This window comes from Lissotriton helveticus, chromosome 7 (genome assembly GCF_964261635.1).
Source record: "Lissotriton helveticus chromosome 7, aLisHel1.1, whole genome shotgun sequence".
Taxonomy (NCBI): Eukaryota; Metazoa; Chordata; class Amphibia; order Caudata; family Salamandridae; genus Lissotriton; species Lissotriton helveticus.
The window spans coordinates 1,761,416,607-1,761,488,695 of NC_136068.1; the positions used below are offsets into that span (position 1 = coordinate 1,761,416,607).

Here is a 72,089-nt window from a genome sequence, read left to right on the forward strand (position 1 = left end):
GCGATGGCGGCTAGGGGGCTCATGTAGATATTGAAGAGGGTTGGGCTGAGCGAGGATTCCTGGGGTACGCCGCAGATGATCTCGGTGGCTTCGGGGCGGAAGGGAGGGAGGCGGACTCTCTGGGTTCTGTTGGAGAGGAACGAGGTGATCCAGTCCAGGGCCTTTCCTTGGATCCCAGTGGTGAAGAGGCGGGTTATTAGGGTGTGATGGCATACGGTATCGAAGGCTGCAGAGAGGTCCAGGACGATGAGGGCGGTTGTTTCTCTGTTGTCCATCACGGTCCTAATGTCGTTGGTGACTGCGATGAGGGCGGTTTCGGTGCTGTGGTTCGCACGAAATCCGGACTGGGATGGGTCGAGTGAGTTGTTTGCCTCGAGGAAAGCAGTCGGCTGTTTATTGATGTTTTTTTCGATGACTTTGGCCGGGAAGGGAAGAAGCGAGATGGGGCGGAAGTTCTTCAGGTCTTTGGGGTCCGCTGTGGGTTTCTTCAGAAGGGCGGTGATTTCTGCGTGCTTCCAGCTCTCGGGAAGGTGGCTGATGTGAACGAGCTGTTTATGTTGTTCCAGAGATGGGGTGCGATGATGGTGTTGGCTTTGTTGAAGATGTGATGGAGGCAAGGGTCCAAGGGGGAGCCGGAGTGGATGGAGTTCATGATGTTGGTGGTGTCTTCAGAGCTGATGGGGGTCCAGACGCTGATGGTGGTGGTGGGGGTCGCTGGTTCGGTGACTGGAGGCGGAGTCTGGGGTCCGAAGCTGTCACGTATATCTGCGATCTTTTGGTGGAGGAACGTGGCGAGGGAGTTGCAGAGTTCTTGTGATGATGTGATGTCATTGTTGCTGGCACTGGTGTTGGAGAGCTCTTTGACGATGTTGAAGAATTCCTTGCTGTTGTGGGTGTTGTTGTCTAGTCGCTCTTTGAATGCTGTCCTTTTGGTGGTGCGGATCAGCTGGTGGTGTTCACGGGCGGCGATCTTGAGGGCTGTCATGTTTTCTGTAGTTTGTTCGTGGCGCCAGGTTTTTTCGAGGGTTCGGCAGGATTTCTTTGATTCTTTGAGGGCGTCTGTGAACCATGAGGTTTTCCTGTTGCTGGTCACGCCTGGGGGGTTCTTTAGTGGTGCGAGGTTGTCGGCACAGTTGGAGATCCACTATGTGAGGTTGTGGGCTGCGTTGTTGGTGTCAGCGGAGTTGGCTGGTGGGTTCTGGCTCAGTGATGAGAGGAGCTGGTCTGTGGTGATTTTGCTCCAGCATCTGCATGGGATTTGCTGCGTGCGATGGTGGTTGTATTCTTTTTGAAGGTGAAGTGGATGCATCTGTGGTCGGTCCAGTGTAGTCTGGAAGAGTGGCTGAAGGAGACGTGGTTGCGGGCGGAGAAGATGGGGTCGAGTGTGTGGCCAGCGATGTGGGTGGAGGTGCTCACCAGTTGCTTGAGTGAGAGGTTGTCGAGGTTGTCGAGCAGGGTGGTGGTGTTGTTGTTGCTGTTTTTCTCCAGGTGGAAGTTCAGGTCCCCGGGGAGGATGTATTCTAGTGAGGCTAGGGCGTGCGGGCTGATGAAGGTGGTGATGGTTTCGCTGAATTGTGTGCGTGGGCCCGGGGGTCTGTAGATGGGCTTTCCTCTAAGGGTGGTCTTGGGGTCAGTGGGAATCTGGAAGTGTAGGTGTTCGGCGGCGGAGAGTGTGTCTTCGGTGATGTTTGTGATGTTGATGGTGTTCCTGTAGACGATGGCGATTCCTCCTCCGATTTGGTTGACGCGGTCTTTCCGGATGATCTTGTAGCCGTCCGGGATGGCTATGGCGATGTCTGGGGCCGAGGAAGTGTTCATCCAGGTTTCAGTGAGGAAGGCGACGTCTGGTGCTGTTGTGTCCAGGAGGTCCCACAGTTCGACGGCGTGCTTGTGGACGGAGCTTGTGTTGAGAAGGATGCACTTGAGGTGGTTGTTGTTGTTGCGAGGTCCGGTGGGTGGTCTGCAGGTTCGTAGGCATGTGTATTTACAGGCTTGACAGGTGAAGGGTCCATGGGTCCGCTTCGGGGTGGCTCGGTAGCATGCGGTTGTTTGTCCAGTGTTGAGTGCATTGAGGGCGGCGGAGTCGTATATCAGTCGGGTGCTTTGGGAGCGGCGGGGGCCAGGAGTTCTGGCGCTGGGCGTGGTGAAGGCGCGGACGGGCGCAGACGGGCTTGCCTTTGGCGTGCCTTAGGCGCGCCAGCAGCGCGTTTCCGCGCGGCTTCCTCCATAGGAGGCTAAGTGGGAGGGAGGAGCAGCTGGGAGGCGGGAGCGGGGCGGCCAATGGGCGAGGGACGGGTTACAGAAGGCAAAAAGCAGGCGGTGCTACGGGGGATCAGCGGCGGGAAGCGTGTGGCGGGGGGGTCAAGGGGCGCAAGGAGAAGCCAAGGGAATCAGGGGGAGAACAACAGTGAACAGCACAATGAACCAGACAGAATACCAAACAAAATACCAAACAAAATAATGCCACAACAGTTACAGGAATACCAGTCCCAGGGGCACACCAGCGGCGCGCTCCAGGCAGCAGGAGGGAGTCACGGGCGCACAGGGGGAGCTGTGCGGCGTGTGGGGTGACCAGAGGTCAGGTAACAACCACTGCTGTGCGGCTTCCTCCATAAGAGGACAACTGGGAGGGAGGAGCAGCTGGGAGGCGGGAGCAGGGTGGCCAATGGGCGAGGGAAGGGTTACAGAAGGCAAAAAGCGGGTGGGGCAGCAGGGGAGCAGCGGCGGGAAGTTTGGGGCGGGGGGTGTCAAGGGGCGCAAGGAGAAGCCAAGGGAATCAGGGGGAGAACAACAGTGAACAGCACGATGAACCAGACAAAATACCAAACAAAATACCAAACAAATTAATGCCACAACAGTTACAGGAATACCAGTCCCAGGGGCACACCAGCGGCAGGCTCCAGACAGCAGGAGGGCGCACAGGGGGAGCCGTGCGGCGTGTGGGGTGACCAGAGGTCAGGTCACAACCACTGCCGCGCGGCTTCCTCCATAAGAGGACAAGTGGGAGGGAGGAGCAGCTGGGAGGCGGGAGCGGGGCGGCCAATGGGTGAGGGAAGGGTTACAGAAGGCAAAAAGCAGGCGAGTCACAGGGGAGCAGCGGCAGGAAGCGTGGGGCGGGGGGGTCAAGGGGCGCAAGGAGAAGCCAAGGGAATCAGGGGGAGAACAACAGAGAACAGCACGATGAACTAGACAGAATACCAAACAAAATACCAAACAAAATAATGCCACAACAGTTACAGGAATACCAGTCCCAGGGGCACATCAGCTGCGGGCTCCAGGCAGCCGGAGGGATTCACGGGTGCACAGGGGGAGCCGTGCAGCGTGTGGGGTGACAAGAGGTCAAATGGCAGAGGCCGCAACACTTTAGCCGTGGAGCAGTATACAACCTCCGTTTTTCCACCATTACATTGTAGGGAACTCTGACAAGTGGAAGTGCAACATGTAGTGCTAACAATCTCAGAAATTGAAAAAAGATTGTGGGTGTGTCACCTGTGTACAGAAAGGCTGTTTAGGGTGTCACGTAGTCGAAATGCCATTTCTGTGTGTCAATGATAGTACGGAATCCCATTCATCAGCGTTTCACATGTGTCCCAAATCATTACATATAGGCTATCATTTGTGATCTACAATTGACAACAGGCCTTCTTTTGTGGTCAAATATGTACCACCATGATGCAGGGATGCACCCTGTGACTCAAGTCCCACAACATGAGCAACATGGACGTAAGGGAGAATCACTGCCCCTACATTTATCTATCGTTTCATACTTGATTAATGCTAGACATGACACATCTGTGAGTATTAGAATGTATTATTCACGTTCAGTGGAGTGTTGAAGTTGTCTTAGTACTGGGTCATGCAGACAACACTTTACAATGTTGCCCCATGGAAGGCCAGCCAGAGTCCTTTAGGGATTGACAAGTTACTCAGTAGGGGAAGAGTCCAGTCCACAGGCTGATTTATGTCATTGTTAAGCAAACAATATGTGGCAGTCCTTGTTGAGGTCCAAGGTTAGTGTTGAAGAGTGTATCGGGGGACTGTGGAAGGTGTTATTCCAGGGCATGATGCAGAGGGCAGAACCAAGCAGAAACAAGCTATATAGCGGAGATGAGTGCTAACGCTCCCTTCTTACCAATAAGGCAGATTTATCCTCATCCTCGTCCTCTGATGTTTCATGTGCCTCACATGTGGGTGGTGGTGGTGTTTGGTCTGCAGCACTGTGTGACACTTACACATCAGGGGCCGGAGATGTAGATGTAGCAGTAGCAGCAGTATTCATCTGTGCAATGTCTTGTGGCACCACTCCCATGATGAGGATCTGCAGGGCATGGAAGATCTCATGTACAGCTTTTTCGTGTACAGCCGTGGTAGCCATTCTTTGTGCCTACATCCGCTCCATGTTCTCCATGACCCTCCTTATGATTCCCAAATCACGGATGACACTCTGACTAGACAGTTGTTGTTGTCTCTGAGTCATGATTCCAGCAACGCCAGCCATAAATTGTTGGAGGGCATGGGTGGACTGTGGGTGTCCGTTAGAGAGTGTAAGTGGTCCCTGATGTGACTTAGACACCCACTTATGGCATCTAGTTTGGCTGCCATGAGGTCGAACCCCACCCACACCTGTTCAGCCAGCTCCTTCTGACAATCTAACACATGGCGTTGGAACACAATGAGCTCTTCGGTGAGGTACTGGGAGCCAGATGTGGTGGTGGGTGCTTCCTGCTGTGTGGTCTGTGCATTGGGTGGGCTCACCTCGATGGTGCTGTGCTGCCCTGCTACTGGAGGTGGGGTCGGAGGTTGTCCATGAACCGTTGGAGTTCGTGGTAGTCGATGTCCTGGGGGTTGTCTCCATCATCACTGATGTGATGTAGGGTCTGCTCTGCAGGAGGTGTTGATTTTCCCTCTGCAAAGTATACGGGAGAGGCAGTTTCACAGTGTGTTCCATGTATGTTGACACATTGGTGAAGTTTACATGCAGACTGCATGACAATGTACATTGTGACTGATTGTGAGGAGGTGCCTATTTGATACGGGTCAGTGGACATTTGTACTACATCATGGATGTGAGGTTGTACTCGTACATTGTCATCTCACAGTTTCCTGCTATGCAAGATGTTATTGGCCGTCTTGTACACACATGCTGCACCAGTTGTGTCCGGTGTCCTGTTGTGAAAGTGTTGCAGTTTGTACCACATTGTTGTCAATGTTGAGGTGCTCTTATTCTTATGTGTGTGTGCTGCATTGTGGGTAAGTTACCCCTGCAGCTCTGATTTGCCTGCCCCTTATGCCTCTCAGGCTGTGTGCCTTTGAATTCTGTGCTTCTACAGTGCTAAGATGTTCCGGACCTGGGTGAATTGGGCTCTTGGTCGAGTTGTGACTCTTGGGAATGGTTTGTCCGCAGATGTGTTGTTGATGTCAGGGATTGTGTGTGCATGTGGATGTGTCAGAGTGTGACCTGCTCCTTTCCGGATGTGGTCCACACTCAACCACCTCAATGTCGTGGCATGCACAATGTCATTAGGATTGGACTACAGCCTTGCTAATTGCCATATAGTGTCACTTTCATTGTCAGTGTGGCACACAAATATGCATCTTTGCTTGGTTTTGCACATGTGCATGTGTTGGTGGTGAGATTGGTGATGAGTGGGTTGGGACCCCTTTGGGCAAAAGGAACAACAAGGGCCTACTTGGTGTTTGTATGTATGCTGCAGTGTGGCACACGGATCAGGGACATGATCCAGAGTCATTGTGGGTGTGCAGTGTGCGCTACTTAATTGTGCATGAGTGCCATTGTGCCCATCTGCCCCCGTTCCCTCAGTCCATGGTCGGTACTCACCATGTTGATGTTGTCAGGTCATGTTGAGCAGTGTGCTGATCCCCAACTCCTTGCACCGCATCCCGACTGATGACTGTGGCCACCATTTTCTGCATGTAATCCAGCTCCTGGTGTGCTGCTGGACCACTGCCTCCAATCTGCGTTGCTGCTTTCATGTTGGCATCGAGTTTCTTCTTGGTTTTTCCCTTCACATCATTCCAGCACCTCTTGACCTCTTCCATTGTCCTCCTCAACACTGCAACTGCATTCACATGGTCCAAGATGGTCTTCCAATGACAAGTTGGAGGTGACAAACAGTTGTTGGTAGTGTTCTATCACCTCCGTAACTATGATTTTGTTTTCCTGCAGACTGAACCGCGTCTTCCTCTTCCTCTTCTCTTTGGCATTCCCCGACCCAGAGGTTCCTTGCTGGTCGTCTGTGGGGCTTGTGGGGTTTGCGTTGTCCTCTGCATTTGGTCCGGGTGCGTCACTGGTGCTACGCAGTTACATTTTTTAATAATGTTTTTTTCTCTGCCTTTATAGTGCATTTTCGCACATGACGAGTGGGAATTGCAGGCCTGTCGCTGGTTATCGCTGATTTTTGTATCGCGATTTGGGCCATTACCGCTTTTTTCCGCATTCCTGTTTCTCATTTTTTAGGCATTGCGTTAATTTTAACACCGTCATTTAACGAATTATCGTGAGACTATCGCATGGTACCACCATTTTGAGAATACAACGTTTACGCAGTGTTATTTTCTTGCGTAAGACTGCGATGTAAAAAGCTCCGTTAAGCTAATTTTGCAATAATTATCACACGTTCTTGAGAATGTCCCCCTCTATTGTTTATAAATTCCGATGATCTATTCTCTGGGATTTATTTTCCACTTACAGATAAGAGGCAATAAACTATCATTATATAATGTAGTAAATCAATAACATTTTATGATCCTTCTATTTTTTCAAGACATAGAGGACCACATGCTGAAAGTTTATTAAACTCGTTTTCTGAACATTGAAATAGTAGAATTGACTCGAGATGTAAATCGAGCATATCAAAGCAGGACTAAAAATGCAAAAGAAACAGCAGTAAGATCAGGGATTAGAGATAGATGATTTGAAACACATGTTTAACTCAATGTTTTATGTTTTTTCTCTGTTGAAGCTGGCTATAAATGTGCTCACAAGCATCACCTAGTACCTCATTCGCTGTGGAATAGGACTGAGGAGTGAACACCTCTGTGCACAAGTTCCATGCCTCTGCTGCTTTTCAATATTCCTAGAAGACCTGTGCACTCTGCAGGTGCAGGATGTCTTGTTTGGGGATGGGTGTGCAGCAGGTGAGAGGTGAACCTGGTGTCAGGAGGTGCTGTTGTCCCCTGCAGCCTGGACCACCTACCCTGTTCAGCAGCTGCTTGTAGAGTGATAAGTGGAGTTCTGCTGCTCCTAGTGTATATTTAACATCGTTTGGAGCTTATCGGAGGAATCTAGTAGTGCTAGCTTGAAATGATTTCAACACTAATAGTGTGATGATGAAGAGTATTTTCAGTCAGAGTCTCTCGTCCAAAGGAGCATCTTCCCCTTGTGAGGAGATGATACCCCATAGGAAGCAAAGATGCGAACACAAGAACATGCCTTGTGGCAGCCCAGCTAAAACCCTGCATAGCAGCACTGCAGCCATAACCCAGTGATGAAGCGCAGTGATGCTGAAACACACCATTATTGCACTGCAGCACTGTTAATAACGTCCCAGTACATTTTACATGTACTTCAACAACATGAAAATACTGTGCTGAAAAGTGCTTTGCAGGCTGCAGGGATGTGCTTGATTCCACGACTTGTAATAACATCCTCCTGTCCATGCTGTTTTCTGAGAACAAGTAGCTAAAGTTCCTAAAAGAATCTCTAAATCTCGTTATTTACTTACTAGTTCGGTACTCGAGCAGTGATACGCCTAATTATCTGGGTACAGCTACAAGAGACTCTTCGAGAATATATGTGGTGCTCTAATAATTGTTAACCCCTTGGGCGCGGCCGCGATTCTGCGCCTGTGCAGCAGATTCGCGAGTGGGTGGGTTTATGACGGCCCCCAGCTGTCATCAGCACACGAGCCCCGTGATGCATGACGGATGGGGGCCGTCATCAGCATCGAAGGGGTTAAGATAAAAAACTACAACAAAGCATTTGTAATTGTGCTACAGGTTAACACTCTTGTTACATTACATGTATTTTCCCTGTCTCTCCCTTTAGTCCTTTCCCTTTAATTCCCTTGTATACTTTTAATTCTGGCACCTGCCATGCAATTGACAGTGATTCCATTTAGAACTGGAATTCACCAGGTATTTTACTTAAAGGTGAAATGAAATTTGGTAGACCCATCAAAATTGTCAAGATCAATCGCAACAGCGTTGTTACACAAGATGGTAAGGTTTGGAAAGTCAAAAGAGTGGCCAAATGTATAAGTGTTCCTTCTTGAATTTCCCTGAGGGGGAAATGTGTTACATTACATGTATTTTCCCTGTCTCTCCCTTTAGTCCTTTGCCTTTAATTCCCCTGTATACTTTTAATTCAGGCACCTGCCATGCAGTTGACAGTGATTCCACTTAGAACTGGAATTCACTTCATTCTGTTTTTGCCTGTACACTGAACAGTATTGTGCCGTGTGGATTAAACTTCTTCAGACTCCATCTGGATTTCTTGCATCTTTTTATGGGATTTTACAACTCTCCGGGAAAAACGCTGCCATGCTGAAGAAATGTGGTTATAATCGGCTTCCGTACTGCATAGGCCTGTTTGTGCAAACTCCATTATCCAAATGGCCAACCGAAGTCATGTAGTACCGCTCTAGTAAATGTACTCTACTCCTACAGAGACCTGCTAGTACTGCCTGTACGCTTATCTTAATGCCAGAGAGGTGAGATGTCACTGCAGTGCAGGCCTGCAGACACATTCTAGTATTGTCGTCCAAGTGCCCTGGCAATGGAGACATCTAAGAAGCCATGTCCATGTAATCCATTGCAGGTCTACTGAGAGGTGCAAGTCCTGTCTAAAAAGGTACATCTTGGTATTTTGCAGAAAGCATGAATTTCTCCCCGTATTAAAAATCTCTCTCTGCGGAACACACTTTTGCTTTGCAGTGTGCTTCGCACTGTGTAAATCGGTGCATGCATATTTTGAATACTTCAGAGGCAGCCTGCCTTGCTCTGCTAAAAAAGGTCTAGAACACACAGCGCCTTCAAAAAGCAACAAATATTGGCCTAGCCAATTGCTCTCGGTTTAATATGCAGGGAATCACATGACATCGATACAAACAGGATGGAGCTAACAGATTGAGAGGTCAAGTGTTGTAAAGTGACCCCTCATGCAGCTCAATGCTAACTCTCAAAGGGAGGTGGAGGGACATGCTCAAACAGCCTATAGCATAAAGTGAGAAGTACAAGTCGGGGAACAAAGATCCGGCATTTTTGTAATTATGTGATTGCCAAGGTATCGAGTCAGTGGCTGAAAGAGGTTTGTGGAGGAAAAGACTGAAAAGGATGGACACAAAGCACCACTCTACGTATATTGTAAACTACAGGTCTGGATGTTGACAGCTGCAACATACCTGGCTCAAAACAAATACCGAACAAGACAAACTTCACCTACAGAAAATTAACAGATTATACAAGTCGGCTATCAAAAAAAGTAAGAAAAGGTACTATTCAGACAGAATTCAAAACGCTAAATGTACAAATAAAGAATTCTATCAAATACTCAATAAATTTCGCAAACCAAATTGCCTAGAAGGAACTCATCCTGTTACTCAAGATTTCACAGACAAATTGACAAATCTTTACACGGATAAAGCAGACACGTTGAACTCGTACTAACAGAAACAAATCACCAGCACTAACCCTTGTACAAAACAACAATCCAAGAATGTTCTAATCAAGCCTCTCCGCTCCCTCCAACACATCTCACACGATGAATTTATGGACCTGGTCAAAGCAAGCAGGTCTGCCGGCAGCCCTTCTGACCCCTGTCTGCCACAAACTTTCAAAACAATTCTTTTAACAACCTCTGCTGCCACTCCAGTAAGAAGAATCATCAACGATTCCTTAACTAATGGAATATTTCCAGAAGAACGCAAAAAGTCATACATACGCCCTTTACTGAAGAAAACAAACTTGGACCCGCTAAACCCTGATAATTACAGACCCATCACAAATGGACCTTTCCTGGGCAAACTGATAGAAATAGCAGTGTTCACCCAGATGTCACAATTCATTGAAGAGAATGACATACTTTCAGACTCCCAAACAGGATTCCGTCTGGGAAGAGGCACTGAATCTGCCCTCCTTGGCCTCATGGATGATCTGAAGAATACAGTTGACTGCAACGGGGTTGCTGCGCTACTTCTCTTGGACCTCTCAGCTGCCTTTGACACGGTTGACCATGACACTCTGAAACAAAGACGTTATGAAGCTGGCATAGAGGGAACTGCTCTAGACTGGATCGCGTCCTACCTTTGAAACTAAACTACTGTCATCCATACCCCACCTTTCTCGTCCAAACCGTACTCCACAAAAGCAGGGGTCCCTCAAGGTTCTATCATCTCGCCCACGCTTTTCAATATCTACATGAAGTCATTACCAGTACTGATCAATAAATTTCACCTCACGTGCTATAACTATGCAGATGACACGCAAATACTCCTTCAACTAGAATGTCCCAAAAACATTAGAAAATCACCAATTGTCAGCTGTCTCAGAGCTGTGGATCAGTGGACTACTTGGAGCCTTCTCAAATTGAATGTTTCAAAAACTGAAATACTCATGTATGGCGATTGGAAACATTACAACCCACTTGCCGCATGGCCTGATGAACTGGGATCACTGCCTAAAGTATCGAACGAAGTAAGAAACCTCGGAATGACCATGGACTCCAAGCTGTCGATGAATGCCCAAGTGGATAAACCAGCAAGATCAATCTTTGCTACTATTAAAACGATGCAACCAATTTTCCCTCATTTGGGATTTCCACACAAGGTCAAAGCTACCATCTCCCTTGTTCTGTCCAAACTTGATTACGCCAATAGCCTCTACCACGGATCACCTTTAACGACCATGAAAAGACTACAACGGATTCAGAACTTGGCTGCCAGACTACTCTTGCATATCAAACCGCAAGACCACATCTCCCCTGCCTTGAAAGCCTTGTATTGGTTACCAGTTGCCAGAAGATCCACATTCAAGCTGCTTTGTATCACCCATAAAGCAATACATGGAATAGGACCACTCTTCAGCAGGAATAAAATCACCAAACACATTCAACAAAGGAACCTCCGCTCTAAAGGAGCATCTTGCCTTAAAATCCCACCATACAAGAAAAAAACCATGGGTGGCACATCCTTCGCTGTTCAAGCAGCCAAACTATGGAACTCTTTACCCCCCAACATAAGGCCCACCAACAACCACCTTATCTTCAGAAAACTACTCAATATTTGGCTCTTCCCCACATAAGCACCATAAGCAAACAGAGATTTACAGCATATCCCTCTGTATATAAGCATTTGTTCTCACTATAGATATGTACCTATCTTTGTGTATTACTTTGTATACACATCTAAAATAATATGGTGCTGTTCAGAGAAAAAATAATAATAAACAAATAAAAATCATCTTTGGTCTACATGTACATACTTCCATTGTGCATCTATGTGCCTTCCTTGTAATTGGATATGTGTGTTACTTTTCTCCTGAAAAAGCATATCCAATGCACTACCCTATTTCTCATCCTGTGCCTCTATCAATATCTTTAATCTACATATACTTACCTCCTTTATGTATCTATATACTTTCAATGGACTTATGAATCTATATATTTATCACTTTCTTCTAATTTAGCATTTCCAATGCACTACCCTATTTCTCAGCCTATACTTCGCTCAATATATCTTCTAGCCCATCCTTCTGATTCATCTCAAACTTATTTCTACTACTCTTTCCAATGCACTACCCTATCTCTCATCCTATACATCTACCAATACATCATCTACATCCACTCTCTCATTTATCCCAAAACACTACTATGATTGCCAAAATAACCCTTTCTAGACTCTCTCCTACTCTACCCCCTCCTTGCATCATCTGACACCTCTTTTTACTATACCTATCCCCTAAAACATACCTTTCTAAATTCTTCCCTCTGACTCCTCCCCTGCAAAATTCCTTTTTACTCATCCAAAAGCCTCCTCCTACTGCTAAGACCTAAAAACAAAAAACAAAAAAAATCCGTCACTCTTTTACCCCTTCACTATCCTTTTCAATCAAAATAAACAGACTAACATGTTCACTTTTCAAATTCCATATTCAACTATACTAATATACTACCCAAATAGCTGAATAACATATCCACTACTCAAATTACTTCATATTTATACTATACTAATTTTCAACACTAATCCTTTATGGGTTCCGGAGTGGCATGCAACTCACCAGAAAAGCGCTTAAACACCCATCAGGGGTAACAAGTGCTATATGAATGCAAATCTTTCTTCCCCTTTTATCACTCTGCTAACCTTCTCACTCCAAATATCCACCACTGAAATTACTTCATATTTCACCATATTAATTCACCACTAATCCTTTATAGGCTTCCTGAATAGTGTGGGTCAACAAGCGCAAACCTTTGTCCTCCTCTATCCTTCTGCTATCATTCCAAATCCAAATAACTGACTAACCTATTCACCACTTAAAATGTACGTGCATGTTTCACTATACTAATTCAACACTAATCCTCTATGGGTCCCGGAGTAGCGTGCTACTTGCCGAAAAAGCGATTCAACGCCTCGTCAGGGGTAGTAAGCGCTATATAAATGCATTTACAATACAATACAATAGCATGCTCATTTAACCATAACCTTAAAAGCGTTTTTGAAAAATGCTTCTGTGCTAAACCTTAACTCAGCACTAGGTGTCAGTGCTGTCCCATTACAAGCCAGAAAGCACAGTTATGGACAGACATAATTTTCTTATTTTTAACCACTATATTCACTTACTTTGAAGTTCTTCTCTCAACCAAACTCCCAAACCACATTCTTCTGCTCTGGGCTGTGACTATAAGCACAGCGACTAACCCTCCAGGCAAGGAGGCTCAGTCTAGAATGTTCGAGGTTTTTGGATCCTCGAACATGTTTCATGTAGTGCTGTCTGAGTTTCAGAGAATGTGCCTGGGCCCCATCAGTGACATAGCCAGTTATACTATTTACCGGTTAACATTCTGGTGCCATGCCATTCTGGACATTAAGTGATGTGTTTTGTAGTGAATCATATAAACAAACATGATTATGAATGTCCCAAGTTTGTATCACTGTATGACTTTTAGTCGGCAGCAGAGTAAGGTTCTCTAACATGCAAAGAATAGCAACACGTACCATGACACATAGAATAATAAGTTAACAATCTCTATCGTGAGGTTTCACACCTCAAACATTGAGTGCCAGAGAGAGGATAAGATCATATGTATACTCTTGTGTTCTGATGCTACACTATATGTATTCGCGAGGGAGCATGGTCTGCTGTGTGTATGTGTGCAGATGCCTGGGAGAGGCCTCTCCCAGAACTCTATTTATTTTATTTAAGCAATTTTATATAGCGGGGACTTTACCCCAGGTGTCAGAGCGCTTTACAAAAGGACCAGTTACGTTACATAAGAAGAGTGTTAGACCTGTCAGCCCTAGGGTGGTCTTTCCCTGGGATTTTTTGCCCTTGCCTCATTTTTCCCACCTTCTTTTTGTTGGCCCTTAGGTCTTCGGGCACCTTTTCATAGCTAATCTGTGTTAGGGTGCAGGTGCTCTCTACTTCCAACATGGCTGCCACTAGTCCCTGCTACTGCAGCGTGGTCTTTTTAGTGTAGCACCCTAGCTGCCTGGAGCAGGCTGGATCCCCATACAATGTTGCAATGCCAGCCACCCCTCCCCTGTCCATAGGTAGAGTGGGGAAGCTCCTGGAACCTTCCAGAAGGAAGGCGGACCTGATTTTTGCCACCTTAGAGAGTGGTCACCTGACCTGGGCATATATAAGCAAGGGAGGGAACTTTTTCTAGTCAGTTGGGGCATCACTGACCTGGGGAACCCACGCAGGAGTTTTAGGCGGGAGGGCCTAGTGAAGAACCTATGCTACTGGGAGTGACAGGATTTAGGTGCTGCCTCTTAAGTTGGGTGAGGTGTCCTAGACTAGCCCCCTGGTCTGGCCCAGTGGTAGGGAACCCCAGGGTCCATCTGCAGTGACTGAGGAGAAACTCTTCAAGCCTTCAACTCAACCACCCCCTCTTCCACTTCAAGAAACAAGCAACTAAGGGCGCAGAACCATCCAAGCGCCAAGAAAACTGCTTTCCTGTGACCAGAGACTGCTGGGGGAGTGACCAGGTACTGGACTGTAGTGCCCTGCGCACCCCCTGCCTTCAACTGGGCCTACCTGTCTCCCCCCTGACTGCACTGGGTGACAAGCACTATTATCTGCTCCCATCCTGGCTGCAGTACCTGCTGACTAACTTGAAGAGCGCTGTAATCTGTTCCCCTGCCCGATGCTGTGTCAGGGACAGCCTGCCCTGAGCTAACTGTGCACTCGTGACTCTAGCGATGTAGTCCCCTGTGAGGCACTGGAATCCGAAGACGTTTTTCCCCTCAGGAATCATCCCGCCAGCGAGGCGCTGAATTAGCCCCCAAGCGCTCACCTGCTGTCCCCGAGCGCTGTGATAGCCTGGCGCTGTCTGCCGCTGTAGCCGCTCTGTGTCCTGAAGCGCTAGTTACCAGGCCAACTCACCGCCACGGCCCGGAGCCGTCTGCGCCCTCCTGAGGCGTCGAGGAATCTCCTCAGAGGGAGCGTGTACCCCCCTTGGCGGCCCCCGTATGCCAGGAGAGGGCCGCCGGAATCCTCGATAGGCCGCACTGGGCCTGAAGCCCCCCTGGGCCCGCATCACGTGACGGGGGACGCGAGCCGCGTCATCGGCCGCGCCCCCGCCTGAGCTGCACAGCGATTGGCTGCCGTCCCCGTGCTTCAGCCTTCGCTCGGGGAAGCCCAGGATCGTCGCGGAGGGGGCCGTGGAGCCTGAGAGCCCCCTCCGATTAGCCCCTACACCACGGATCCGACTTGCCCCAGCGCCGGTGCCTGCATCTGCCCCTGAGCACCGCGCTGGGCCGAGTGAGGCCTACGGGAGGGCTGGAAACCCTCCCCCTACCCCAGAACCTGCGCAAGGGCCCCGGAGGGCCGAAAGTACAAGGTAACCCCCGGGGAGGAGGGCGGTAGGCCGGGTAAGGCCCAAGGTCGCCCCTCCCACGGGGTGAACTGAGACTGGGCCCCGTTGGCCCCCCTGTGAATGTGCCTCGAGGATCAGGAGGTCTGGGGATAGACACTTTCCCCTCTATTTCGTTTTGCATGCAGGTATCCTGCCTGAAATGTTCATAGTTGCACCCTATTTACAATCCTATTAATGGAATGGAGATTCACTTCACTGTACTGAATTTTCTTGCAGGGGTTGGCTTCTATAGTATTCTGATGATCTGATCTGGGTCGCAAAATGATCTGTATTCACAAGAAGAAAAGCTTGTGGAAGGTTACTACAGGCTGTGTTCCTTAAAGTTCTCTGTTGTACTGAAAGTACTTGCTGAAATGTTTTATCACTTTTTTTTCTTTCAATATTTATTCGGTTTAAAAAACCTTGTAAGATACAAACATACAATCATAATACATCATGTTGCAATATAATACATAATGAAACAGTAGCAGTGGGTAAAATATCAACACATTTCCTTTGCATAAAATACCTAAAATTCAGTTCATTTTTCAAGCCATCCATTTAATTGACTAGATCGTGAGAGGTTTAATGTGTTACTACAATGTAATGCTATGGTCGCTTCTTGTAGGATCCTCCAGGTTTATGAAAGTACCCTCTTTGCCTGCCGAAGAGTACGATGCGACAGGCTGTGTTATTGAATGTTTCACTGCTCAGATGAGCTGGTTATTATTTTAATGATAAGTCTTACTGCAACTGCCTAATGAAATGCTTACCCTTCTACAGGAAATGCATTCTGAATGTGATTCATGAAATGTCTTAATGAGATGCTTTAATGCAATGTCAATGATTCGCTAATGCTTTATCTGCTCTGACCTAAAGCCTATATAAAAGATCTTGATTTTCAAACACAACCACTGGTGTTGTCTCCATTATTGCTTCTTACTTTGTGTCTCATTGGATGTGTGTGTTAAGTGGCTGCTTAACACGTAAGCCCCTGGCTGCCTTCCTGCTTGAGCCAAGCTACCCCACGGAGAACTGGTGGTCCCAGTTCTTACATTGTTGGCGAGCGGTGGGATCCAGGACCTGTAGCTACCGAACACCCTCCAGTGGGACAGAGTGTGCTGCAATTAATTGGACACCTATCGTGCTACAAGCAAACCCAATTGCCCACCACTGTCTAGCCTGCAGCAAAGTGTGTTGAACCAGCATTGTTGCCCACGTCCTAGAATCTTTCTTCCAGGTTATCTAGGTCCCCACCTGACAGAATGGAGTTCCAGCTGGCTGACCTTGATAGGTACACGGTAGTGCAGTTAATGGAGTTTTGTCAGGGGATGGGGGTGCCTGTGGGGACGAGAGCTGTAAAAGAAGAGCTCCGTACCGCCTTAAGGGCATGGGTAAGGGCCCACCCAGAGGAAGAAGAGGATGGGGAACAGGTCGCACATGGGGAGGCGGACACTCACGAAGACCCAGGCCTGCTCAACATTGACATGTCAGAGAATATATTGCCAGGAAGACGTTCCGGGGCAGGGAGCAGTGTATCTAGGGAGAGTGTGTCACCGCAGGCGTACGAGGACAGGAGGGAGGAGAGGCTATTGAAGTGGGAGCTTGCCAAGTTAGAGCACGAGAGGGAGAGAGAAAGGGAAGATAAGAATCTGGCTTTAGAGAGAGAAAGGGAAGATAAGCAGTTTGCTTTGGAGAGAGAAAAATTAGCATTGGAGGAAATGGAGCTGCAAGCATTGCAGTTGAGTGCGCCAGGAAGTCCTAATGGTGGCAGCGTACTAGGAGCTCATCAGGAGCCCAGATTCTGGTTACCTAAGGAGGTGATAGCGAGCTACATCAAGGGGGATGACATTGCCAGGTGGTTGGAGGCGTATGAAGTGGCCTTGACTGCCCATGGGGTGCCTGAGAAACATTGGGGAGGTGGTTTGTACCGGTATATACCTCCTGACGTCAGGGACTCACTCCTGTATTTAGAGAAGGCAGACCAGTTTAGGTATTCCCCCATGAAGGAGGCGCTTATCCAACATTTTGGCCTCACCCCTGAAAGGTATCGCCAGAGGTTCCGTGGCAGCCATAAGCTGTCCACACAGAATTGGGTGGATTTTTTTAGTATGCCCGGAAGGCTCTGGATGGTTGGGTGCGTGGCAGCGAGGTGCGTGATTTTGAGAGCCTGTATAACCTTTTTTTTGAGAGAGCACATCTTGGATAAGTGTTTTCCGGAGTTGCACCAACATCTGGTGGACCGCAAGCTTACTGACCCCCGTGAGCTTGCGGAGGAGGCGGATTCTTGGGTTAGCACCCGGGTGTCACACAAGGGACCCGGGGGAGATGGCCCAAAAGGCAGACAGGGCGCCCCTCAGAAGAAAGAGGGTGGAGATAAAAGACCAAAGTTCTCACGAGGCCCACAAACTAGACAGTTTGGGAAAGGAGTAGGTACCCCACCTCAGAGAAGTTCCCCAAAACCCACTTACCCTGACAAGAGTCAGCAGCCAAAAGTGGTCCGGTGCTATGAGTGCGGAGAGGTCGGACACTACAAGGGAGATCCCCAGTGTCGCAAACGACCCCCAGCTCCCACTGGTGGCAAGAGTCTTGGGGTGGCTAGCGTAGCGCTTGGGTTGGAGCTGCCCCTAGATAGGGAAGGGGAGTGGACAGGCCTGACCCTGGTTTCACTTGGGGATAAACAGATGGTCCCAGTGACGCCCTTACCATCGAATACTGCTAAGTACCAGCAGAGGGTGAAGGTTAATGCGGAGGAGGTAGACACTCTGAGGGACACAGGAGCCAGCATGACCACTGTAGTGAGGCGGCTGGTGTCCCCTGAGCAGGTTGTTCCTGATGTGTACCATCCAGCCATGTTGACTGACGGCAGAATGAGCTACTATCCCGTGGCTCAAGTTCCCTTTGAATGGGGAGGAGTGTCAGGCCCGTTGAGAGTTGCGATCAGCCCTGCCTTGCCTGTGGACTGTCTGCTCGGTAATGACCTCGAACATACCGCCTGGAAGGAAGTGGAGTTTAAGGCCCACACTGAGATGCTGGGATTACCAGGGTGGGCTTGCGTAGTCACGTGGTCCATGGCTGCCCGGCAAGAAGCTCAACCCGGGTTGGAGCCTGAGACAACGGCCCAACCCAATGCCGGTCCAGAGGAGAGTGTTGTGGAAGACACACCCCGTGTGATGGATGGGGAGCCCGCGGAGGTATACCCGGAGTCCGTGGAGGTGGATGTCTTTCCCGTGGGGGACTTGCCGACCCTTGCCGAGTGGCATGTGGAAGGAGGGCCTACCCGGGAGGAGTTCTGTCGGGCGCAGAGGGAGTGCCCTACGCTTGATGGCATGCGGCGACAGGCCGAAGCCCAAGCGTCAAACAAGGAGACCGGCGGATATCACGTGTATTGGGAGGATGGCCTCCTGTACAGTGAACCAAGGGTTCCGGTGCATGGGTCCTCGAGGGCCTTAGTTGTCCACCCGTGTTACCAGGCCTTTTTGATGGAACTGGCGCATGAGATACCTCTAGCCGGACACCTGGGCCAGGACAAGACCTTTGCAAGGCTCGTCCCACACTTTTATTGGCCTAGGATGAGAGTTGCCTCTGACACCTATTGCAATACCTGCAAGACTTGCCAGGCCAGTGGCAAGACGGGGACCAAATTGAAGGCCCTTTTGGAACCACTCCCGGTGGTCGGGACCCCTTTTGAGCGGGTCGGTATTGACATCGTTGGGCCGTTGGACCCTCCGACCTCTTCGAGACATCGGTTCATTCTGGTGTTGGTGGACCACGCCACTCGGTACCCGGAGGCCATCCCTCTGAGGACCGTTACTGCACCTGTGGTGGCGCGGGCCCTGATGGGGATATTTACCCGAGGGGGGTTCCCCAAGGTCGTGGTGTCAGGCAGGGGCACAAATTTCATGTCGGCCTACATGCAGGCCATGTGGAAGGAGTGCGGAGTGACCTATCGGTTCTCCACTCCTTTCCACCCCCAGACTAACGGGCTCATAGAGCGCTTCAACAAGACCCTGAAGGGGCTGATCCGGAGCCTGCCAGAAGACCTGAGGCAGAAATGGGACATCCTCGTCCCTTGCTTGCTGTTCTCGTACCGCGAGGTACCCCAGAAGGGAGTCGGGTTCAGCCCCTTCGAATTGCTCTATGGACATCCAGTTAGGGGTCCCCTCAGTCTGGTCAAAGAGGGGTGGGAGAAGACTTCGAAGAAGCTTCCCCGTGATGTTGTCAGTTACATGCTGGCATTCCGCAGCCAGATGGCCAAGCTTTGGAAGGAAGCCTCAGACAACTTAGAGGCTAGCCAAGCCGTCATGAAGGAGTGGTATGACCACAACGCTCGGACGGAAGAGTTGGACGCTGGACAGAAGGTGTGGGTCATGGAGCCTGGGGAGCTTAGTGCCCTCCAGGACCGGTGGACTGGTCCGTACGAGATTGTGGAGCGTAGAGGCCAGACCACCTACGTCGTGGACTTGAAGACCCCCCGACAGCCCCACAGGGTGCTCCACGTCAACCGCCTGAAGCCTCATCATGAGCGATCGGAGCTTGCTCCCCTCATGGTGACGGATGGGAGCGAGGAGGAGGAGAGTGAGCCTCTTCCTCACCTTCTAGCCGCTCAGGAGAAGGATGGTTCAGTGGAGGGAGTTGTCCTCTCCCCATCCTTGACCCCAGAACAACAGAGGGACTGCCGCCAGGTTTTGGCGCAGCACGCCTCGTTGTTCTCCCTCACGCCTGGAATCACACATCTGTGTACCCATGATGTGGACACAGGGGACAGTCCGCCAGTGAAAACCAAGTCTTACCGGCTGTCCGATAAAGTAAAGAACAGCATCCAGGGTGAGGTGACCAAGATGCTGGAGCTAGGAGTAATCGAACCCTCCAGCAGCCCGTGGGCTAGTACGGTCATGCTGGTGCCAAAAGAGGCTCCACCGGGCGCCACACCAGAACTTCGGTTCTGTGTGGACTATCGGGGGTTGAACTCTGTCACCAAGACAGATGCTCACCCTGATACCACGGGCAGACGAGCTGATTGACCGGCTGGGAGCAGACAAGTACCTTAGCACCATCGACTTGACATCAGGGTACTGGCAGATAGCCATGGCCGATGGAGTAAAGGAGAAGACGGCGTTCTCCACCCCCGAGGGCCACTTCCAATTTCGAGTGATGCCCTTCGGGCTCAAGAAAGCTCCGGCCACCTTCCAGCGGTTGGTGAACCAGGTATTGTCTGGCCTGGAGTCCTTCTCAGCTGCTTACCTGGATGACATAGCTGTCTTCAGCAGCACCTGGGAGGACCATCTGCAGCATCTCCAGGAGGTGCTGTGGGCGTTACAACGTGCTGGCTTGACCATCAAAGCTAGCAAGTGCCAGATTGGACAGGGCTCTGTCGTGTACCTGGGACACTTGGTGGGCGGAGGTAAGGTGCAATCCCTCCAGGCCAAAATTTAGACCATCATGGCCTGGGAGCCCCCCAAAACTCATACTGAGGTCCGAGCTTTCCTCGGCCTCACTGGCTATTACCGCAAATTCATCAAGGGGTATGGTACCATCGTGGCCCCCTTGACCGAGTTGACGTCCAAAAAGCAGCCACGTCAGGTCATCTGGATGGCTGCTTGCCAGGATGGAATTTGAAACACTGAAGCGCGCGATGTGCACCGCTCCGGTGCTGGCCACTCCGGATTTCCAAAAAGAATTCATCGTGCAGACCGATGCCTCAGAGCATGGCACAGGCACTGTGCTGTCGCAACTCAACGATGATGGCCAAGACCAACCTGTGGCCTTCATCTCCAGAAGACTCCTCCCTCGGGAACGGCGATGGAGTACCATCGAGCGAGAAGCCTTCGCTGTAGTCTGGGCTTTGAAGAAGTTGAGGCCATACCTTTTTGGCTCTCACTTCCTGGTTCAAACCGACCACCGACCCCCTTCGCTGGCTCATGCAAATGAGAGGCGAAAATCCCAAGTTGCTAAGGTGGTCCATTTCCCTACAGGGGATGGACTTTAGGGTGGAACATCGGCCAGGAGCGGACCACGCCAATGCTGACGGTCTCTCCCGGTTTTTCCGCCTTAGTGACGAGAACTCCCTAGAGGTTGGGTAGCTCTCCCCACTTTCAGCTGGGGGGGACACATGTTAGACCTGTCAGCCCTAGGGTGGTCTTTCCCTGTGATTTTTTGCCCTTGCCTCATTTTCCCCACCTTCTTTTTGTTGGCCCTTAGGTCTTCGGGCACCTTTTCATAGCTAATCTGTGTTAGGGTGCAGGTGCTCTCTACTTCTAACATGGCTGCCACTGGCCCCTGCTACTGCAGCGTGGTCTTTTTAGTGCAGCACCCTAGCTGCCAGAAGCAGGATGGATCCCCATACAATGTTGCAATGCCAGCCACCCCTCCCCTGTCCATAGGTAGAGTGGGGAAGGTCCAGAAGGAAGGCGGACCTGATTTTTGCTGCCTTAGAGAGTGGTCACCTGACCTGGGCATATATAAGCAAGGGAGGGAACTTTTTCTAGTCTGTTGGGGCATCACTGACCTGGGGAACTCACGCTGGAGTTTTAGGCGGGAGGGCCTAGTGAGGAACCTATGCTACTGGGAGTGACAGGATTTAGGTGCTGCCTCTTAAGCTGGGTGAGGTGTCCTAGACTAGCCCCCTGATCTGGCCCAGTGGTAGGGAACCCCAGGGTCCATCTGCAGTGACTGAGGAGAAACTCTTCAAGCCTTCAACTCAACCCCCCCCTCTTCCACTTCAAGAAACAAGCAACTAAGGGCGCAGAACCATCCAAGCGCCAAGAAAACTGCTTTCCTGTGACCAGAGACTGCTGGGGGAGCGACCAGGCACTGGACTGTGCTGCCCTGCGCACCCCCTGCCTTCAACTGGGCCTACCTGTCTCCCCCCTGACTGCACTGGGTGACAAGCGCTATTATCTGCTCCCATCCTGCCTGCAGTACCTGCTGACTAACTTGAAGAGCGCTGTAATCTGTTCCCCTGCCCAACGCTGTGTCAGGGACTGCCTGCCCTGAGCTAACTGTGCACTCGTGACTCTAGCGCTGTAGTCCCCTGTGAGGCACTGGAATCCCAAGGCGTTTTTCCCCTCAGGAATCATCCCGCCAGCGAGGCGCTGCATTAGCCCCCAAGCGCTCACCTGCTGTCCCCGAGCGCTGTGATAGCCTGGCGCTGTCTGCCGCTGTCACCGCGCTGTGTCCTGAAGCGCTAGTTACCAGGCCAACTCACCGCCACGGCCCGGAGCTGTCTGCGCCCTCCTGAGGCATCGAGGAATCTCCTCAGAGGGAGCGTGTACCCCCCTCGGCGGCCCCCGTATGCCAGGAGAGGGCTGCCGGAATCCTCGATAGGCCGCACTTGGCCTGAAGCCCCCCTGGGCCTGCATCACGTGACGGGGGACGCGAGCCGCGTCATCGGCCGCGCCCCCGCCTGAGCTGCGCAGCCATTGGCTGCCGTCCCCGTGCTTCAGCCTTCGCTCGGGGAAGCCCAGGATCGTCACGGAGGGGGCCGTGGAGCCTGAGAGCCACCTCCAATTTGCCCGCACACCACGGATCCGACTTGCCCCAGCGCTGGTGCCTGCATCTGCCCCTGAGCACCGCGCTGGGCCGAGTGAGGCCTACGGGAGGGCCGAAAGTACAAGGTAACCCCCGGGGAGGAGGGCGGTAGGCGGGGTAAGGCCCGAGGTCACCCCTCCCCCGGGGTGAACTGAGACTGGGCCCCGTTGGCCCCCCCTGTGAATGTGCCTCGAGGATCAGCAGGTCTGGGGATAGACACTTTCCCCTCTATTTCGTTTTGCATGCAGGTATCCAGCCTGAAATGTTCATAGTTGCACCCTATTTACAATCCTATTAATGAAATGGAGATTCACTTCACTGTACTGAATTTTCTTGCAGGGGTGGGCTTCTATTGAATTGAATTGAATTGAATTGAATTGAAATACATTTTTTATAAAGCGCGATAGTTACCCCCAGGCGTCCTTGCGCTATTAATTAACAAGTGTGTATAAGGAGGGGACTAATTTTATCTGCTAAACAGGAAGGTTTTCAAATTTTTTTCTATAGTATTCTGATGATCTGATCTGGGTCGCAAAACGATCTGTATTCACAAGAAGAAAAGCTTGTGGAAGGTTACTACAGGCTGTGTTCCTTAAAGTTCTCTGTTGTACTGAAAGTACTTGCTGAAATGTTTTATCACTTCCTATGAAGTGCAATTTAGAAGGCGTCCATGAGAGGTTTAATGTGTTACTATAATGTAATGCTATGGTCGCTTCTTGTAGGATCCTCCAGGTTTATGAAAGTAGCCTCTTTGCCTGCCGAAGAGTACGATGTGACAGGCTGTGTTATTGAATGTTTCACTGCTCAGATGAGCTGGTTATTATTTTAATGATAAGTCTTACTGCAACTGCCTAATGAAATGCTTACCCTTTTACAGGAAATGCATTCTGAATGTGATTCATGAAATGTCTTAATGAGATGCTTTAATGCAATGCCAATCATTCGCTAATGCTTTATCTGCTCTGACCTAAAGCCTATATAAAAGATCTTGGGCCAGATGTAGGTAAAACTTATTTACCGATTCTTAATTACCGAATTTTACCGATTCGGTAATTAAGAATCGGTAAATAAGAAGTGGGGGTATGTAGGAACATCCAGATGTTCCATTTACCGAATCGTTAAGAATCGGTATTTACCGATTCGGTAAATACCGACCGGTAATGCTCCATTCATTTAGGAGGTAAATACCGATTTTGACAAGGGTGCAGGGGGTGTCACTTTGACACCCTCTAGCACCCCCACAAAAGGTTCGGGGGCCATATGGCAGGCAGACCTGCCCTAAGGGCAGGTCTGCCTGTCATATGGCACAGGTGTGCATGCACACATGTGCATGCACACCTGAATCGGTATTTTAACATCAAATACAATTTGATGGTAAAATACCGATTTTGTAGGCCTTGTGGGACTCAGAAGAGTCCCACCTACATATCAATTTTACCGATTCGGTAAATATACCGGTCGGTAAATTTACCGACCGGTATATTTACCGAATCGGTAAAATTACCGATTTTCCCTGTTTACCTGCCCCTACATATCAAATGCCAAATACCGGTCGGTATGGCCGAATTCGGCCGTTACCGACCGGTAAAACCCTACCAACATCTGGCCCCTTGATTTTCAAACACAACCACTGGTGTGGTCTCCATTATTGCGTCTCACTTTGTGTCTCATTGGATGTGTGTGTTAAGTGGCTGCTTTACACGTAAGCCCCTGGCTGCCTTCCTGCTCGAGCCAAGCTACCCCACGGAGAACTGGTGGTCCCAGTTCTTACAAAGAGTGTTACAAAAGTACATATTACAAAGGCAAACGAGATACAAGAAGAGGTATAAAACAGCAATAGATGGCAGTCACTCACAAACACACTAGGATGACACTTGTACAGGCAAATAATACAAATTTACAAAAGTGAAAGGACTTCCTTGGGGGACTTGAAAGGATGTGTTTTAGTTCTAGAAGTGTCTCTGGAAGAGAAGAGGTTTGAGGTCAGATATGACATACTTCTAGGTGCCCCTGCAAGCACTCCAGCTCCTTGGACTTTCTGTATTAGCCATTAGAACCCCTTACCTGGCTGTTTGACGCTCCATACGCAGAAGCTAATTATTACCCTCAACTTGTTGGTAAACCAGATGATGTACAATAGGGGCTTGTGCTCTTCAGGCCCGCACTCAAGGCCTCATTTATGAAAAGTGACGCATCGCTGCGTGAAAGCAGCGACATGTAACTTCTCAATGCACTCACCTTGCGACATGATGGATGCGTCATATTTACTGTAATGGTGCATCATGTCGCAAGGAGTTACAGATACGTCAGTATTTCTGATGTATCTGTAGGCACAAAAGTGACACATTGCTGGAGTGTGTCACAAAAGTGACGCAACTCCAGAAATGTGTTCTTTCACATGGGACAAGCCCCATGTGAAAGGGCCTGCAACAGTCTTACGCCTGCTATGAGGCAGGCGTAAGATATTGACGCATTTGCGTCCTAGAGGTGGCGCAGTGAAATCTCATAGATTTCACTGCATCACTTCTATGAGGTTTACTTACGTGGGAACACCCCCCTGCATACATTATACCTGACGCAGATATAAAGTAGCACAGGGGTTTACAAAGTGACGCATCTGCTTAGATGTGTCACGTTGTAAATGGGGCGCAACAGGGGGCATGTTTTATGCCGCTGATACGTCACAAAAAGTGACATAATGGCAGTGCAAAACTGTTGCGAGGCCTCATAATTAAGGCCCTCAGTAGCCATGCCCAATAGTTAATAGTGGCACAGCCACTACACTAAAGGACCAGCTAAAATACATCCCCACTTTGTCAGCTGGAGACTGATATTCAAAATATTTCAATATTGGTTTGCATCCAAAAATTAAATGTTTTAAATTAATTTGCTGTACAGAGTTCCTCCATGCTCACATAAACTTCAGGTAGGGATGCCATTCAGTTTTCATATATATTTTGTTTGTCTTATTTTTGCCAAAAAGTTATTAAAAGTTCGATCCATGCAACAATTTTAATGCCAGCCTACGCGCTTCATCCCCATTGGGTCTTCCTCAAGGCATAAGTATTGGCACTATCACTTTTAATCTTTCCAAATTCATGCAATGACACAAATCCAAATCTTGTCTAATTGGAGCTAACTTCATGCCATAGACTGATATACTCACTGCTTGTTACCCCAAATGAACACACATAACGCCTCACCCCTATGAAGTCATACAGAAGAAGAATAAAAAACATATGAAAATTGAATGACAACTCGACCTGATGGTTTTGTGTGAATGGAGTTTTGTTGTAAATCAAATGAATTTAAGATGGGATACACTTTAATTACTGGGTGCAAACGTACATTGAATTGATGGCAAACCATCCCTGGTGGATTATTGATTTTCTGTCTGGTCGAATTATCCTCGATGGGATAAGATTTAATTGAAGATCCTTCATCATAACATCATGAGATGATGAAACGCCAGAATTGTTGCTGCTTGCTGAAGTAGAAATGCAATCGTGTAAATGTTGTGCAATTTCAAATACATTATAGATTGTATTAAAGAGGAAGCTTTAAATTCAGCAGAAGGGTTTTTTTCCAGGTCAAGTTGGCTGTTTGCTACTTTAGTGGGTGGCACAATGAGGGTCCACTAGTAGCAGTGAATCTAGAGGCTCTAGATACATGTAGTACCACGTTACTATGAACGTGCAAGTACATTTAATGTGCCAATCAGTAGTAGGGCGATTTTACAATGTTTAAGGGAGAGAGAACGCACACTTTTAGCTCTGGTTTGGTAAAGTGCACAGAGTCCCAAAGCCAACAAAATAAAATTCAGAATACAGGAGGGGTTAAGGCAAAATGTGTGGGAGTGACCCTGTAGAGAGGGTAATAGTTCTGTCACTGTTTTGAACTCTTTGGGCCCTATTCCTATAAGGAAATCTAGATGCAGACCCTCCTTACATGTAGATTTCTACCTGAAGCCAGAAATCACCGCAGCCATGGTAATCACCTTTCCCAGCCAGACATACCCTCCCAGTAATAGGGTTGCAATTTTCCAACAATTACAAGGAGATTGCAGATTCTTATGACTATTAAGTTACAACAAGTGACTCCAGGACGGCCCCCTAGGTACTAGAGATCTCTGCATGCATAAAACAATAAGTCCGAACTTTTAAGAACTGAGACATAGAATTCACCTGAGCTAAACCACACACACAAATCATACATGAATCTTTTAAGCACATTATTACTATACCCTCCACTTCCTAGGCTAGGCCCTATTCTTCTTTCACTTACGGATTACTCTATCCTACAATGCATGGAATTGAGCCCACCATAATTAAGAGGAACAGGAACTTCATGTAGGAAGGGACAGACCTTCTAGTATACTTTGGTTTTGATCAATGTAGGCAAATACACAATCTGTCTCCTGCACTAATGGAGTGGGGATTTCATCCACAGGGCAGGAGCTTGCAGACTTTGCGAATGCATTCAGTTTTGAGGTATTTACCCTAGAGAACCTGTAAAAAGAGGCAAGATGAGAGATGGCAGGTAAAAGAGAAGCTTTCTAAGATACAGGTTGATAATGTTCTCTCTTGATGAGTATATCCACGCCACCATTTACCTTGATCTACTATATGTCATCACTGATTCAGGAAATCTCAGGGATAGTCCAGGTAAGAACAAAATGTCTATATGTTTCTACTATATTACAAATACTAACTCATGTTGGGCTCCACTCAAACTGCACAAATCTCTCTCTCTCTCTCTCTCTCTCCTTTATCTCTCTCTCTCACCCTCTCCCTCCCTTCCTCCCCATTATGTTGTTTTCCTGTAAGAAACGGGAATATTAGTTGAGGGGGTGAGTACCCATTCCAAGTACTAACCACAACACTTATCAGAGTGAACCACAAATGACACTAAATGAACCTGAGCTCAACCCCCTGGTAACTAAGGTAAAGAGCAGATTGGGTTTAACTTAAAAGCAATGTGTAAAGTATGTGTGCAGTACCAAAACAGTAATAAAGTCAAACACAACACAGAAACAATGAAAAACCAATTCAGAAAAATAAAGTACCTTTACTAAATAAAATAACAAAACATGTAAAAATGCAATAAGGGAAACTGGAGATGTGAATTTTAAATGTTAAATATGAAACTAGCCCCAAAAAGTGTTAAGCTCCAAATGTGGTCTTCTGGTTAAGTTTGACCAGTACGCAGGCGCAATTTAAGGCCAACCACAATAGAGCATGCGTCAGATACAGAAACCAGTTTTGAAATGGTCGGAAGTTTTATGTTCAGACTTCAGGGCACATTTATTATTATTTCATGCAACGTGGCTCAGCAAGAGAACTCGCTGCGTAGCTTGAAAGGGAGAGATCAGGAATGCTCCATATTTACAAAGATATGGAGCATTTCTGCTCTCTCCTCATCAATGGCTCCCTCTGTGCTGTCAGGTTTTACCGCAGGCACCCATGTACCATAATACAAGGGTGCACAAGTTACAGGCAGGATTATTTTTGTGCAGGTAGGGACACCTTTCTGCACACAAGACAATCATTAGAGACATCCTGATTTGATGCAATCCCAGGTAAACGAACTTGGTAAATCCGAAATTGTTTCAAATCCATGGGTGGATGCACAAGAAAGTCCATGCTCCACCCATGAAATGCCTCCCAGCCCAGAATGTAACATAACTCACAGCAGGTAGCTGCGATGCATTAGATTTCTTTACAAAGCCATGTTAGGCAGCGCAAATCTCCCCTTCTGTGGCTTTGTAAATCTGAATTAAGGAACTGTGCTGCCTTGTGTCTCCATGTGTGACGCAAGGGCGACACACATACTTAATCAATACGGCCCTTACTTTCTGAAATTAAAGTAAACAAATGATGCTGCTGTCATAGATCCCTTTAAAGTGCATGCCTGGTCGGGCACACATATTTAGATTTCTCTCCCCACAGAAACCTACAAACATCGTGCACCCCAAAGGATTCCTCTGCATTTGTAAAGTACTTAATTAGAGCCTTTGTAATGATGCTATAGTGATGAAGCTGCGCTGTTGAGTACACAAGATGTGTTTGTGTCTTTAAAAATGCTAATCGAGGAAGTGTAAGCAGCTAAAGTTAAAGGCAGCCCTGACGCTGCAGGAGAGGAGCCCCAGAGCCTTCACTGCAGCCCAAATTTCTATCTGAGGAACAGTTTCCAGACCTTAAAATACTTTAGAAGTTGAGGCACACATTGACCATTCAGGTTTCAGCCATCAGTAACCGCCAAGAGGCTGAAACTTTATAACTAAATTAAGGCTATCAGTTTTGGCTGCTCTATGTTTTAAAACTCACAAGCTGACAAGGCTGCATATTTTCTCTGCTGAAACTCCTCTTGCTTGAAAGGGCGGCAGTGGCAGAAACTGTGAAGCAGGTGCAGAGGCGCCAGGGCCCAGGTCTGCTGGGTCACCTCTGGTGGCTCCTAAATTAAAGTGTGACTCAAAACCCCTCTGATTTTAATTGTTGCAGATTCTGATAGTTTCAAACATGATCAGTAAATGTAATCCGCACAGTCCTACCACGTAGGTAATTCTCTTTCCAGGGTCTTTTATTCAAAGTTAGAAATAGGTTACACAGAGGAGTACCACATTTCTATTGCCTAAACTCAGGGACACTGAACACCGTCAGTACAGACAGATCACCTCTTTTGTACCACTTCAACACACAAATACCGAAATAAGCAAAAGAAAGGGGGTCCAGTCAGCCTTTGCTAAACGCCTTCCACTTGTGACAACATGAGGCTCTATGTTTCTAGTAACATATTATCTATTTAAGCTATAAAACTATTGTTTCATGTTAAAATCTGCAGACTTTGTAGCAAAGGATGGATTATGAGGCAAATGCGGAAAATCCACAAGTACACAGAAACTGCTGCAAACGCAAGGAGAATAATTCCAGTGGCACTGCTTTTAGTCTGCAACAGCTTAGAAAAACTGCAAGTACCAGAATCCTCTGTGGCGGTCTTTGGCATTTTTCAATGAATTTGACAACTGTGAGAGAGAATCAACAGATGTTTTAATCACATAAGTAGTTATATAACAATATACACACTGGTTATCAGCTTTTTCACACTGCTAGTTATGGTGTGAAGCCAAATGAAGCCTGTAGACCTGATTTGTTCACTGGGAAATGTTTTGTCAGATGCAATATGTCTGATCTGTTTATTATAAAATGTTATGACAAAGGCAGTAGGCCTGGCTTGATTATTGTGAAAAGCATTTGTTAATATCAATATGTCTCTAAAAGGACATGGTTATAACACTGCTCTAAAGCCTTTAGGCAATCATTTTCTTACGTAGATTTTCACAGAATACAGTAGTAGACAAGGGATTTTGTGTTCATATAGGTTTTGTTTTAGACGGCTGTAATTTTGGATATATTTGCAATTTTCTGATGGTTACCTTGTAGGAAAGCTTATGCCTAACACAGTTGGCTTGCCTCTACTGCAGTGAAGGATCCAAAGACAAAAATTATTGACCTGATTGGTTCATTGGGAAAAGATATGTCATATGCCATAGGTCTGTTCTATCTCTTATGAAACGTTCTGACACAGGCAAGTGACTTGATTTATTATGAAGCACGTTAAAGCTAATAGACCTGTAAGGGTGAATTGTTATTGCACCCTGTTAAAGCTTGCAGGTGTATTTTGTTACATGAATCTCACAGATTTGTTTTTAGGCAAGATGTTTTGTGTTTATTGCCCCCTTGACAAACTTTAGGGGTGTACAATTTGCACTTTAATAAGTCTTATTAGAATCTCTTCTTAACATCCGACAGGCTTAGTTGTCTGCCGAGATAGTGTAAGAAAAAACATATTTACCACTGCTGTACATACCAGTGGTATGTATACCACTTCAGACATTAAGGGGCATATTATGAAGAACAGCGTTAAAATTATCGCTGCTTTAGCGACAGGAAACTGCCACTAAAGCAGCGATAATGGGCTTGATAATATGCCCTTGTGAATTCCCATAGAAGTTCATGTTTACAAGGGCATATTATCAAGGCCATTATCGCCGCTTTAGCAGTAGTTTCCTGCCACTAAAGCGCGATAATTTTAACTCCGTTCTTGATAATATGCCCCCATGTTTCTTGTTATGTGAGTGACATTTGTCTTATCGCATGAACACAGCCACCTGACAATGAATCTGGTGGCCCAGTCCTTTAGTTTTCCCTTTTCATTTCTTTTCCTCTTTTTACTTTTATGATTAAAGCATGGTGCACCTCCAAAGACAGCAGTGTAGCGCAACATGTACTGTCACTGCGTTTAAAACACCTGACCACCATGGGAGGATATTGTACATAAGGTTTAGTTGTTTTTACCACTGAAAACGGCTAACATGTTGGTTGTAGATGTAGCAGTCGGATGGAACTATAAAATATACAGTAAATAAAGTACCATTGCAAGACGGCCACCTGCTGCTTTGTTAAATTTTGTTATAGCAAGCATATATCTGCAATTTTTTGGCAACAGCATATTATCTTTTGTCGACTCTTATGCTTCTTTTATCCTGCATATGTTCTTGAGTTTGTGCATGCATTTTATTGTGGTTATGTAAATTAGTGAATGTAAGAGTGAGTTAGTGATGAATGGATGCATGAGTGCATGGATGAGTGACCAAATGTATGCATGATGACTTATTCTGTGCATGAACCAATCAATGACTAAGGAGGCACTTCATTTATAAGTCAGACCTATATAAATTGCCAAAGCTTGCTATCAACCTTCAAGTGGTATCTAGTCAAGTTTCCTAGTTGAACATCTGATCACTTGGCTGAACACACAAGCTAGAACGGTATGTATAAACCATTCTGTTGCCACATACAAGAAACAAAAATAAGAAGGAGCATTGACTGCAGGCAGTGGTCAAAGAGGGCTCCACATTATTTTACATACACTGTATGAGGTTTAGTGATGCCTTTGACGTTTGGTGCATTTGAGTCATGAAGATCTCTACCTTTGGATGTAGTTACTTTTTTTAGCTCTGATGCTTCCAGAGGGACAAGGCTGCAGTCAGTAGCTCAAGAGGGCTGCACAAGTCTGATACCTTCTCTGCAAGATCCCACTCAATTGGATTTGTTTGTATGGAAGGAATCCGAGAAGGAGCATCCTTAATCTTTGGCCTAGGGGCTACGCACCTTCATGGGATCAGCTTGGCAGATTTGTTCCAGTCTTCCAGAGGTCTTTGGAGCTAAAAAGTGTCTACAGTTCAGGTTTCAAGAATCATTAGAAGGAGTACACTTTGACACCAGTCAAGGGTGCGGGACCTTAGGGATAGCACATGGGGGTCAAGACTCACTCAAGCAGAGAGCATCAACAGGATCCAGGGCATGTCTAGTTGGCACTGGTAAACTGGACAGTTGCAGAAATCCAAGACAGTAAAGCCTTATCTCCTCGTATAGAGCCTTTGTGCCCATTCAAGATCAGTGGCCAGGGAAATGAGCAACCCCTCCTCTATGGTCAATCTAAGCTACTGTGATTGGAGCCTGCTTGGCGGGTGAAATAAAGAAGGCCCTGCTCAGGTGTATGCTAATATTTGCCTGTTCATTAGTATGCCTCTTTGAAGATAAGTAAGTTCCTGAGCACAACCCCATGGTCCTCCAGATGCACTTTTACCATGCCCAAGGCCTTTATCTCAGCTCTGGGACCATGTTCACAGTTCATCAAGGGAGCTGTTGAGCTGCTGTTTGACAGTTGGACTCATGCAAATGGGGCTTTCAGAGGCTTAAGGCAAGGAAACCATAACTTTCAAAAAGTACTTTTTCCAAAATATTTATTACAAGCTTGACTTCATTAGTGTATTGGGCTTGTAATCAATGTTAAAAATAGACAAACAAATATATTTGTAGCGGCTTTCTAGCTGAGATAACATTACTATATTTATTAGTGTACCTCAGTGCTTTCCAATGGAGCAGCCAACCCTACAACAGTGAAAATAGCTTTTAGGGACTTTTCACTGCAGGGACATGTTCAACAGTAAACTTTTAAATACCATGCATCTTACTTTATGGGCAGAAGGGGAGACTAATTCATTTTTAAATGGCAGGCTTGGGCCTGCCAAATGGGGCTATTTTGACAGGTAAAACAAACATGTTTACATTGTCACTGCAGAGAGTGGCACAATTGGTGCTTCAGCCCACTAATGACATTTAACTTACAGGCCCTGGGTACACTTTGTACTGTATACTCAGGATTTACAGGTAAATTAGGTATGCCAATTAGAGGTGTGCCAATTGTATCATGTTGAAAGGGAAGCATAGATACTTTACCACTAGTTAGCAGGTTTTAAATGTGTTGCCACAGCCAATAAAACGGTCAAGGCAAACATCTGGGAGTACACTATGTAGATGACGGCCTTTTCCAACACTCTCCTTCTCTCCTCTGTCTCTCTTTCCCCTGCTGATCTCCCTCTGTCTCTTGTTCCCTACACATCCACTGTGCATGTTGTAAATAACCCCCAGAAGCAGATTAAAGTGCAGAATCACAGAGGTAGCCATGGGCCTTCAGAAACCACCCTCAAAGGATTCCAGCCCCCCAGGGAATTGCCCTGTCCAGTCCTGCCTCATCATAGATATGAATACATCCCTTTTGCCCCTCACACACAGCTTGAACCCGTTCATATAATTTTCCTTTATTTCATTAAATAGTCACTCCAAAAACACTTTTCAACTCAAATGAAGTGGCTTTAGAGAGAAAATAGAAATAGCGAACTCGTTTGATGAAAACATGATACATCACTGTAGTTAAATCCAGTTCCAGACTGAAAGTCTCCAATGGTGTGGAACGTCATAGACCAATTTAAGACTTCCATAATTGTGATTATTAGTCACTGTTTCTCCCAAATATGTCTAGGATTTTAACAGTTTAAAGGCAGCTCTTCTACAACCCTTTTTGGGGAGACGTTAGAACGCAGGCTCCTATTGTCATTATCTTATTTTTATTTTCATCAACTGCTGGCTTATGTGAACTAGAATAGTTTCCCAACGCCAGTAACCTGATACCCCACCAGTACAACATATTCTTCGTTGAAGGAGATGAGGTTTTTAAAGATCATGCTACATCTTATTGTTTAGTATTACAAGACGTGTCAATCACAGGTGATCAGAAGAAAAGACCATTCATGCAGAAGACTCTAACTGTGATAGATTGGTCACTCGGCTTTGGCTGGAGGTTGGGAACTCATGGGGCTTCCTCTCATTTTCCAAGTCATTATGTAGTGTTTCTTCAGCAAATGCTTTGCTGAACAAGGAATGGATGGATGCCTTGAACAGGTCTCTAAATGTCTCTCCAATGAACAGGTACATGATTGGGGTGCAGCCAGCATTGATGCAGCACAGCACTATGGTGAAGAACATAACCAGAAGGACAAGTAACTGGCTGACAGACTCTGGGTAGACCATCAAGCCACTATAGATATGGTAAGGCAACCAGCACACAAAGAAAGAGGTAACAGCGGTAGCAATCACCTTGAATGGTTTGTTGGTCTTGTTATGGTTCCCAGCCTTGAGCGTCACAGCTAATTTCAAATAGCATGCTATCATTATTGAGAATGGTAAAAGGAAACCCATCACAAGTCGGAGGATGAACATTGACAAATGGACTCTTCTCCTTAGGTCTTGTATCTCAGGAGTAATCCAATCATCAGTAAGGGCATAATCATTGAAGCAGGTTATTTTATTGTTGTCAGCGACAAAGGTTTTTGGGAACACCAAGTAGGGTAAACTGAATGCTAAGGCCAGTATCCAAACAGAAAAGCAAACTATCGAAGCTCTTTTGTTTGTCCTGTGAGATTTGGTCCACAGCGGATCCACCACCAGCAAACACCGGTCAACACTGATGACTGTGAGCAGGAATACAGATGCAAACATGCTGAAAGATACCAAAAAGTTGACTAGCTTGCAGAGAGTTGTTCCAAAGATCCATTGACAATCCATCAGCAAATAGATGGCATAAAATGGAATGATTAAGGTGAAAAGCAGGTGAGCCGAGATGAGGTGCTGGAACCAAATGGTGCTGGCCGTCGGCTTCATCTTCCAACCCAATATCCACAGATAGACACTGTTGCCCAGAATCCCAATAATGAATGTGATAAAAAGGAACACGGCTAACAGAATGGAGAGGACGGCTAGGCATTCAGAAGCGGAGGGCATGTTGCTGTCCGGCGATGTTACAGATTCAAGAATAGAGACCAGGGTGGAGTCACCAGAAATGTCAATATCAACAGTTGTGGAGTTCATGTAATCCAACATGGTGGAGTCCTCTGATGTTACAAAAGCAAAAGCTGTTGAGTTCAGGGTTTCCGAAAGTGTGGCCCAGAGCGAATCTTCTGATGTGGAATGAGTACTATATGCGTAGTTAAGAGATTCCAGGAGAGGGGCCAGTGTGGAGTCTTTTGATGTGACCATATGGCCAGGTGTGAAGTGCACAGATTCCCCCACAGTTGCCAGGGAGGAGACTTCTGATGCAATGCTCTCACCAGGTGTCAAGGTCTCAGATTCCAGGAGAGTGGTCACGGTGGATTGTTCAAAAACCGTAACATCCCTATAAGTGGAGGCTTCGGACAGAGAGGAAAGTGTCATCATTCTGTCGTCCATGTTCTGTTGGGAAGAAAAGTGCAAGAGACTGCAGTCAAACCAAATAACTTCCATATAGATGCTTTCTAAAGCTGGAAAATTAAACCGTTTTGTCAATAGTCTTTTCATTGTATTGTGCGTGGTTTAAGCCTTATTTAAATTTTAACTCCAAACTGAAAAAGCATATTTTATGTACAAATGAGACAAGTCATATCTCAACAGCACTTAGTTTTCTCACACCTTAATTATAGTGCATATTTCTAGACTTACAGGCAAAGAAAAATTACTAAATGGTCTGACCTCCAAACTGATATATCTACTGAAATTTGAGATCACGTCAGTTGGGTTCGCATCATACTATTTTGGAAAATGCTAAAGTTTCAACATATGATTACAAAAGTAACTGAATACACAAACTATCAAAAGTCTTACTAAAACAATTACAGATAAACTATCAACCAGATTTAGAGAACGGAAACATACATTTTGCAGTGGAATCGGTGGACCATCTTCCACGCTTCCACCACCATATCTGCCAGGGCTAGGCAGATGCCGAGCCATACTCAGGGCAAGGTGGATGACAGGTAGCCTGCCAGGAGAAACTTCTGCAGTTCCACCATAAGGTTTTCCAATGTAAGAGAATTTAGACTTACATGACTATTGCCAATGGTGTTTTAATAATTTTACCCAAAGGGTGCCTAATATTCACTATCAAAGCTACCAAGGGGGACCTGATCGGGAACAATGGGAAAAAGGAAATCTATGGAAGGGGGTCCCGCTCTCGCAATTACAAAAAAGGGGAAAAAAGCAAAAGACTCAGCATGCGGCCACCAATTGTGTCCTCTCAAGCATTGAAGCCATTGTCAGTGAATGTGAGGTGATCATGGGGGGAAATACTGGACCTACTGCGAGGGAGGAAAGTGACCTATGTAATGGGGCCCCGAAAACAAACCAGAGCAAGGTGATCCCTGCAATTTTTAACAAGAAACACCCTCCCCTCCGTCCAATTGTTGAAGTGCATAGCCCGCCCGAGTGCCTATCGGAAGAAGGTCCTTTCGAAACTTTAAACACTGTCATTTCGCCCACTAAGATCGGCCCACCAGAGGCCATTCCTGAGATTCCTATCCTAGCCCAAAATGGGGCTCTAATTGAGAAAATAATTCCCTTCTCTAACAGATTTGCTGTTTTAGAAGGCGAATCCGGGGATCTAGTTGATGAAACATCACATGGCACTAGGAAATTAGATCGCAAGACGGGCAACCATGAGGAATGTTCAACATGTCTTTCCTCTAATAGATTACTGATTAATAAAATGGGAACTCTCGAGAGGGAATTGGGTTTAATTAAAAAATTGTTGTTGGATCTATCACGGAAGGGGGAAACGGGTGGGATTGAAAAAGCATTGCCCCTAATACCCCCTGCATTAGTAACACAATGGAACACAAGGGAGCCCCCCTCATAAAACCCAAGCCTGGTGGGGGGTTACGAGGAAAAGTTACCAATGGTCCATAGTCAGATAGGCAGTAAGAACTGCACGGTGCTCCCCAATACGGGCTCGTATGCAGATGTGACAAAATCAGGGGGATCTATACAAAAGTGTTACGATCAATGCCCGCTTAAAACCAACTCTGGTAGCCCAAGTACTTTGAATACAGGGCCAAGCACAGGTGGTTGCCAGAGACCCCAGTCTAATAATAAGCCCCTGGGGAACTCAAAGGCCACGGCATACCTAACCAGGGTCCCAAAATCTAGGGGGGTCATGTTTATGAGACAAGTGAAGCCATTCATAACAAAGCAATTCACTGGATACGACATGTGAGGGGATGCAGATCAATTATCAGGGAGGATATGATCAGTGTTAAAAGACTGTCCGTGTTTAGCTCCCACACAGACTGTATTGAAATAAAGTTGTGTAGTGTGGCAATGGCGGAAAACTTAGTATCCCTGGAGTATCGATCCTGCCCACCTAACCATTCTAATATCCAAATTAGATATTTTCCGCTGTGGTCCAGAGACTGGATGCAGGATGATTCTGACCTGATTAAATAGACTGACTAGATAAGGAAATGCCCTCTGTACACGCAGCCGACACACTTGTTGTTGTCAATACGGAAAAATTGATCCCAGCTACTATGGCAACCCTGACTAATGTGAGCCCGAAAGGCACTAGATTGGGTAGTGTTGACCATTGTGAGCTTGTGAATTGGTCCCCTGATTCAAGAGTTCCCGCGGGCTCGGTCAACTTTAATTTAATGGACTCGGTCCCTCGGGCTTCCCCTGTCGGTGAGGAAGGAAACAGCGGTCTGGTCTCCCTGCTCTCCTGGAACATAGCAGGTCTCCAAAAGAAAGTGGCCATCCCGGAATGGAATGAGTTCATCAGCCAGTATGAGATCTGTATGTTTAAGGAGACTTGGAGCACGACACCGCTGTATAAGTCTGGGTATTCCACTTTCTATATTCCGGCAATTAACTCGGGGAAAGGGCGACCATCTGGAGGCTTACAAATATGGATCAGTGTGGCATTAAATTGTGACATCTCTAATCATAACTCAGGTTCGAGTGACATTATGCACTTATCTGTAAGAAGTCCTCACAATGACATATCGGTGGAATTGTTTAACATGTATGCTAGAGGCACCCCAGGGGGTTAAAGCTCAGACACCACAGCAGCTTTAGAAACTGCATTAGCAGGTGTTCCACCTTTGGCCAATATCATCGTGGGTGGTGACTTCAATTGTACATATGAGCCACTGATGGAAGAAGATCTAATGGGGGTGAGTGAGGAAGATACAAGGCTGGGAATTCCCCCTCTAAATTTGCCGATAATTGGGAAATGGACACCAAGGGTGGTTCAAATCAATGCTCTAGCTATAGAATACAATCTGCGAGCACTGAATGGTAGAGCCACCTCGGATCCCAATGGGTCAATGACTTTTAATAGGCCTAGCAGTCCCTCACGTATTGATTACATTCTGCTTAATACCCGATTTTGGGGGAGCTTATTAGACATGGAGGTGATTCTGTCGCAAGACAGCGATCATAACCCTCTATGCATGAAAATGATGGGGGGGAAACTCGGGAGAAGTACCTAAACCACCGTTACTGAAAACAAAAGAGGTTGTCCCTTCCAACTGTAACCGCAGATTAAAATGGCAGAAGGTGGCTTGTCAGGAAGAAACGCTGTCTGGTATCAAAGAACTAGTATTAGCGATGAGCAGGGAACTGACCGCACTTAATCTGCCTCACGATACTACACAGGGACCTGGCCTAAAATCTTGTAGAGAAAATCTTGTAGAGAAACTAGGCTCCTTTTTTACCACAAAGGTAACTAGAAGTAATAAGAACAATATGCCCAAGTGTGGTAATTTGTGGTACACGGCCAGGTGTAGGGATAAAAGAAAGTCTATAAACCTCGTACTGCATAGCAAAGATCCCGTGGCTATTAGGGATGCTAGAAAGGAATATAGTAACACGGTGTATCTGGCAAAACGGGAGTGGGAGGAGGACCACTGGCAACAGCTTAAAGCAGCTGCCCAGCTAAAAGATTCTACCCTATTCTGGGAGTTAATAAACAAACTTAACAGAAGGGGAGTAGAACCCGTCCCAAATGGGAGACAACCTTTACAACGCAACTTTTACTACGCAGTGCCATTACGACGCAACTTTTACAACGCATACCATTACAACGCATTGCGCTGGGGGCGCTCTAGGATAGGGAATAGGTTTAATTTACTATCCAACACCTTCCCTACTATCCACGGGGACTGGAGTTGGAATAGTAAATTAAACTATTCACTATCCAGCGCCCCAAAGCACTATGCGTTGTAATGGTATGCGTTGTAAAAGTTGTGTCATAATGGCATGCGTTGTGAAAGTATGCGTTGTGATGTCATGCATCCTCCCAAACCACATAACGGACCAGCAATAATTCTTACACTTTTCCAAACTATATTCTGGCGAGATCGAACAAGATCAAAGTCAAGGGCCACCGAGAGAGATGTCTACAGATACCACTGAGCCATCTGATTCCTTCACCATCAATGAGGTTGAATTGGCCATAAAGAGTGTAACCCCGGGAAAGGCAGCAGGGCCGGACGGCCTGCCCGGTGATTTATTTCTACACGACCCCCCATTATGAGCCAACTTCATCACCCTTCTTATGAACTTAATTGCACAGGGACACCCGGTCCCTGAGTCGTGGAAGGGAGCTGAAGTTGTAACCATATTCAAGAAAGGCACCAGCGAGGACTCTGCAAACTACAGGCCGATTCGTTTAATGGATGCGGTTCAAAAAGTAGTGGGCAGGCTTATTGTCTCTAGAATAGGGTCTTGGCTTGATGAGGGGAACATTCTGACACACTTCCAGGCGGGTTTCAGGGAAAGGGTGGGTACGATGGATCAGGTTTTCAGATTATTTGCGGTTTACTGGAAAACTGTTTCCATCGAGAAAGGAAGTTTATACCTGGACTTCATTGACCTGAAAACCGCCTTCGACTTGGTGCCCCGTGCAAGGCTATGGCAGGTTCTAAATGACATGGGCTTCTCACGTTATCTTCTTGAGTTTGTTAAAAAAGCTCCATGAGGAGAATTTTGCAAAAATCAGATGGGGGAGCCAGGGACAACTGACTGCAGGGTTCCTGTGAACAGGGGGGTCCTCCAGGCTGTGTGATGGCACCAACTTTGTTCTCTCTTTTTATAAATGGGTTGGTAGCCCATTTGAGAGAGAACCCGGCCGATGCCCCGGTCCTGGCGGGAGAGAAAACACCCACCCTCCTTTTCGCAGATGATACCCTGTTGATGGCTAAAACCCCTATGGGGCTACAGAAACTACTGGATAGTTTTAAACTGTTTTGTGATTCCCGGGGTTTGCTTATTAACACCTCTAAAACCAAGCTGATGGTATTGTCAACATCTAGAAAACCAAGGAGGATTAATATTACCCTAGATGGATCTCCACTAGAGGTAGTGGAGGCGTTTGACTATCTAGGTATCAGGGTGAATAACCAAATGAAGTGGGAGTCTCATGTGACCAAAATGCTCCTAAATCTTAAAAGAGCATCGGGGGCAATTCTGAGAAACCAACAAATCTCAATTAGTAAACCTATAGCCCCGGCTCTCGTGGTATACGAAGGGAAAGCGCTAGCCTCCGCAGTGTATGGTTCAGAAATGTGGGGGTTTGAAAATACCACGGAACTGGTTAAAGCAGAGAACACGTTTATGGGGGATCTGGTGTCCCTCCCTCTTTTAACACCCTTAAAACCCCTCTTCCATGATCTGGGAAAACGTTCAATTAAGGATATAGCTCGTCTCCGCCCATTATTGTTCTGGGTGCGCCTAAGGAGGACACCCGAATTGGCGAACTACGCTTTAGTGTTGGACGAATTAATTAAATTGAACAGCTCTAAGAAAATCAAGTGGTTGAATAATCTAAGGAAGCTGCTCATAGACCTGGGTCTGGAAGATGCTTGGTTGCCCCAAACACCCCCTCCCAAAGGAAATATGAAACAAATCTACTGGGAGTGGGTCCAGGCAGAGGAATTACATAGTACTAAGTGGGGGGCCCTAGCTAATAAATTTCTAGAGCATAAGCCCATCAGGAAGCTGGAACCTTTCTTGGACTTTATACAAGTACCAAAAGATAGATCTCTCTTTTTAAAAATGAGATATGGGACACTCCCATTAAATGATTTTACAGAGAGATGGAAGAGGTCTGGGTTAGAGCTAGCTACCTGTCCGGGCTGTTCTTGGCCTAGTGAGTCCCTACCACATTTTCTGTTTGCCTGTAAAGCATATAGGGATGTTAGAAGAAAATGGCTAAAACCAGTTTGTAAAGAGCTCGGAGTAAGACAATGTAAGACGGCCCTACGTATTCTCACATCTGATACATCATCTCTGTCCCTGATCTGTGGGGTTGCAAAGTTCTTGGGTAGGGCATGGCTGATACGTACCACTATTTTAAAAAATAAATCTGCTAGCTGATTGTGGTCAAGCTGATGAAATTGAATTGCTAATATTCATCGATGTATTTTAAAACTGCCTTGTACTTTTTAATTGTAAATAAGCTTTTTAACGTTTTTATCTGTCGCATTTTAGCTCATGTATTTCACTGTTGTAATAGATAGGACATGTACCTACTTTTATGATAAATCTATCGAATAAAGTATTACAACAAGACTTACATGATGTTGAGCAGTCACCTCATCTGGGGAGGCTGATCCACCAATGTGGCTGGACGTGGAAGAACGTGAGAGTCACTTACAGGTAACTAATACTACATTCACTTACATGATAGGAGATATCTCCACGCATATTGATCCGAGACCCTTCACAAGGGATCCTTACTTTGGTGGTCTTTTTCAGGGGCACACACTTTATGGTTGAAATTCCATCCACAGAGGCGGACTCTGGAGGATATTTCAGAAAAGACTTTCTGCATCAAAGTGGCTCCTTCCATAGGAGGTAGGTTTCAAAGGAGAAACCCACTGTTCCTACAGCAGCCTCGGATGGGAGAGGTGTCTTTTGTACTCTTGTGTACATTTAGTGATGCTGAGTGTATAATAATATAGTTCTTGTTGCTCTCGTGGCTTGTCTTATAGCGTGTCTCACTGCAGACACACAGAGCAGTATGATGGACCACATTTAAAGGGGCCTGCAGGGTTCAGCGAGATCTCTAGTCACCACTAGGGTTACTGCCTTCTTTATGATACAAAATCTGAAATAAAGGCCCCATCCACATTGAGAAGTAGCAATGATGCCTACAGCACACTTCTCAGACATGATCAGTGCTGGGAACAGAAAATAAAATAACTGCAACCCCCAGAAATAGGGCGGTGGCTTTAGCAGAAAGGGGTTGGATTTAGAAGTGTCAACCTCTTAAAGGGAGTAAATCACAGCTGTCTATGGTTTGTCAGTACATATGCATTATTTTCGCAAACTCTGCTCTCAAAAAAATTGATAACAAGGAGAAATAGTGCAGGCTATTCGGGCTTCATGGCACGCACAGATCACATTTTAAAATAGCGTAGGAGGTTAATGCACCTAAAGCAGAGATCTTTATTCTACCTGCTGTTCACAAGCTTAATGGTCATAACAGCTGAGATGGTTACTTTGACCCCAGAGGAGCAGTTACATGTTAACTTTGGGTGGGAAGTTTGTATTTTAGTAACATAATTAGGTTAATGCATTTGGTAGAAAAAAATCTAAAATAACCTGCAAATTCCCAATCCTGGTAAAAAAAATTAGTTAGGATTAACGCACCTGCTGCAAATAGATGTATATATCCTGCAGGGAACGTGCTTGAATTATTTCAGGTTTTCAATCTTATTGACGTTCTTCTGAAAATTGATAAACTGAGTTCCAGTGACTTAGGTAATAATTAACTCCTATTATAAAGTGCTAAATCAAATTTCATTTATATTATTCGCAATATCAATGTCATAATTAGCGTGATTACATATATAGATGTACAGAGATTACAGACGTATAGAGTTTATATAGAAGGGCACACTTTACAGTCACACAGAGCTTCAGAAAGTAATCCCCTTTCATATCTCTTGGATTACTTATGAAGTGACAAGGGTGGCGTATGTTTGCTTCCTCCTGAAGGACTGCTGAGCCCAGAGGGAGGTCTGGTGCTGTTCACATGGGTTTCCTTTGGCCTTCAATGTCTGCACCCAGCCATGGCTCACATCGTACAATTGCTGATTGTCCTTGAAGTGAGTTACGGAAAACAAATGGTCCTTCAAATAGAAAATTCAATGACAATAAATATAGACTAGAATCAGTACTAAATTATATTAGCGATGTCCAGCCGGACACCTGATTTAATGAATCGAAACAATTAGTAACAATCAAACACACAGTGATAGAGTGGGACACAGTCCTGTATTCTACAAAAACACAAAACAATTACAATTGGACAAACACATTTCAGGCAAAACAGGGAGTAGCTTATGGCCAATTCATGGGTAATTACTATCGCTCACTAGCATGCCTTGCTACCAGCACATTCATGCTTGCATTCCCGCTGTGATAGTTTAATTTTGTGATCATCACCTTGTTGGACCGGATAACTGCGTCTTATTTGAATTGCTTCCACCACGCGGCTCCTACCATAACTCACCACGACTCATTTCGTGCTGGTCGGCCTGGTTATCAGCAGGCGCAACTTTAGAGTTCAAACCCAGGCCTATGACCCCACAGGTTCCGTACTCACCATCCACTTTTTGCTCGGCCACTTCACACGTCACTCACTTTAGTAAGTCACATTGTAGCTATCACCGGGAGGTTATTGTTTCCCTACATATCCTTAATGTTCCTTTATTTCCTGCCTTCCTTCCCTTTTCCATTTTCTCCACAGGCAGCGTATTACTTCAGGCCAGTATATTTTCCCTGTCCTGATGATGATCCTAGTATTTAGTCATGGATCGAAACGTCATTGACTTGTTTAAACAGTGTGCATGTTAAACCAATGTGTTAAATCAAGTACAATTACTGTTTACTTAAAAAGCTTGGCCATATTATTTGCATTGGCTATAAGCTACTCCCTGTTAGCCGTAAATGTGTTTGTCCAATTGTAATTATTTTGTGTTTTTGTAGGATACAGGACTGTGTTCCACTCTATCACTGTGTGTTTGATCCTTACTAATTGTTTTGATTCATTAAATCGGATGTATGACGGTACAACGCGTGCTTTTACAACGCGTACCGTTACCACGCAGGTTTTACAGCACAAGTCGTTACAACGACTTGCGTTGAGGGGCGCTGGATAGTGAATAGTTTAATTTACTATTCCAACTCCAGTCCCCGTGGATAGTAGGGAAGGAGTTGGATAGTAAATTAAACTTTCCCTATCCTACAGCGCCCTCCAGCGCAAGTCGTTGCAAGTCGTTGTAACGACTTGCGTTGTAAAATCTGCATGGTAATGGTACCGCGTTGTAAAACTTTTGTGGTAAAGGATGTTTTCCATTAAATCAGGTGTCCGGCTGGACATCGCTAATATAATATAGTACTGATTCTAGTCTATATTTATTGTCATTGAAATTTCTATTTGAAGGACCATTTGTTTTCCGTAACTAGTTGATACTCAGGGTCCTTCCTACCTTGCGGGTTCCCTTGTTTATATTAAACATGTCCTTGAAGTGAGGCATTTGGTGGCTGGGTCCACTGGTGAGGGCACCATGAGCCTCAATTACCCCAGGCTGACCTCTGATTTCTGCTCATCATGGCTCAGCACTACTGACCACCCTTCACTTCATAATAAAGTCTTCAGTAATCGTGAGTTACAGTAGTCAACAGCCAACTAGGGATTACAATGTCCACAGTAACTCCATGTGTCGTGAGTAATTGACCAGGAGATTCCAACTGGTGAATGGGAATTACCAAGAGGAACTGGGACCAGATCTTAGAATTCCCCTGGTAATTCGTCATGTCTAAGGGGACCCTCAGATTGAGTTGGACAGCATTTGGGACCACATATATTTCAGTTTATACTGTGCTCTATATAAATAGTCATTTTCGGTGTAAATATACGTTTACCGTGCGTGGATGTGTACTTTACGCTGAGGAGACGTACTTTCCTTGTCCTGCCTCAAGACAGGGCGCAGTCTTCTGCAGCCACTTCAATGGGTTTATTAGAGTGGAGAAGTGTGGCTCACTGGTTAGAAGCGGCAGACCCTGAAGCAGAGGTCGGCCCGGGACCAGGGTTCAATTCCCGACGCGACAGGGTCTTGGGTCAATGTCCGTGGACTCGATAATTCTCGCTTAGGTGCCTACGCTAACCATGGGTCCCACTCTGCAACTCTGGGCAATAGCTTGCTTAATCTCCACAACGGCCCTATCAGCGCCGGGGATGCCTGGCTTCACCTTGGGGGTGCCCAGGAGGGACCATCTCACAGGGAAAGCCAGGACGGGTTCCCCAGCGGTATAAAGCGCCAGGACGCCCCGAGATGGGGTAACAGTGCGCTTTACAAGTATACATACATACATTAGTTTTATCACATCGTGTGCTTCACTGTTGGTGAATTACCTGTTCAGATGCTTGAGAACGGTGATCACTTTCACTTTTCACCATCTCTCTCAGCCCCCGTGGCGCCGGACACTGCAGATAGCGCGTGCAGCCCACTCTTAATGATCGATTCAGTGTACCCCACTGGTGGTTCGCACACCTGCTCTTACTAAAGATCCTTCATTTCACCCACAGCGTACTTCTGACAAGAGATATTATTGATTTTCTTTTACGTCTGGAGCTCAGAAGAGAACTGGAGACATTTGTATGTTGCTTATATAATTTCTGCTTTTAAAAGTTCCTCTGTCTCGACTGAGGGATCGTGGCCGGACCCACTCCTAACTCGCAGTCCCCAGTCCCGACCAGTGCACCTGTGCTTCTTGGGGGTGCCACGATTCCTCTGGTGGTTCCACTCCAGAATCTTGACCTCCCCTGGCCAGTCCTGAGCTGCGGCCCTGTAATGTGACAGCCCGTAGGACTCTACTTTGAGTGTTACCCCAACCCCAGTGGCGCTCATCCGCTTCAGACAGCTCTGCTCACCCTCCCTACACTTGGAGAGTCAAGTGTGAGACTGGAGTAGTGTCATTACCCAGCTGTAGCGCAGCAGCTCGAGGTACTGGAAAAGCAGTAGGAAATAATAACTCTACCCTCTAGAGACACTGCCCGGGAACCACTCACTGTCCCTTCTGTTTTAGACTAACTTGCGTTCCTGGTGATGTGCGCGGTTTGTCGCCTGTTGCCCCTGCCTCCCTCGCCTCACTCGCCTCACAATGCGGGCCTTACCTGGGGCTTTGGAGCTGGGTTTGATTCCAGCTTTGGAGACACAGCTGTGCCTGGCTGAAGTCCTGTCCGCCAGGGCTTCGCTTCTTGTCCTGGTCTGAACGTCACGGCCCGAGGATGCCAGGACCACAGGTTCTGTTTCACGCCTCCCCACGCACTGCACCGTGCAGAAAAGGGAAGTGACGCGCCGGAAGACTAGCCACTGATTGAGCCATCCGCCAAGGCCGGGGGAGGCCGAGCCGTTGTGTCTCAATGTTTTGATGCAAGTCTGTCCTAATCTCAACCCAAAATTAATGTATTTCGGTGCTGGGGAGGGGAAGGGTGGGCAGAGCTGGCGGTTCAGGGACGGAGAATCCACCGCTTTCTGGTAGGAAGGAGGTTGAGTACATTATGCAATATGGTGGTGGGGGCAGTGTTTTATGTAAACAGACAGACACTGCTCACTTGCAGGCTACAAGTCCTCTTTCTTGAAAGTATTTCCACAAACTTGGTGGATTTTTATTTAGAGTACACAATTTAAGCGCTTTCAAAGCCAATAGGTCCAGCATTAAAATCCAGTGAATCTTCTTTGACTGCTGAATCTCTGTGTGGAGTGGTGTAGAGTGAGAGGTTACAATAACAAATGAATCAATGTGTGGAGCAAGGGACGCGTGAGTGCCAGGGTGAGCGGCAGAGTCCATACAAGGGGAGTGACCGAGGTTGGAGTCCTCACAAAATCAAAATATCAACCTGCGACAATATGGAGTGCACAGTCAAAGTAAGCATAGGTGACATTGGGCCAGATGTAGGTAGCCAAATACCGACCGGTAATGCCCCATTCATTCCTATGGGCTTCAAAGCCCATAGGAATGAATGGAGCATTACCGGTCGGTATTTACCGATTCGGTAAATACAGATATTTACCGAATCGGTAAAATACACATCTGGATGGACCTACATGTCCACCCTTCATATTTACCGATTCTTAATTACCGAATCGGTAAAATTCGGTAATTAAGAATCGGTAAATATTTTTTACCTACATCTGGGCCATTAAGAGTTATAAGTCTGTACTTCTCTGATATATATCTACCTGGAAGAGTCAATGTGGTGGTCACAATATTCTTGTAGGTCTATATTGGAACATACAAACTTGACAGAGGGCCTGATTTAGATATTAGTGGGAAACCGGCTGTCCCTCCACAGTGGAGTATAGAAGTGCCTCACCAAGCTGATGGTTTCCCGCCCACTGTGGGCTTGCTGAACCACCGTCTACATCAACAGACTGTTTCCCGTCGCGGTAGCGGCACACCTCCGTCAACGAGTCAGACTCCTCTGCTGGCTAACAATACTCCTGACAGTGACAAAACTACTTGCACTTTATAATTATATACTCAGGTTCATATGAATACAAGGCAACCCCACTATACTTAATGGCTAACAGTACTCCATTGCTGTCAAGGCGGCAGGCTTGCACCAAGCCTATTTGGATGTCCCCATTGTGCTGGTGTTGTCCTAGTGGCTGTTTGCTGATGTAGTGAGCCCCTGGTGGAATGGAGACTGTTAAGTACTACTTATTCATGTATCAATACACCTATTTACTGTGATTGCTTCTAAAATACATGTAGGTAATATGTTATGTCACTTTTTTTACAAATTGCATAGCACACAAACAACATGCACACTATTTAATGCACACCTACAAGCACACAGCATCTTTTTTTGTAAGTGTCAATATCGGTGTGTTCATTTTACCTTGAGAAGTTGTAAAATGAACAGTAATGCATTCCAGATAAGAAAAAATTGCATGTAAGAGCAGGGGCGGCTCCTCAGCTAAAGCAGAGGAGTATCGACCCACTGTCTTTCAGCAGGGCAAAAAAATAACAAGCATTTGCAGAGAAATAGGTCTCGCATTTATGTGAGTTTGAGCTACTGACATTGCAAATAACAATGCCTTTTATTTTTGTCTTCATTTATTTTAAAAACATAAATAAAAGGCATTTCTATTTACAATGCCAAGAGCTGAAACTCGTGTAACTACGAGACCTATTGCATTGCAAATGCTTGTTTTTTTTTTTGCTGATGCGGAACCATATCGCCAAAAAGCAGTGGCAAAATCAAATGTACAGGTGATGCCATTAAAAAGCGAAAATGATTGGCTTTGCCACTCGTGGTTTCATGTAGTGTCGGCGGGAACAGAGTGCTTCACGAGGGGAAATTGTCCCATATAAAGGAAATGAATAAGACAAATATGCAAATTTTCAGGACCCCTCCATATCCGTGCAATGGTATTTTTTTTCTCCATACACAGTGCTCATTTGTAAAAGTAGGTATCACAAAATGTGGTAGATGTCCAAGGCGTTGTGGAAAAATGCGTGCAGGAATCTGAAGTACACAGTACGTGGATCTGCTTATGTTTTTTACGAAGTAGGCATACTTGTGAAACTGAAGTAGGATTGTGGCACGGTGACACTTGGGGGGCACCAACACTTTTGAGAATCGAGTCCATCCAATCACTTAATTTTCAGTTTTTTTGGGTCAAATTTGTATTTTTTTGCCCCGTTTATATTGGTTTACTGGCTGCGTACCAGGTACCAAGTCGCTGACATTCCACTCTTTAAAAGTCCTCAGATATCAACACGTCACTGATGGAAAAAAGCTTTAAACATTTTAATAAAATACAAATACACAAAGGTAGCAAGACAACATCCTGGTATGCAGATCACGTGGTATTTGTTGAATTGTCATTTACTTTGGTGTTTCGTGAATACACCACGCTTTACAGCATCTTCAGAGCACTCAGGTATATGGACTATGTCACTAAGCCAGGGACTCTCACCTGACTGGCACCGTCTATTTGCCCGCGTCACTATTCTAGGCACTTATAGCAAGCAAGAAAGAGGAGGTCGAAGTGTAGAAAAAGAGAGAGTGGAACACACACTCTGGGAAGGGACAAAGAAGGAGAGTGAGTGAGGGAGGAAGAGGAGAGACAGAAACAAGAGAGGGAATGAAGGCGACTGACAGAAAAAGGGTGTGAGTAGGAAAAGTGAGGAAAAGAAACTGAGTAGGCTGAGAGGGAGGGAGAGAGACTGAGCAACCAATAAGAAAACAAAGAATATTTGCAGATGGGAAGATTGTGAGCTGGAAGAGTGACAGAGAGAAGAGGGAGTGAGAGGAACAAAAGAACGATAAAGTAGAGTAACGTGGAGGGGTGTGGAGAATTGGCAAGAATAGGGTGGGAGAAATAAAGAGGATAAAAATGGGGCCAACAAGTGAGTGGCGAGGAGGGAGAGAACTCAGGCTGGCAGAGGGGTGGATGTATGTGGCATATATATGTGTCACACAGTGGCACCATGTGAGTTGGAGGTCTGAAATGGGGCAAGTCAGTGGTAAATATTCTAAAGCTCAGCAATTGGAAAATTACATCAGAAATAGGGAATATTCTAAAGCTCATCAAGTGGAAAATTACAACTCAGCTGAGTGCCTTCTGTCATTGTGCTCTCGGTCTCAGCAGCTACAAGCCACGACGGTAACTACAGCAGCGTTAGAGAATCGGAGTTCAGATAGATGGGAACACAGTGGAGGGCAGTGAGGAGGCGTGTTTTGTGCTCTGCGTTTGCAGGTCTGATTGGTAAATACATTAAGCAATTAGCTGATTTTGACCCTGGGGGATGGGTGCTGTAAGTGAAGTCTGCTGCTCCGTGCAGTTGCCTTTTAAAGAGACTTTGCTGCGGTTAAAAACAAGTATTAGGGTCTAAAGTGAAAAGTTGAAAAGCAGAAGCCCTCAGAGTACAGAGAAAGTTGTGTATTTCGCTGACAGAGCTGCTACGTTCATGACACTGTAAATGAAGGAAGAAAGGGCAATACATCCTGGAGACTCACCTTCCTTTTAAAGCTCAAATACAATGGAGCTGCGCTGTGTCCACTAGAATGCCGACAAGTGTATTCTAAGCTACGGAGAAATTAAGAGTTGACAGATTTGAAACACAGTTAACTCGCTCCCCACCCCTCTCTCTACACCGCGTGACTTCATGTGCAAGCAGCGGCTCAGTGGCGGCATCGACTGGCATCGTCGGTGAGACCAAGGATGCGGTGCGGTGTTGCAGCGGTGCCCTCTGCGGTGCATTCAGGACATGGAGTCCGCAGTGGCGTCGTAGACGTCGTTGAGTTGCTTTTCCTCTGTTTGCAGGACAAAACACACAGTTCCCAGTGCTGCGGGCAGAAAAGCTTGAAGTCTTTGGGGTTCCTGAGAGTTCGTGAACAGGGGGCAAGCTCTACATCAAGTCCTTGGAGAGGCTCACAAATTAGGTTGCAGAAAGTCGTGTCCAGGCCTTTCACTGCCCAAGACGGAAGCAGCCACTGCAGGTCAGCCCAGCAAAAAACCCAGGAAAGCAGTTGTTCCTTTTTGCAGCTTCTCCAGCTCGTCTTCTTGGCAGTCGTCTTGTTCCAGATGAGTTCTAAAGTTCAGGGGTCTGGGCCCCAGTATTTGTACACAACAAACCTTTTGTCAGGTTTACCTCCACGGGATCCAGTTGTTGCACTAATGGTTCCACCTCCAAATGTCACCAACACCCAGAAGTGTATACACAGGGTGTTCGAGCCATTAGGCGAGGGAGAAAAATAACAAACTAAAATAACAAAACAAGGGAAGGGAAAAGGAAAGGGTCTGCAGGGAAAGGATGCCTGTAACAAAAAACAAGACACATTCAGTATATGCTGGATTCCACACAAAGCTACACTCATAAAGTCTCACTAAACATGCACATGTATAACTGCATATAAGGGATGAAAAGACCTTAGATAATGAACCAATATAAATACTCCAACACAGCCTTTGGGATTTCCTATGGAAAATATAAGCAAGATGTGAATGAGGTCTTCACCCTGTTTGGCAATTGCAAACTATACTGAGATTCTGAACAACCACATGCTACATACCACCAGGCTGCTCAGAGAACACGATGTATTAGTGGGTTCATGACGTCAAACGTAAACAATTCAGTTCCATACAATGTACATAGGATACGGAAGTGTGTAGGAGGCAATAACCACAACACTCCGCCCCTCCACACTTCAGAAGAAGCAATTATAACCATAAACCAAAAAAAGGCCTTTTAACAGAAACGCGTAGTTGCGACCACCACAGTGTTCTGTTTATTTCCATACACTTATTCCAATTTGAATAATCACGGTAACGCGTAGTTATCCTCACTACTGCGCTCCGCTACCAAGTTCAAGAATCATAAATGCCAGGGGATTACGGTAACACGTGGTTTCGACCGCCACCATGTTCCGCAATTCGAATATCAATATATGATGCCTTAGTTGCTCTAATGGTATTTTGTTAATGTTACTATCCTTGAAACGCCACTGTAAGAAGTAAAGTAAACACAGCACCAGTTACCGCAATACGCGGCTAGAAAGTACTCGGTAAGGCATTACCTTTGCGAACAGCAAGGAATGTCCGCGTTAGAGGGGGGGTTCCGAGCGAAGGACAAGGAACTCTCCCTGGACGGCGAAGCAATCTGACTCACCAAATACCGAGAGGAGAAACAGGAACCAGGAACTGGCGTGCAGAGCAGCCGCTCTCACGCCGGGGAAGGGAATCAGAATAACACGCACCCGGAAGCGTGTCTTCACCACAGATGTACTTCCTGGGAGGCCAGGGAAGGATCATGGGTAATGTAGTTTACGGGATCTAGGCAGGCGCAAATCAGCGGATCCTGACACCTTTGATCTTTCAGGCAGAGGTTGTCTGCGTCTGTCCCGAAATAGTCCGGCCCTCTCTGGTGTGATTTCCTTGCAGGAGGTGGAGACGGCATTGTCAGAGGCAGACCAGGCCCCTTGAGGTGCAAGTAAATCTCTCCCCTCTTCCCCCATCGCAGACCAGGTCTATTCTGCCCCTTCCTGACCTACCTAGACTATCTGGAGCCACACCCGCTCCCCAGCATTCTGTCATCCAAAACCCAGGCGGGCAATCCACATTCCAGCAGAGGCACACAGGACGGCCGAGCAAAATAATACCCACTTTCTAAAAGTGGCCTTTATGAACTCAGAAGGAAAAGGGCACCCTCGCTAAAAGCTATGGGGCTTATTTACAAGCTCTTTGCGCCGCTGGTGCCTCACTTTTAACAAGGGAAAAAGTGACGTATCGGCGGCGCATGGGGCCTGTTTACAAGCCCCTTGTGTCCATTGGGGTACCTTGGGCCTACCTTAGGGGCGTCTGACATGTAAGAAAAGGGAAGGATCTGTGACGGGCCAGTGTGGGCACCGGCCGTGTCAGCATGGCAGTCTCAACTGTGTGCAGACTCTGCGATGGCAGGTTTGAGATACCTTTTTCCGTGCTACGTGCGTGCGTGGCACAATCCATGCTGCAGGCCCACGAGTAGCATTTGATTCACAAGACCCGGCACCCATAGTGCACTTTACTAGGGACTGACATGCAAATCAAATACCCAATCCTGAAAACATCAATCCATAACATACTTTATCACAGGAGCACCTGCACTTTACCACTGATCAGCAGAACTAAAAGAGCGCAGAAACGTTACTCCAGCAAAAACAGAGTAAAACCGGGAGGCCAGAAATCATAAACTCTGGGGAAACACGCCAAAAGATGCCAAGTCTAACACATGTCCCCTCCAGCTGAAAGTAGGTAAAACTATCCACCCTCCTGGGAGTTCTCTTCACTAAGGCAGAAGAACCTGGACAGACCATCTGCATTGGCGTGTTCTGTGACAGGGTGGTGTTCCACCGTAAAGTCCATTCCCTGTAGGGAGATGGACCACCTCAGCAGTTTTGGATTCTCACCCCTCATTTGCATCAACCATCTGAGGGGCCTGTAGTCGGTCTGAACCCGGAAGTGAGTCCCAAACAGGCATGATCTCAGCTTTCTCAGCGCCCAGACCACAGTAAAAGCTTCCCTTTTATGGCACTCCACCTCTGTTCCCTGGGAAGTAGTCTCCGGCTAAGGAAGTCTACAGGCTGGTCTAGGCCCTCGTTGTTTAGTTGTGAGAACACCGCTCCCACTCCATTCTCTAAAGCATTGGTCTGCATAAGAAATTCCTCGGAGAAGTCGGGCAGGATAAGAATTTAGAAACAATCTACAAGAAGATCAAAGACGATGTAGGAAAAAAATAGAATTATGAGGAACGTTTGGAATAAATAGGTGCTGTAAAAGATAGGGAAGTATAATTAATAATATTAACAGGGGAACTTACTGGGGCCAGCAGAGGAGCCCTCGGCGGATCTATCCTGGCCTTCCTGTTCTTCCTGCTCCGCCAGCGCTGCTACCTCCTCCTCTGTCCTCTTGCCCCTGGTGGGAGCTGATGTACAACATGAAAGAAAGACACAAACATGGATGATTGTTGTCAACCAAATCAAACATTTCAAAAAAACAATAACAAATGATTTCGGGGACATAGACAACAATTGCACTAAATTTATTGACCTATCTGATGTGGTCTACTAGGATATTAGTATTGCTGGATTCGCGGACCGTTTAGTTGGAAAGTTATGTAACTCACTAAACCAACAACAAAAAGGTTCTACTAGTACTGGCAGGCAGCACTCCGCAGCACGCGCAGTGACAGACACAATCGGTCATGATTGTGGACCACTAAAAAGTTTCCTACTAAATACTAGTAAATAACCAGTCATAATATACTCAACCTATGAATCCACCACCACTATCTCTTCATAGTGGCAGGAGTACAAAGGAAGGACTGGACTTGAGTCTCTAGTGCCTAGCATTAAGCAGTTCTGTATAGTACACATATACATAATCACTCAGGCTAAATGAGCACAAAATTGAAAACAAGTAAACATAGTGGCACCGCCAGTGAGCAGGCGAGCACCTTCAATCACAGAAGCTTTTGAAACATAGTGCACAACAGATTCAAATTCAGCCACGCCCATCCTCCACTTCATCTGGCATTCAAAGTAGCACCTCCACCACCACCAGAAATCTCCAGTCCCCAGTTTGGGTCTTCTTTAGTATTAGCAAAAAGGCGGAAAACCTAGTCATTTGTTCGATTTGTAAACAAGTAGTTAGTCGGGGTAAGCTTGGTACCAACTATGGTACCGGAGGCCAGAGAGGTCAACTCAAAAAACACCACATTATCCAGTGGGAGGCGCACCTAAGCAACATCCAGAAAGCCAAAAGTACAAATCCAAATGTAGACATTGATATTGCAGCTGGTGACGAAGAGGAGCTGATCGTGCAGGGGGGAGGTGAACAACCGAGAGACATTTTTTCTGGTACACACAGTACCCCTGGCAGCAGCACTGCAGTGGTAGCGCCCACACCCACCTCTACCCCAACAACATCAAGGAGGTACAGTAGTCTGGTAGAGACACCAATGCGAAAAAGTACATCAATCTGCCTAACTGGGTTGAAGAGGTCTGGATCCTCCTCATCACATATGAAAATGGTCCAGACCACCATTAAAAGTATGTTTTGGTCGGAGGCGCCATTTGAATGCAACCACCCAATGGCACGTCTTTATAATGCAATGCTGGCTAAAATGTTAGCGCTGGACTTTCTCCCTTTTTCTTTCGTGGAAGGGGTGGGTTTTTGAGAATTTGTGGCAATAGTCTGCCCTAAATGGAAGGTTCCTAGCCGGTCCTATTTTGCCAGAGTTGCGGTTCCGGCACTACATCAAGATGTGCTGGAGGTGATTGGGGCAGCTTTGCAGAAGAGTGCTGTTCACAATATCCACCTGACAACATGTGGACCAGTTGCCAAGCCCTTGATTACATGTGCATCACTGCACACAGGGTCTCTTTTGCAGGGGTTAGAGACAAGATCTCCGCAGGTGTTGACACTGCCACAATTTTTCAAGCTAGTCGGAAACATGCAACAGTAGCCTTGTTTGCCATGGAGAAATCTCATACTGCAGTAAACATTTTGGAGGAGTTTAACAGTAAGGTCTTTGAATGGCTGCATCCAAGAAAGCGCATGATTGGTTATGTTTCCACGGATAATGGCAGTAATATAGTTAGGGCCATGAATGTTGGTGGCTATTTCAGAGTGCCGTGTTTGGCGCACAGTATTAACATTGTTGTTCAACATTTCTTGAAAAAGAAAACACAGTCAGCAAGTTACTGGCCACCTGCCGAAGAATCTGCACACATTTCAGCCATTCTTTTAAGGCCCAGAAGCAGCTGAGGATCATTCAACGTGACCGTAGAGTGCCAGTCAGAGGACTCATCCAGGAGGTGGTAACACGTTGGAACTCAACCTTCTACATGCTTGAGGGTCTGTCTGAGCAGTGCTTGGTAATCAATGAGTATGTCTTTGCACGGGGTTCTTCTATGAAAGACATGAGGCTAGAGTTGGAGGAATGGGACCTAGTTAAAAGCCTGACAGACATGCTTCGTCCTTTTGAGGTCTTCACCCGTGAAGTCAGCAAGGAGTACTGTTATTTGGACAAAGCTACCCCTATGTTGCGTATGCTAGAGCACCAACTGAATGCGGTGTCTTCAACGTTCAAAAATGATACTGACAAGCAAGACGCATATCAGTTAGCGGAGAGCTTATTAACCTGCCTAGTTGACAATAAAAGGCTTAAAAAAATACATATAGAACAACATTACATTTGTGCCACTATTCTGGAGCCACGGTACAAAAAGGCACTGGCCAGCAAAGCATTCATTCCTTTTACTGAAGCAGATGTTTCAAAGTACAAACATTGGCTAGCTATGTCAGCCTCTCGGTTTGAAAAAGAGCGGCAGGAAATTGAAGGAACTGGAAGAAGTACTACTGAATCAGCAGGCCATCCGGCATCAAGGCCCACTTCTGTGGGCCCAAAGGTAGTCACTTTCCCTCACAGCCATTACCGACACCAGCAACCGTATCATCATCCTCACCTGCACCAGGCCCAGCCATAATATTGTCGGAAGCGGATTGGATAACTCATCAAGGGTTTGCTCGTTCCAGTGTTGATGCAAAGGCCTCAGATGGTATGCAAAGTTCAGCACCCCTGGATGACCTTGAGTGCATGGTGCAGGTCTATCTAGATGACCCAACAGAGGTATTCATTGATCACAACCCATTGCTGTATTGGTTTTGGAAAAGGGGTCAATGGCCACTGATCACCAAGCTGGCTCTAAATTATTTGTCTTGCCCACTCACAAGCGTGTATTCTGAACGTGTTTTCAGTGCTGCTGGTGCCATTGTAACTTCAAAAGTACCCGCGTCTCGCCCAAAAATGTGGAGAGGATAACAATGATCAAGATGAATGAGCACTTCATACCACCAGATTACAAAATACGTGAATCCACGCAGGAAGAAGAGGACACCGACTTAGGTGACGGAAGTTCTTCTCTGTTAGCTGACCTACTCCCATCTCAATTCACAGAGTTTGAGGACGAGCTCTACTTCCCTGACACCTAGGCCTGAAACTGACTTCCTTTTTTTTTGTCCTGACTCCTTATTCACTTTTACTTCTGTGTGTCTTTCTTTGTTTTGCAACTTTTACCACAACAAAACTCTAATCACAACAAATCCATCAACAGCACTGTCTTCGTCTTATTTCCTTATTGAAGTTGCAGCTGTCTGCAATCCTTAAGTTCTCAAGTTCACAACTCAGTCATGCTCCTCTATCTTCCTCCTCCAGACTCCCTCTATCCATTTCCCACAAGGCAGATGGCTGGATTACGCAGAATGAAGAAACTGTCGCTTCGTAGACGAGTCCCCTTAAAAGAAGTGGGACTGGAATTACTGACTATATGCTGATTGCTGACAGTTACTTCTGAAATAGACACGAGAGGCTGCCCTGTGGAACTATCACTTTAAAAACAAGATGCTGACAAAAAGTGGAACAGGTAATAAATGATGAGATGGCAAGCAGTGGACAGCACTGGTTGTCTGGCTCTTATGAAAGCAATTGCTGTTTGTTTGTTGTGCATGAAATGAATCATATGTCTTCTGTTATTATTTAATCTTTTTCACACTAAATGTAACTCAAGTCTACTCTGTTTTTTTACCTTGTTTAATTCAAACTTTACTTCTACTGCAGGGGCCAGTACGTTGCATTTTTTAATATGCAAAATGTCCTTGGACTCACTGTGTGTGTAGGCTGCGACAGCATGAACAACATTGAGTTTGCCAATATACCATGATGATAATGAGTCTTGATGATCAAAGTTACATAATATCTTTTTTCTTTACAGTCACTCACTGGGATGGATGGATCATCATCGTTGGTTTATGGAAGAACTATGGCAATTTCGTGAGTGGCAAACAGGTAAACCAGTCAACTACAGCAGAACTACATGTCTGTCTAGTCATGTTATGGAGTGGTCGAGCCAGTGAAGTGTTGTTATGCCAGAGTCCAGACAGCAGTTCATGTAAAATTGCGGCTATGTGGATTGCTGCATACAATTAGATATGCTTTGTCTGCCTGTGTCAAAGAGGTATGCTACATCAGGTTGTTTCACTCAGTGGTGCCTGCCTTGAACGTCTGCATGGCCCTGGCCTGCTGTGTGCTAATTACTATCCTTGAAAAGCAGACCCAGAGTACGCACTTTAGAAATGATGCTTTTATGTAATACTGTTGCCTCTGAAATTGAAAGTGTTATTTTTGCACTACACACCGTACCTTACAATGTTTTCTCCGTGGTGTTTTTTAATATCACTTCCTGTTTTTCCATCAACAATTACAGGCCTGCTTTTACCCTGTGCGATGGCAAAAATGATTAACTCAGGCTTACCATTAGCGATCCGCAATTCCTCATCCGCCAGGCAGGCAGTGGACAGTGTGTCTGGTCACCCAGATTGATCGACGGAGCGTCAGATGGAATGGAGGAGTACCGCAAATAAGAGGAATGGCTGGATGCATGCAACTTCTCAAATTGAACTGGACAACTACAAGATACAGTCAAAGTATCCTCTTCACTTCTCCTTATCTTTTAAATAATGTTATTGTTGTGAACTGTCAAATTGTTTCTTCATAGTTAGTAAGTTGTAGTAAGTACTGCTTTTCAGTAACCTAACCATCCATTTAGCAAACAACTTCATGCATGCAGTAGTGAACTTCCTGTATGTCCCTTAAAAAATGTATGGATATCTTCATATCCAAAGATTTGTTTTTCTTCATTTGTTGTTTGGCCATGCTGTGTTTTTTTTCCTCTCTCCACAAAACTTTCCCAAAAAACCCCATTCCCATCCAATTTTTAAACCCTAACCCTCTTTATCGAGGTGTGACTAAATGACAACAATAATGCCACACACTTGCTGGGGAGGATAAGGTCAAAGCAACAGAAAATCAATTTCAAGGCTGGTGAAGGAATCCGAGGATATATTCTTATTCTTAATCTGCTTGACACACACCCACCATGAGTATTTGCAAATCAAATCAGAATTTCATGTGCGCCATCAAGTGGATTGATCATCAACAACATCCTCCTCCTACACGTGACGTATCGAATGCTTACGCTGCTGTGTCCTTCACCTTCAGTACTATTTCTTGTAGTAGCCATACTCCATGCAACTAGTACTTATATTTTGAATACTTTAGCATTGCTTAGGCTACAATTTATGGCACTGTTCTTGTGTACTGTACTATCTATCGTACTGTTCTAATGCTACGCTCAGGCCACTCAATGTTTCATTTCCTTTTATCTCATATGCTGCTACTGCCAGTGTGCACCACTACTACTACCACCACAACAATGACATTTCATCCCGTCCAGGATTCCCTAGCAAACCTTAATCGCCATTTGCCATGCAGCCAGCCCTGTGCCTAGCCCTATTCTCAAACATGAATCACAGGTAAGATAAGCATTTTGGGGGAGGAAGAACAATGAAGTAGGAGGAGAGGAGAGACTGACGGTAGTACTAGTACAGTAGTAGGGCAATGGAATTCACTAACTCTGTCAGTGGCACTTTTGTACAAATTGGGCGATTAGACAATTTGAATCAACCAGCCAGTTAAGTTTCAGGAAAACAAACGTACAGTGAGTTAACCCACCACTGCCTCCCTGACAAAACAGTAAAAAAACACAGATGCTATGTTTAAGTTAAAATAAATAATTATTTGAACCCTAACAAAAATAAACGATCCCACAAGAAGACCCGACCCAACCCCCTCCCTAACCCCAACCAATGTCCATGAAATCAATGTCCCCAGTCCAAAAACCCAACACCCAATCCCCCCCAAAAGTCTTTAAAAAAGGGGCAAGGGACAGTCTCTCTACTTCTCCCGCCAGCGGTGTCCTTTGGCCAGGTGGTCACGGTGCTCTCTCCGGAGGTCCTTGAGCAGGGCTTTCAGCCTCGCCACCTCCTGCTCAAGGTTGGACACTCGGCGGGTCAAGCGGTGCACACGACCCTTGACCTTGCAGGTACTGTGGGGGGCAGCTGTTGTTTTTGCTGCTCGGCGATGGCGGGTGGCTGCCAGACCACATCTCCGTACCACTGGAGGATTGAGCTGACTGTATGACCAAGGGGCAGCGGAGGAGGATGCAGCTGTTGTTGATGTCGACTACGATTCCTCCTCCCCCTGGGCCACCAGCCACCATTATTCGGTGACAATTGCCTCCAGCTTCCGTTGCCGGGCCCGTCTAGCCAACTCCTTCCTTGTTAGTTTGGAAGGAGTATCTATATGAAGAAAGAAAAACATACTGTAACCAATGCTCTTTAAGATAAACACAAAATAATTCAGCAGAAAGTTGTGTCACAGTAGCACTAGCAACTTGCAAACACAGTACAAAACATTAGTGGCACGTATCTATCTAACCTCCAACTTCGTCGCCCTCTACTCTAACATTAGTGGGAGTTTCAGGAATTCAACTAGCACTATATGGACTCACTACATTAGACTCAGACAGTACACCAGTCTTCTTCTTCTCTCTTGTTTAGAGAAATTGGTACGTAAACTTGTGGAAGCCGGCATAGTGTTGGTGCAGTCAACTTGCACCTGAAAAAAACAGACGCAAGCCATGTTGACACAGACTTGCGTTACTGTTACCAGTCCAGTACATGCAGGTGGTGAAGCTCCTACTTTTCTATTACGGGTGGCACTGGCCATACTCTGTTACAAGGGCTACTGCTCAATTAATTTAACTTTCACCCTAGCCTGCCCCTGACTACTACAAAAGGAAAATGAAGAAGATAATATGATCATCTATCCCTTCACAGGATGTTTGCTTACATATTGGATGACTTTAGGTGCTTTTTTTGAGCTTGACTGAACACCGATAGGCCACACATCAATGTCAATGACAGAGTTGTAAACATTTTTTAACAGAGGTAGTGAGTGGTCCCCGTAATCACCGGATACATGCTGTGCTTGCAAACTACTGTTACTAGTCATGGTAGTATTCTGAAAAATGACAACTTCTTTCCTCGGCTTTGCTACTCTGGAATGGAGGTGCAGTGTTACATGCTCTTCAAAGTAACACTCTTCATCCAGTGACCGTCTACTCTGTCTACATACACCTATGCTATCTATGAGAAAGATAACATCCCAGCATCCATCCATTCAAAGTAAATGTCATCTCTTCATAATGGCTCAGCTGGACAAACCTTACTTTTTCTCACTGAAAAACAACCTTTTTATTTCATTTTGTAAACCGCCAGCCATGCATCCGTGCTTGACTTGCATTTGAATTTGAACTAAAGGATATATTGCGCACACATACAGTTTCTGTTTAACCACCCAGGAAGTCCTCTTTTCTTTCTCCTTCTTCCCATCCTTGCTTCAGCCTTCAACCGGCCATGCATCAGATTCCCAGCCACCTCGGGCAGCATTCAAAAACACGTATCATTCTTTGCCTGTCATTAATTTTAACTCGCTCGTCCTTCCTTACACCCTTCTTTCCCTTTTCGTTCATCCCATCCATCAAGTTCATCTCTGATCTGGCTTGGCTTCTCGATAAAACTTTCACAGCTGAGTTGAAGTCAAATTTAGACGAGGCCATTGGTTACTGGTCAACTCCCGCCGCTAATGCTATTGCTAATGAGAGGTCAAGGGTGACTGTCTTCTACCTGGTTGACAAAAACTTAGTTCTACATTTGTAAGACTTCTTAACAGTAAAGTGTACTTGTACTGTACAACATATACACCCCAGCAGAGAGCCCACACTGCAATCTCAATAAGTAAGGAATATAATAGCTTACCACTGCCTGCCACTACCGTGGCATCCCCCACAGCAGTTCCTGCTGGCTGTGGCACCACATCCGCCCCTGGAGTGCCCACCTCCACGCTGGCCCCGGCACAGGTGGATGGCTGTGCCAATGGTGTTACGCCTAGAAAATACATTTACTATTTTTAGATGCCATATACACCACTCCCTATTTTGTCTAGGAATACAAAAATGTTACTAGTACTACATAAACAATTTTAATAACTTGTGACTCTCTAGTCTAAACTAGAAATTTCCTTTTCTTCAGGGAAGGGTGTTTTTTATTTATGCTTAGCCATAACATGTGTTGCTACACTTTTTGGCACAACTGATGAATGCTTGCTTTTTAACACGCACCATTTTTCTCCTAACAGACAGAAGCTTCCCTTCTATGAACAAGAGCAAAATCATGAATGTTAGTCAGAGTCGTCAACGATTTATCCCCACCAAGACTTTAAGTTCCAACCAGGTGAGGGCTCTCCCACAATTAATGTGTGAAATCAGCCACTTTTCAGTCGTTCACCGTTTAGCTTAGATAAGTTGATTTTAATAAATGTTTTTATATAATGCCCACACAGAGCTAGTTGTTTTACTTTTAATAAAGATTTAAAACTGACATAGACTCTGTTGTTTTTTGTCATGAGTGAGTGAGCGAAAGGGTTTGCAATTTGCAAGCATGAGTCCGCGACTCTGAGAGGTCGGGACTCTGACTCCGTAGTCTTATGTTCTGGGTTGTATAATCATTGGGGATCATCGTTGCATTCAAGAGCTAAATAGGTACTCTGACACACTAGCAAGTCAGTAAGGAGATTTCGGGGTTCAACTTCTGTTATGACTGAGGTATGTGGAAAGTCTAACTGCGCCTATTATCACCAATGCCCAATTTCTAGTCCATAGTTCTGTATGTGCAGAATAGTTCCTGCAACAGTAGTAGTATGTCCTCTTATCCAATCAAAAAGTAAACAAGTATCTTATTCTTGGTGGCCATTGACATTTTATTGTTGGGAATTGTCAAAGCATAAACATTTAGAAGACTTCAATAGACATTATGGACAACCCAGAGGACTGCACTCAGTGCCTAGAGCTATTGCTGAATAGGAGTTTTGTTTAACACCTTTTGCTAACTGTGCAAGCTTAGCTAGCTACACAGACAGACTAATAATAACCTAGTAGGTGCACAGACAGTCATAGTAGAGGCAGGATAAGAATTTAGAAACAGTCTACAAGAAGATCAAAGACGATTTAGGAAGGAAAAAAATAGAATTATGAGGAACATTTGGAATAAATAGGTGCTGTAAAAGATAGGGAAGTATACTTAACCCCTTTAAAGCGTTGTAAATAGACCTCCCCAGTGCTGCGCTGTCCATTGGAACTAGTGCTGAATGGACGTCCAACGGTCGTGCGCAGCACTGGGGAGGTAGTGGCCGTGACGACCGTTGGCCGACGGCAGCAATTAAGGGGTTAATAATATTAACAGGAAAACTTACTGGGGCCAGCAGAGGAGCCCTCGGCGGACCTATCCTGGCCTTCCTGTTCTTCCTGCTCCGCCAGCTCTGCTACCTCCTCCTCTGTCCTCTTGCCCCTGGGGGGAGCTGATGTACAACATGAAAGAAAGACACAAACATGGATGATTGTTGTCAACCAAATCAAACATTTCAAAAAAACAATAACAAATGATTTCGGGGAAATAGACAACAATTGCACTAAATTTATTGACCTATCTGATGTGGTCTACTATGATATTAGTATTGCTGGATTCGCGGACCGTCTAGTTGTAAAGTTATGTAACTCACAAAACCAACTACAAAAAGGTTCTACTAGGACTGGCAGGCAGCATTCCGCAGCACGCGAAGTGACAGACACAGTCATGATTGCGGACCACTATAACGTTTCCTACTAAATACTAGTAAATAACCAGTCATAATATACTCAACCTATCAATCCACCACCACTATCTCTTCTTAGTGGCAGGAGTACAAAGGAAGGACTGGACTTGAGTCTCTAGTGTCTAGCATTACGCAGTTCTGTATTGTACACTCATACATAATCACTCAGGCTAAATGAGCACAAAATTGACAACAAGTAATCATAGTAGCACCGCCAGTGAGCAGGCGAGCACCTGCAATCACAGAAGCTTTTGAAACATAATTTACCTGCAATGTAATCTCTAGTGTCTAGCATTACGCACTTCTGTAGAGTACACTCATATATAATCACCCTGGTCAAATGAGCACAAAATTGAAAACAAGTAGTCATAGTAGCACCGCCAGTGAGCAGGCGGGCACCTACAATCACAGAAGCTTTTGAAACATAATTTACCTGCAATGTAATCGGCGGCATTCTTGCTCTTCGGAAAAAACAAATATTTGCAATATCATAATAACACAGAGCAGGGGAAAACAAAGTAGTGATTAAATAGCTACTACTACTCACCAAGCCCAGGGATCTCCACGCCTAGCAGGTCGAGCAGGTTGTGTTCCCGGTCCAAGATGTCGGACCACCGGTGCGTCGCCTGGTTGTAGGTGCGCCGGACCCCAGACTCCCGATACAAGGCCCGGCACACCTTTCCCCATAGCTGGCGATGCTCCTCGAGCCCGTACCCGGTACCGGGCCTGCCGCGACGGTCTTGGGGAGGTGGCGCTGGACGAAGATAACCAGTGCGGCCACCTCCACCGCGCTAAAGATCTCCCGAGGAGTTACATCCTCCCCCCTTAAGAGCCTGCAAGGGAGCCGGCTACGGGGTGTGGGACCCTTCCCCTTAGACTTGCCGGCTCCCTTTGCCATGGTCCTGGGTGAAAAAAGAAAAGAATAGGGAAAAAAAGTAAGTAAAAAAGAAGAGAGAGCTAAACAAAAAAAGTAGTTATTAAAGTAACAAAAAGTTGAAAAAAACACAAAATATAGATGTAGAAAAATAGAGGGATAGATAATGAGTCAAAAAGATAAAAAAAAGTTCAAACAAACAAAGGATTGCAAAGATTAAAGCAGGTTAGAAAAAGAATGCCCAGAACCATAGCAATGAATGAAAAACAAGATGGCCGCGCCCATTGCGACCGAGTGGGTAAGTTCGTGTGATATTTCCCCCGCGAGCATGCAAAAACGGACGCGAACACGCAATTGCGGCCCGCACGTAGGAAAAGCACAACGCGAGCATGCAACTGGTGCCCGGAAACGGAAATACGCAACACGAACATTGAAAACAAGATGGCCGCGCCCATGTACGACTACATGGGTAACTTCGCGTGCGCCGCGCTGAAAAAAAAACCCGCGAACACGCAAAAAAATACGCAATTTCACAAAAGTTCGCGAATTTTGCAAACTACGTCTACGCTTTCGCATGAATTCGCGTACAGCGAATACGCAGATTTCGCCCACACTTAATTGTCACCATCGAGATGTTAAAAAGTCTTCACTTTGGAACCAAATTGCAGTGCAAACAGACTAGGACTCGGTCTGGCAGACGTGCTCTCATGCGCCTAACCTGCAATGGTCCCGGGAAGGAGCTATACAGAGCATTGTATACGTTTATGTGTGTAAAAGTAATAACACTACTTAGGATCGCCTTTTTAGGGTGTGCTAATTGTGGGTGATTTTTATTGCTAATGAGAGCTGATACATAAATATATTAACAACTTCACAAACATGCTTTTTCAAAGTCTGAGACGTATTTATTTTTAGATCTAGGATTTGAGACAGCTTGTAGCTGCTAGATTGCAATTTCTTTTTGCATTTCTTTTTAAAGTTGTTGTTATAAGTGACATTGTAACATTGCGGCTGCCTGAGATATAAATCGTTGGTTAGGTAGTAATGAGGTCTGGCTTTTGAAACAACTGTACTTGTCTTGCCAGAATATTGTTTTCCACAAAAGCATACATAATATACATAGATGGAGGGGCTTCTGGTCAGTAAGCTTCCCCCATTTCTCTGTTGAATTCTAATTTATGTTTTGCTTCAACCCATCACAGCATATAGCATGGGGCAGTGGATCAGCCCACTTTACCCACTGACTCACTTGACATTGAGTGACTGCTCAAAGTATGTACACATTGTTCACAAAATAGTTGTTTTCACTTCAATGGCGGCGGGACCACCAGAAGCAGAAAGGGCGAAAGCCCGCGAAAATATGCACAAAATCTGGGCGCATTGTTTCTCTCAAGTGGGCAGAAGAGGGAGCTGCCACAGATCTATAAACCACTAGCAGTGTGGCGGAGGAAGCAAAAAAAGACAGGATCCAGAGAAAAGAGTAACCTAGCTAGAAAAGCTGCTCTGACAGTGTCTGTGGTTTGCCTCATGGCAGGGACATGGGGAGCAGGTGACAGCACACAATGACAGCCAGAATAGAAGAGCTGCCCAGACAGTGTCCTTGGGATGCCACACAGCAGGAGCACTGGGAACAGGCGAGGGGCCAGCAAGGGTCCCGGGAAGCGGAACAGCACTTGCAACCCAGGCTGGATCTGGCGGCCTCCCACGAGGTCGGTAGCAAGGGAGGCCTTGAACCTGAGACACCTGCGAAAGGGGCCATCACAGAGGGACAGTACTGTCATAAAGAAATAGAAGGAAAACCAGTGGACACTATTCAGAGTGATATGTAATCAGCAAACCATCGGTCGCGAATGACCAAGCAGTAGGTTGCAAGATGTATGATCAATGTTTTTTGTAGTAAAACTGGAACCTTTGTACACCACAAACTGTTGTCCCCTTGAATGCTTGGCGGAAAGGGGACAACGTAGGGTGTGGCCAAGAAGGATGGGGAGAACTCACATACCTAGAAGGGGTTGTGACGCGGCCCTGGAGGTGAAGCCGGGCAAGATAAGGGCCCGCAGGGAACTCCTAACGGCGATGGGACCACCTGCAGCAAAAAGGGTGAAAGCCCATGAAAAGATGCACAAAGTTTGGGCATGTCGTTTGAGAGTACTAACCGCCCAATAACAAGGAGAAGGGCGGGGCAACCAGGAGGGTCAAAAGACGGCAGGGGCCACCTTACCACAATTTGACCTCAACTCATTACCTTTGAACCAACCCACACCATGAGAAAGTGGTCGTCTCAGCTGTAAGAACAGTGGATGAGTGGGAGGCGGAGGCAGCACAAAAAGAGGACTCATAGAAAAGAGTAAACTAGGTAGAAGCGATGTTCAGACAGTCTCCTTGGGCTGCCTCATGGCAGAGACACGGGGAGCAGGTGATAACACACAACCGCGGGTTGGCGAGAGAGGAAGCAATGACTGCACGACTTAATATGAAAGTTTCATCCTACCTCTCAACCCGGAGGCTCGTGGAGCATTGACTCCTTATGTTTCTAGCTTATACTCAGAAATACTGAAAGAGCTTTAGAAAACTCATACCCGTACCACATAGGTATTGTATTTTAAAATCACTTGTACATATTTCCTACACATATTGATAGCAACATAGTGAGTGACTGAGCGATCATAGCCTGTCCTGACAAAGAAGCATTTCCAGCTTCGAAACATGTTGACACCCAAAGGAGAATCTGCACATTACTAGCGTGATTTCTCCGACCCATACTTTTTAACAGTACCAGCCTATGACCAAATAAAGTTTTTTTTAATCCATAAGGCCAGGTATTTTTTAACATCACCTTTTCATTCAACCCTGACCCTTTTCACTCACAACATACACACCTCACGTAGCATTTACAATAAAAAAGTGCTCCAGCGTAGTCGCCAGTCACAGCACGCCCCGTCCTGCAGCGGGGCAGGAAGACCCCGATGATGAAGCATGACACCAAGGGTCCTTTTGGTGTGTGAGGGGTATTTTAACAAACATTCTGTATGCCTTACACTTCTAGACATACAGTAAACCTCTTTGAGGTGGATCTTTTTGTTTTCTGATAGCACACAATGACAGCCAGAATAGAAGAGCTGCTCAGGCAGTGTCCTTGGGATGCCACACGGCCGGGGTACTGGGAGCAGGCGAGTGGAAAGCAAGGGTTCAGGGAAGCGGAACGGCACTTGCAGCCCAGGCTGTGTCTGACGACCGCCCACAAGGTCTGTAGTAAGGGAAGTCTAGAACCCGCAGAACCTGAGACACTTGCAAAAGGGGTCATCATGCAGGGGCAGTGCTGTCAGAAAGAAATAGAAGGAAAACCAGTGGACAATATTCAGAGTTATATGTAATCAGCAAAACTTGGGTCACAAATGACCAACCAGTAAGTTGCAAGATGTATGATCCATGTTTTTTTGTAATAAAACTGCAGCCTTCATATACCACAAACTGTTGTCCCCTTGAATGCTTGGTGGAAAGGGGATGACGCAGGGTATGGCCAAGATGCATATGGGGAAATTGCATGCCTGTAAGGGGTTTTACACATGGTGGAGAGGTCCACTGGTGGACATTGGCGCAACAGGGTGGGGATCAATTTACGGGTGCAAGCAAGAGAATGAAATAATGACTGCTGGATATATTTCACAAAAAGAAAAACTACAAGGTGAAAATGAGTCGAGATTCTCTGAGTACGGTTCTGGCCAAGCAATGCGTATACATTGGGTGAGCTCGAGACCACTAAGGTTGACCATTGGAAAGAGACGAACTGTAATGGGCAATTACACACGAGATACATGTCAAAAACACAAGACGAGATAAGAAACTGACTGATGTTTTAAGGAACAAGCTGAAATGCTGACAAAATGAATAAACCCTGCTAATAATAGAGCACCTTGAAGGAAATAGCATGCCTTGTCGATCTGGAGCAAGCTAGTGGTGTCAGACTTGTGGCTGTGTCATTGATAGTTGTTTTAAGAAATAACTGTTTGGAAAACGTTCCTTTATGCACATTAACAGATGTTTTAATATTATAAATGCACCTGTATCTTCAATGTTTAAGTTGAAAATTTGTAAAAAAAAGAATGTAAAAGAACATCCATGTGTCTTGCGTGTAATTTAGGTGCCCGGTTAGATGGTGATTTATTTCATGTTTCCTCGTTAAAGTTGCTATTAGAAAGTGTTTAACTCACCTTTTGGCGTTCTAACTGCCTGCAATTTGAGTGCTTAGTTGGGTCACCATTTCTTCTTGCAGCTTCCATTAAAAACATTGAATAATTGGGGCACTGAAAACAACTTAAATGCCATTTTTTTTAAATAACTAGTAAAACAGTCACAAGAGATTTTTAGGTCTTGTCTATGCAGCTTGCATGCGCTGCTCTAAGAGTAGACCTTCAGAAATTGGCCAGCTCTTTTCAAGCATTCGTGCTTGTGCTAGCCTCCACATTGTGGGAGCGAGCAGCTGCACGCTTGCTAATTGAAAACAGATGGCCCGCACGCCGATGCTTGCTCCCACAAGGTGGATGCCAACACGAGTGCTTGAAAACAGCCGGTCCCTTCTCCACTGCTTGTCTTGCCTTCGTGCAGGGGCCATTTTGCGGATGCATTTACTTTTGTGGCTGCTTGTTTCAGTGTCCTGTTGGATTCAGGGTTACTAGTAGTAGAATCGCTCTGTTTTTCCCTTCAATCTCCCTCATGTACCTCTGCCCCCTCCGACAAACTCGTAGTGTGCTTCCCTTGTGTGCTTACCCCGCCACTCTGTTTTTTTGTATGTGTACTCCTTCCACTTCTGTGTTGTGTTCTGTCATTCTTTTTTCCCAGGTTTCTCTCTGTTTGCTCCATCTCTGTGTGCCTTCCCCATGCCTTAATGTTGCTGTGCCTCTTCTGCGCCCTCGTGCTGCTTCGCACTCCCTTCTGTTTCTTTCTCTCCTCTGTGTTGCTTTACTCCCCCCTCTCTTTGATTCCCCCTCCAACCAAGGATGCTTGCCATACCTCCTCTTGTTGCTTCCACCCCTTCACGTTGCTCCCCTTCCCCCTCAGTGTTGCCGGCAATTTATCATATTTACACTGTCTGACAGCCTGGTATCCGCTTACGCGCTATCTTGGAATGAGACAGCACCAGCCGTCCTCAGCGACGGGTTAAGCGGTAGTTCCAGTGCAGGGTTTAAGACCTTGTAAACAGCACATAAGCAGCTCTAGAGTACAGTGTGAGCTAAGGTTGACAATGCTGTCCATTCCCCGGCACGAGGAAAGTCTGAGCATGGCAGACTATCAATATAGTGGACCGGTAGAGCACAGATTCTCTCCATACACCTTCAACGGTGGGTAAGGCTTTGGAGGAGCTGGGGTGGAACTCGTGTATTTGCCCAGTCATGCATGATGTGAATTACATCTCGGGAGATGTCAAAAGGACTGAGTGTTGCAATCTCTCTCTCCCCCCTTTATTCTTTTGCTCTTAAAGTTCCCTGTTTACCTATGGACTTTGTCAGTATTGCAAACCATTGTGTGTTGCTAGTTTTATTATTGGTGAAAAAGTCTCATTTTTATGAAAGTTAGACACTAGGGTTGCTGCGTGTAGTAACCATACGTGTACCCTGCTAAAGTAGCTTGCCACACCGAACACGTCAATAGTTGAGATTACCTGAATCTAAGAATGCGTTGATAAACTTTGAAGCGTGATTTACAAGGAATGCACCCTACTATCCTCGCTTTTCTTGAAATGGTCCTCTGACAATAATATTCATTTGGGCAGGGATAAAGTCAGTTACTTTCCTTTTGGATTTCCCTTCCGTACAGAGGCATTTTGGAATTCATTTCTATTGCCACTACAACCACTTTTCTCAGCGTGACTCTTCGGGGGTTTCTCTCAGCGCACTCCGAGGCTGCCTCCCCCTTGTGCTCACTCCCTTCCTCCTTGCTCTTCTGCTTCCCTTTGCTGTCCCTATGCCACTGTAAGCTATCTGACACTGCTCCCAATGACGTGAGCTTCCATACATTATTCACTTCTGCAAACTTCTCTTGGCTGCCCTTACGCCACTGCAAACAACTCTCCACTGCTCCCAATGCCACAAGCTTCCACATGTTCCAATTTTGGCTTGAAAAAACTTTGCACACATTCAGAAATTAAGCTCTAATTCAATGACTCATTATAATGTGCTGCATGGTTAAACACTTATACGGTCCCAAAGGCGAGACCAATTGGCTATGTCAATGCTTGTTTTTTTAATGTAACTTTTTACTGGGAAGCATAGGGTGGGTACATTTACTGAGTGGCTTGTTTTATTTTTATTTTTGTGGAATGTGCTTGCAAAAAAAAATTCAAAAAAAAAATAGTAATAACCATTACAGAATCACGCCAAGGCCGGACCTATTAACCTTACCAACTCTGCCGAAGCCGCACCAGAAGTGGTCCAAACGTTAGTAGAGCTGTATTGCTACAATCTTTAAAGGAGCAACATGTCCAGCGGTTGATCACGTTACTATTTGTCTTTTCAATAACGTATTACATTCAATCATCCCCACCTCAGTAAAACTTTCATTACACGTACTTAAAAAAATAAATATATTTTTATTCGTTTTACACATATCACATTCCGCATGATACAAGGAAAAGCAAGTTTTTCTCTCTTTTATATTTGAGTTTAGAAGGAACAGTGGGAGACCGTCATGTGCTGCATCAAATCCATCATCTAACTGTCTGGTGGAGGGGTGCAATTACAGTTGTAGGATGTCCTCCATCAGTGTAAACATTCCACATCCAAGTCTCCCAGCATTGACCATTCCACATTCCACTCCTTCACCCTGCCATGCTCAGCATCAGCGTCCCACATACATCTCACCAATCTCTCCAGCAGAAGGGATTGGCCCATGATGTCAATTACAGCTGATAGCTCGAGGAGTACTTGACTGACGACAGACTACTTCTTCGTTAGCCCAAAAAATTCCAGGGGGAATACTCCATCACATCCATCACTATAATATCCTATAGCGATCGTAATACAGCGTACAGGATATCCATCGCATTTGCCATCCGCTGAAATCTAAATAAAGCCATAAATACCTACTGTCCCATAAAGTGATCTTGTCTGATGACTTGGGCACAATTTACTTGTTTATGGGAAGCTGGTGTCAAACAGAGCTGTTGGTTGTCTTGCTAAAGACGAGTACCGTGAAAAATTATCCTACAAAGTTGTATAACTACTGCTCACTTCAGTACTTCTTTGTGGTCCGTTTCTGTGGTCCTATTTTGGCTACCACCTGTAATCTGATATCTAAACGCCTGATGGTGCGTCTGACCGCTTTTCCTGTTTTGTGTTGAACTGATATGAACCTCTCCTGTCACTGATACTAGAATTTGAGTACACTGCTGATGTGATGTCATGCTCAATGATGGTAATATTTTATAACTGATTCTTAACGCACAACCAAGACTAATAAAAAGAGGTTAAAAACTACAGCACTCTTCATATCTCTAAACCCTGCCCTGCTCTTAGGGATAGGATTCATCATTTTAGTTGCTTTGGCTCTAATATCTCAGGGAGAAGCTTTATTGTAGTGGCTTGTTTGAAATCCAGTGGAGAGGGGCACTGGACAAGCTTCACAATAACTAGCACTGTTGGACCTGGTGCTGTCTGCAGGGTCACCCCTAAATGTTATGCCTTCACCCCTCCTGTTTTCCTGAATTCATTTCTGTTGGTTTCAAGACTCTGTGCACTTTACACCTGCTAACCAGAGCTAAAGTGATTGCACTCTCTCCCTAAAACATGGTAACACTTGCCTACACTTGATTGCCACAGATAATGTACTTATAAGTCCCTAGTTTATTGTACTAAATGCACCCAGAGTCTGTACATTAGGTGTTACTAGTGGGCCTGTAGTACTCATTATGCCACACGCTGAAGTAGCACTTCAAAGCAAGTCTCAGGCCTGCCATTACAGCCTGTGGTGCAGTTTAAGCTGCTATTTTGACCCGGCAAAACAAATCTTTCACAGGCCTAAACTTTTCTTTTTAACATATGTGTTACCCCAAAGGTAAGCCTATAAAACCCTATAGAGCATGGTGCACTGTGTTTAAAAGTAGGACATGTGGGCATAAGTTTTACTGTACTTGTAGCAAAAACTCCTAAATTCATTTTTCACCACTGTAAGGCTTACCTTTCCCATAGACTAACACAGGGTTGCCTTAATGCAT

The 72,089-nt window shown here is 45.9% G+C and overlaps 1 protein-coding gene across 1 annotated transcript; it reads right to left on the reverse strand.

Annotated features, from left to right (window-relative positions):
• Positions 1-33,271: 33,271 nt before the first annotated feature.
• LOC144767677 (putative G-protein coupled receptor 33) lies at positions 33,272-46,115 on the reverse strand. The gene is made up of 2 exons (XM_078651071.1): positions 46,019-46,115; positions 33,272-35,253 (listed from the first exon to the last, which is right to left on the reverse strand). Exon 2 carries the CDS (start codon positions 35,248-35,250, stop codon positions 33,775-33,777), a length of 1,476 nt encoding a protein of 491 aa, XP_078507197.1. The 5' UTR covers positions 35,251-35,253; positions 46,019-46,115; the 3' UTR covers positions 33,272-33,774.
• Positions 46,116-72,089: the final 25,974 nt, after the last annotated feature.

Excerpts from the sequence above, each read along its gene's own strand:
- LOC144767677 (XM_078651071.1), bottom strand. The coding sequence starts at position 35,250 with ATGGACGACAGAATGATGACACTTTCCTCTCTGTCCGAAGCCTCCACT.